This window comes from Nerophis ophidion, linkage group LG06 (genome assembly GCF_033978795.1).
Source record: "Nerophis ophidion isolate RoL-2023_Sa linkage group LG06, RoL_Noph_v1.0, whole genome shotgun sequence".
NCBI classification, from domain to species: Eukaryota; Metazoa; Chordata; class Actinopteri; order Syngnathiformes; family Syngnathidae; genus Nerophis; species Nerophis ophidion.
Window position 1 is genome coordinate 62,029,249 of NC_084616.1, and position 72,089 is coordinate 62,101,337.

The following is a 72,089-nucleotide window of genomic DNA, read 5'->3' on the forward strand; positions in this document are numbered from 1 at the left end:
GATGAAAAATGCGTTATCAGCGTACTCGACTCAGGACAGGCGAACGACTGACAGGCACTCGGGAGCGTAGTCCACCTTTACCCTATTCACTGAGGCGTCACATGAAGCGCCACAAAGGTAAACTACCCACCTGAAGGAGAGAGAGAAGGAAAGAGAGAGACTTAGAGACTATGAGCAAAGTGGTTCAGCCCTTTTTTTTCCCCCAGGCCTGAGCCATAATTAAACCACTGAATGTTACAATGAAATACAGTAACTGTTGTAAGATAGATCAAAATAGATACAGTGAAATGTTCTCAATTGTACAAGTGAAGCATAATTTTGTTGTAGCAGGGACTGGGGGCAGTGAGTAGGCATCGATCCCAAGCAAACTTTACGAAAGTCAGCTTTCTTTATATATAAAGATTTGTATTTACAACATTAATAATATATATGTAACGGCTGTGTGGCATAGCGATGCCGGGTCTGCTCTTCCAAGGATGCGTCGGCAAGAACACAGCAAAGGTAAGATATAATGTATTTATTTAACTAATAAAGGGCTAAGGAACTAAACACTGGCGCTAAACAGAAAAAAACAAACACAAGGCGCTAGCATGGAGGCTAGGAATAATACACGGAAAAACACTAACTTGGAACAAAGGCACACACAAGGGAAAACAAACCATTAGCATGAGAGCTAGAATAAAACAAAGGTGCATCTTGTAAGCTAGCTAGAAAATACATAGGAAGCAGTCGTCACTTGTTGCGCGAAGGCATATTGGAACCCAGGATGAACAACGAAAAGGGGCTAGCTTAAATAAGGGAGGTGATTACAAGAAACATGTGTGCGTGGATAGCAAGGGGCAGGTGAACTAATGAGCTACTATAGTGACAGACTGAATAGGAAATAAGGACGTCAAACAACAGAGTGATACCAAAAAGGAACAATAAACAAGAATATGTAAAGATCCGAACAGCGGATCGCAACACTATACATACTATGCAAATATGAAAAAACTTCTTGTGAAAAAATAGTTGGAATTTTACAGGAAAAAGGTCGCAATTTCACAAGAAAAACTTACAACTGATTTATTTATTTACAATAAAAGTTTTATATTTTATTAAACGCAAGTAAAAAATTTACAAGAAAAACTGAACATTTGTGCAATGTTATGATAAAAGTTGGACTTTTACTCAATAACAGTCGCAATTTTACAATAAAAGCTTGACATGTTGGCAATTTTATGAAAAGTCGTAATTTTATTAGACAAAAGTCACACTTTTATAAGAAAACTTTAAAATGTTGGAAATATTATTATAATAATGTAAAATTTACTTGGCAAAATTGTGACAAAAGTCATCATTTTCCTCAGAAAATTTCACTATTTTACAAGAACAACAACAAAAATTGCAATATTGTGATATAAGTCAGAATTTTATACGACAAATATTACCATTCTGCATTAAAATGTAATACGTTTACATTAAAAAAATCATAATTTTAGGAGAAAATATTGCAAAATTACAGAAACAGAAACAATATGAGAAAATGTTCCCAATTTTACAAGAAATAAGTCGACACATTGTGAAAAAAGACTGCTTTTAGTTTTTTTTTTTATTCTTTGTTTGTAATTGGTTTTTAATATTCATTATTTACTTCAAGTATTACAGTATGTCTCTATAAACATACTTTTTTTTAATTAATTGTGGCCATAGGGGTGGCATTTTATGTCTTACACAAACTTGTTCTTTCATATGTTGACCAGAGGGGGAGCACTTTTAAAACCGACACACAGTCAATTTGAAAAATCCCTCCTTTTTCGGACCACCATACTTCACCATGGTTCCATATTGGAACCATGACTTCGGTCCTAACTTGTTCACCGGTCCTCATATGGAAGGTAATTTTCCTTGTTGATGTCTAAAGAAGGGTAGAAATACAAGAACACACACACACAATCACACCCACACACGCACGTACGCACGCATGCACACACACACGCACACACACACACACACACACACACACACACACACACACACACACATAGATACAGGTTATATAAGACTAAGTATTGAGGCCACTCTATATTTATTGTGTCTTTTTAGCAGTTTTGGGTTGATTACTGAAAACCAGTAACTAGTTGCAGTTACTAGTTACTTTATTTCAAAAGTAACTCAGCTATTAACTCAGTTACTTGTCATGATGGGGGGGTCGCATCTTGCTGCGGGGTCGTTCTCCCAGGAAAGCAGACGGACTACTCATGACATGGCGTGTCAGGTATAAACATGATTTGTTCTTCACCAAAAAGAGGAACAAACAAAAAGGCGCACAAGGCGAAAACACAACTTAGACCTATCTATGGACAAGAAACAAAAATCGCTAACTATGACATGAATAAATAAAAACTTACTTGGCATGGCATGAAGCATGAAACTATGGCAAGGCATCAAACAAGTCAGCACAGAGCAAGAAAATAACACAATGACACCAGGGCAACTGACTGGCAAAGACGAGCTTAAATACTGCCTCTGATTAGTGCTCGGGAAGCAGGTGAGTGGGCGAGCATTAATTAGAGACAAGTGGACAAAATTTGCAACCATGGCAACAAAACAAGGGAGTGAAAAAAAAACAGGAACTTAAATAGTCCAAGGGTCAACAGAACATAGCCAAACAAGACATGATCAAAAATACATGACAACTTACAGCAATAAGTAATGCGTTACTGTAAAAACTATTTAGTTACTTCTTTTTTTTATTTTATTTTTTTAGGCTCCCATTAATGCCCTTTTAGCCTTCATTTCAGTACTGTTATTGCATTGGAGAATATTACAATCTGTTGATCAACTAGACATGCATTTGCATCACTGAACTCTGCTAATCAATGTGCTGTACATACAACACAAAGAAAAAGATATGTTTCAAAGGGCCAATTTATTTCGGGCCAGAACAAATGGACAAAATTATTTTAAATAGCAGCAACATAACATACATAGGTAACAAACCACATAATAACAACATGTCACAACATAGCCGTAAACCTGGCTTCACCCAAGGAAGGCACACATGACATGATTATATGTCATGTCACTATATACCGCACACATACTTCTATACACACGGCTAACCAGGCGGTTTTTTTCTCTCAAGGAATTGTGAAATAAAATCATGTCTTCAGGAGATCAACACTATACTGAAGCCCAGAACACTCTACGCATTTCCCCAGTTTTAGTTTAGAGATAAGGAAAGATTGGCCTGGCTCACTAGGATCCCTCTTTATGTTTGGGAACTTTATAGTCTATACATTTAGAGTGATGTGATAATCAAACACTCTAGAAGTCTAGAATGAAAGAGTATATAAGAGAATTGACAGAGTGTGTGTACCTTCAGTGCTGAATGATGAGCAGATGCAGAGTTTTGAGTGTGCTCTTTAGCTCGCTTTCCATGTTTTTGTGCTCACCGTCCACTGTGTCCAGCTGCCTGAAAGTGGGTGACTCCATCCATCATCTTCCGCTTATCCGAGGTCGGGTCGCGGGGGCAACAGCCTAAGCAGGGAAACCCAGTCTTCCCTCTCCCCAGCCACTTCGTCTAGCTCTTCCCGGGGGATCCCGAGGCGTTACCAGGCCAGCCGGGAGACATAGTCTTCCCAACGTGTCCTGGGTCTTCCCCGTGGCCTCCTACCGGTTGGACGTGCCCTAAACACCTCCCTAGGGAGGCGTTCGGGTGGCATCCTGACCAGATGCCTGAACCACCTCATCTGGCTCCTCTCGATGTGAAGGATCAGCGGCTTTACTTTGAGTCCCTCCCGGATGGCAGAGCTTCTCACCCTATCTCTAAGGGAGAGCCCCGCCACACGGCGGAGGAAACTCATTTCGGCCGCTTGTACCCGTGATCTTATCCTTTCGGTCAAGACCCAAAGCTCATGACCATAGGTGAGGATGGGAACGTAGATCGACCGGTAAATTGAGAGCTTTGCCTTCCTGCTCAGCTCCTTCTTCACCACAACGGATCGGTACAACGTCCGCATTACTGAAGACGCCGCACCAATCCGCCTGTCGATCTCACGATCCACTCTTCCCTCACTCGTGAACAAGACTCCTAGGTATTTGAACTCCTCCACTTGGGGGAGGGTCTCCTCCCCAACCCGGAGATGGCATTCCACCCTTTTCCGGGCGAGAACCATGGACTCAGACTTGGAGGTGCTGATTCTCATTCCGGTCGCTTCGCACTCGGCTGCGAACCGATCCAGCGAGAGCTGAAGATCCCGGTCAGATGAAGCCATCAGGACCACATCATCTGCAAAAAGGGTGACTCCACTGTAGAAATAGCCTGCATGTCTCCTAGCATATGCGCTGCAATGTTGTCCTGGCTAGCAGTCCCTCCTTTAAAATCCAGCCGCTGCTGGAGGTGGGGGTGAAGACTGTCTTTCTTTACTAGCTTCGTCCAAACATATTGATTTTGTAGCTGTTTCATCCATCCATTTTCTACCCCTTGTCCCTTCTGGGGTTGCGGAGGGTGCTAGAGCCTATCTCAGCTGCATTGGGCAGATTTGAATTGCTGTTTTGGGCAGTAGATAGGATCTTAAATCCAAGACACAACTTACATTTAACTAAAATGTTCTTTTCTTTGTTTTCGACAAAAGAAAAGTAATGAGAATATCTCCATGTTAAGAAACTCGGCTTTGGCTCCGGCATGATGTCTTTTTAGTAAACACAGACATGTTCCCCGCCCCTATCCACATACAGTACACCTCTCTTTTCTCCGGCTTGTGAGACAGGAAGAATCCGAAGGATGACACTGCAACTCTCCAATAAAACACACTCAGGTCTTCTCACTTTCTAGACTATACTACATAAAAAAAATAACGTAAAATAACGCAGTAACGCATCATGTAGTAACAGTAACTGAGTTACTGAATATAAAAATAACGCGTTAGACTACTACATACTGCCGAAAATAACGGTACTAACACTGTATATTAGTATCAAGGTTTTAACAATGCGTGTCACATCATTTCAGCAATTAAAGCTATGAGACACCATCAACTATGCTGAATCTAGTGCTGTTCTACATTTACACAGGACAGAATTATGAATGGTGGTTCATGGTTATGGTATATGTAACAATTAGGGGTGTGGGAAAAAATTGATTCGAATACGAATCGAATCGTTTACATTGTGCGATTCAGAATCGATTCTCATTTTTTAAAAATGTATTTATTTTTTTCATTTAAAAACATTTTTTTTTGTTTTTTTTTTTGTTTTAATCAATCCAACAAACTACTACACAGCAATACCATAACAATGCAATCCAATTCCAAAACCAAACCTGACCCAGCAACACTCAGAACTGCAATAAACAGAGCAATTTGTTGCGATCTGCTGCTCAGATCTTCACGTGTTTGTTTTTTCATTCTCAGTCTGACCCGTTTATTTCCTGTTTTTGTCCATCACTATGGTTACACATCAGTCCACCTGTTAGTCTCGCCCCGCACACCTGCTACTAATTTTCACCCTCCTATTTAAGCTCACCTTTTCTGTTTACTCATTCTCGGATCCTAATTTGCCCACGCGCATCAGTGACGACTCTCATCCTTCGTATGTATTTTCTCGCTAGCTCTCACGCTAAGCCACTTTATATTCCAGCTTTCATGCTGAATGTTTTTGTTTACTCTTTTGTGTCCTCGTACCAAGTTTTAGTTTTCCTTGTGTTTTATCCTAGCTTTCACGCTAGCGTTTTTTGTTTACCTTTTCTCTTTACACCAGTGTTTTTGTTCATAGCCTTTTGTTATTAAATAAATACCTTATATTTTACCTTTGCTGTGTTCTGCTTCGACGCATCCACGGGAAAACTACACCGGCATTACCATGCCGAAGAAGAGTCTTCACACAATTGAGAGGAGACACAAACACGACACAGAACAAACCAAAAGTGATGAAACAAAAATTAATATTATCAACAACAGTATCAATATTAATTATAATTTCAGCATAGCAGTGATTAAAAATCCCTCACTGACATTATCATTAGACATTTATAAAAATAATAAAAAAGAATAATAGTGTCACAGTGGCTTACACTTGCATCGCATCTCATAAGCTTGACAACACACTGTGTCCAATATTTTCACAAAGATAAAATAAGTCATATTTTTGATTTGTTTAATAGTTAAAACAAATTTACATTATTGCAATCAGTTGATAAAACATTGTCCTTTACAATTATAAAAGCTTTTTTAAATATAAAATCTACTACTCTGCTAGCATGTCAGCAGACTGGGGTAGATCCTGCTGAAATCCTATGTATTGAATGAATACAGAATCGTTTTGAATCGGAAAAATATCGTTTTTGAATCGAGAATCTAATCGAATCAAAAAAATCGATATATCATCGAATCGTGACCCAAGAATCGATATTGAATCGAATCGTGGGACACCCAAAGATTCACAGCCCTAGTAAATATTCTAAAGAAAAACAGCAATTTTTCCCTCTATGATTACACTCCTGGAAACATTATTCAGCAACACAATGCTGATGTTTTGTGCTTTAAACCTGAAATGTTGTCACTATATCTTCAAATTATTTGCAGTTCGAGTTTAATTAGCTGTTTGGTAAATGTAGAGATTAAAAAAGAAAGAACACTCCACAACTTTATCCTTAATGTGTGTCCAGTAGGGTGTGTTTTGTCCCCTTGTTTGCTCTTTTGTACTAGGCCTCACCTTTCCCTGAAGCCTTGATAATTTGGACTCTGCCCTAGGCTGAGTCTAATTCACATAGCCTCACCTCTACCTGTTTATAGCACTTGTTATAAGTACTATAACAAAAAACATTCAAATACTACAGCTACATTACAAAAATGCCGCCCTTAAAGGGGAACATTATCACCAGACCTATGTAAGTGTCAATATATACCTTGATGGTGCAGAAAAAAGACCATATATTTTTTTAACCGATTTCCGAACTCTAAATGGGTGAATTTTGGCAAATTAAACGCCTTTCTGTTTATTGCTCTTGTGGCAGTGACGTCAGAACGTGACGTCACCGAGGTAATACCGCCGCCATTTTCATTTTCTACACATTACACACACGGGTCTCAGCTCTGTTATTTTCCGTTTTTTCGACTATTTTTTGGAACCTTGAAGACATCATGCCTCGTCGGTGTGTTGTCGGAGGGTGTAACAACATTAACAGGGAGGGATTCAAGTTGCACCGAAGATGCGAAAGTGTATGCCGCCAGACCCCCATTGAATGTGCTGTAGTGTCTCCACATTTGACCGGCGATGACAGACATGACACAGAGATGTATGGATAACCTGCAGATATATTTACAACAATAAAGTCAACAAAATCACAAAGGTGAGTTTTGTTGTTGACTTATGTGCTTATCAGACATATTTGGTTGCGGCGTGACTGCCGGCTAATCGAGGCTAACATGCTACGCTAATCGATGCTAGCATGCTACGCTAATCGATGCTAACATGCTATTTACCGGTAATGACAGACATGGCACAGAGATGTATGGATAACCTGCAGATATATTTACAACAATAAAGTCAACAAAATCACAAAGGTGAGTTTTGTTGTTGACTTATGTGCTTATCAGACATATTTGGTTGCGGCGTGACTGCCGGCTAATCGAGGCTAACATGCTACGCTAATCGATGCTAGCATGCTACGCTAATCGATGCTAACATGCTATTTACCGGTAATGACAGACATGGCACAGAGATGTATGGATAACCCGGAGATGCATTTGCAATGATAAAGTCAACGAAATCACAAAGGTGAGTTTTGTTGATGTTGACTTATGTGCTAATCAGACATATTTAGTCACGGCGCAACTGCCAGCTAATCGATGCTAACATGCTATTTACCGGCGGTGCTAAAGCAGACATGGCACAGAGATGTATGGATAACCTGCAGATGCATTTGCAACTATATTACGTTTCCTTCCACCCACATTAAATGCAAAAAAAACACTTACCAATCGACGGATTTAAGTTGCTCCATTATCACAAAATGCGAAAATCCTGTTCGTTTGGTCCGCACATTTTACCGGCGATGCTAACGCAGCTATTCGGCCATGCTAGGGCTATGAATAGCGTCAATAGCTATTCGCTCAATACCTTCAGTTTTTTTCTTCAATACTTTCATACTCCAACCATTTGTTTCAATACATGCGTAATCTGTTGAATCGCTTAAGCCGCTGAAATCCGAGTCTGAATCCGAGCTAATGTCGCTATATCTTGCTGTGGTATTCCCATTGTTTGTTTACATTGGCAGCACTGTATGACGTCACAGGAAAATGGATAGTGGTTTCGAAGATAGCGAAAATAAGGCACTTTAAAGCTTTATTTAGGGATATTCCGGGACCGGTAAAATTTTGAAAAAAACAAGCCACTGGGAACTGATTTTTATCGTTTTTAACCCTTTTGAAATTGTGATAATGTTCCCCTTTAAATCATCTGTTTGTGTAGATGTACATATTTATCCTGCATGAGAGAAATTCCACGGCTGCAGCGTGTAAACTTTACATACAGCATGAAACAGGACAACAGACAACAGAACAAAAAGTAAACGTTTTTGGTCTTGGCTTGACACTAGGGCCAAGAGCGTCTTCTAAGGGCAACTTGTGACTTGTGGTGGAATATTACCTTGCTTGACTATACTGGGTGAATCGTGATTAATGCTTATATCTTTCAGAGATCCTTTTTGGGTGTCCTTAAATTATTTTATATAGTCATTTTTGGCTCCTCCTCTACATGGAGCAAGCCTCAATACACGCTCTGGGGAAACGCCCCCTCCATTACTCGACACTCGCCTCGAAGCCTCTGCACATTTGGTCCCATCACTAGAAATTAGCCATGTGCTCGAGCACTGCACAGGCTGACCTATCGCAAGTCAGTAGGTGCTTCTTTCTCGTGTTTCGAATGAACGGTCGAGCGATTGTCAGCCTGACATTGCCGTGTCTTCGAGAACTGAAGGCAGGCTGAAATGAAAAAAAGAAACAATCGTGTCAGGAAAAAGTAGACGTGTGTGGCCAAAACTGATTCGGGAAAAAGAGTGCTGCACCACTTTTGAAAAAATTGTCCCTACAATGATACGTAAGACTTTGGAAAAGACTGATTAACCCAATGTAAAATATTTTTGTTATAACCTAGTTCACATGAGCCAGATTACATTTTCATTTACACGATCACAGATGCCCAAAGGCGGAGCTAATCTCAGGGATTCTGGTATCCACCTCATCATCAATGTGGACACTGCGAGAGAGGGTTTTGATTGATTGATTGATTGATTGTGTCATGCCTGTTAATCTGGTTTTATGTTTGATCATGTTTTGTTATGTTTTCTGGACTCTTTTTGCGTTTGCACTTCCTTGTTTTCTTGGTCACCATAGCTACTCATTAGTTTCCACCTGGTTCCCCAAGTCACGCCCCGATCATCAGCCTCTCACACCTGTTTCTAGTTACCACGGCCACTATTTATGTCACTTGCTTTCTGTTCATTGTTCTGGGATCTTCACACAGTCTACCATGCTGTTGCTACCTTCAGGTCCTTGAACACCTCGTTATTCATGCCCCTTGTTTCGCTCCCAGTAATTTTTTGTATCTATGCCTCAGTGCTAGTATTGTTTTGTTTATGCCACAGCTAGTGTATTTTGTTTTGTTTGTATATAGTCATGCCATCGTGCTGTTTAAGTTTATAGTTAATTGTCTTTCATGCCATCGAGCAAGTGTTTTTGTTTTCCCTGTTTTGTATACATTATATAAATAAAAGATGTACTCACAGTCACGTCTCGCCCGTGCAAATTATTCTCTGCATCGAAGAAACAACTTTAATCCAAGCCATGTTGTGACAGATTGCAACTTTTATTAGTAGATTGCACAATACAGTACATATTCCGTACAATTGACCACTAAATGGTAACACCCGAATAAGTTTTTCAACTTGTTAATCAATTAATGGTAAGTGAACTCGTCAACAACTGGCTGTTTCTGTTCATTTGCAGTTTCTTTCTGCTAATTTGTTTGTGGTACAGGTTGGTAAATAAAGTAAATAAATGTACTTATATCACTTCAGTCTTCCTGGTGTTGAGTGTAAGCCCATAGTTAAACATTATATTAAAATATTCAGGAGTCTCCGCATGTCTTTCAGCAGTCAGAGTTGAGTTATTAGTGAAAAATATATTTTTTTCACATTGTCTGCATGGACGTTGGTCTTTGTTTGTATACGATGCAGATTGAATAGCTTGCCATCTGTTCTTTATCTGATGTTTGGGAACTGAGGAAACCGATTTTTGAAACTTTTTAGGTTGAATTCTTACTTGAAGTACAGCTTAAGTTGTTCCACAGTCTGGGGTGTCCGTTGTCGTTTTTTACGCTTCATAATGTGCCACACATTTACAATGGGAGACAGGTTTGGACTTTAGGCAGGCTAGTCGAGTACTCATACACTTTTTCTACGAAAACACGCTGTTGTAGAATGTGGTTTGGCATTGTCTTGCTGAAATAAGCGGGGGCGTCCATGAAAAAAAAGGCAAAATATGTTGCTCCAAAACCTGGATGTACATTTCAGCATTAATGGTGCCTTCACACATGTATAAGTTACCCATGCCTGGGGCACTAATGCACCCCCGTACCATCACAGAATGTTAGTTTTGGAACTATGAGCCTATAACAGTCCAGATGGTTCTTTTCCTTTTTGGTCCGAAGAACACGACGGCCACAGTTTCCAGAAACAATTAGAAATATGGACTCATCAGACCACTTAACACTTTTTCACTTTACATCAGTCCGTCTTCGGGGTTTCTGGGTGTTGTTGATAAATGACTTTTGCTTTGCATAGTAAAGTTTTAACTTGAACTTACAGGTGTGGCGACAAAATTTTGTTACTGGCAGTGGTTCCCTGGAGTGTTCCTGAGCCCATGTGGTGATATCCTTTACACACTGATGTCGATTTTTGATGCAGTGCCGCCTGAGGGATCGAAGGTCAAGGGCATTCAATGTTGGTTTCCAGCCTTTTTTTCCAGATTCTCTGAACCTTTTGATGATATTACGCACCATAGATGGTGAATTCCCTAAATTCCTTGCAATAGTTATTTGAGAATTGTTTTAAACTGTTCGCCAATTTATTCACAAAGTGGTGAACCTCGCCTCATCCTTGTTTGTGAATGACTTAGCATTTCATGGAAGCTGCTTTTATACCCAATCATGTCACCCACCTGTTCCCAATTAACCTGTTCACCTGTGGGATGTTCCAAATAAGTGTTTGATGAGCATTCCTCAACTTTCTCAGTGTTTTTTTGCCATGTCTTTGCAGACAATTCAATTGAATATACGTCGAAAAGGATTTGCAAATCATTGTATTCCGTTTTTATTTCACTGGTTTTGGTTTTTGTAGGTAAAGTTGTCTTGCAGATTGTCTGGCACTCTATTCAGCTGTTTTCAGTGTCATAACCCTGACATCAAAACGGACTATAGTATTAATTAGTCTTAAAACGTTCAGCCGCCTTTTTGCGGATGTCCCTTGGAAAAAATCCTGATGTTCATTCCACTACGTTTTATACTCTCTCGTTCCTCTCTCGTCGCCCCCTATTCATCCCAGGGCAAGACAAATTCCGACGGCTGGAGGTCGGTTGGAATGCAGCAGCAGTACGGAGGCCATGGCGGGTCACCGTCATCATCCACAGCTGGTACTTTGAGTCAAAGTAAACCTGGGAGTGATGATAAATGAGGGGTAACTCCACTAGCCCCAAGTCTTCAGAGCGCCCACTCTGAAGCCTCACAACCGTTAGCAATTTGTCTTGTCCAAGGTATTACTATAAAATTATAACAACACCCCTATCGTACCTTCAAAAGATTACAATATAAATTGCAGATTTACATTTGTGTGTATAGAAAAGACCCTCTGTAGCGCTCCTTCCTGCACTGCGGCTGTAAGAGTTTGCTGTTGAAGGAGCTGTTTAGGGCCACCACAGATGTGTTGGCCAGTTTAAGAAGTATTTTTCTGTTCCTGGCCGTGTAACCCATCTGGTTTAGTCCCTGCTGTTCCATTCCACCCGGGCCTCGAGCTTGGGCATACTTGCCAACCTTGAGACCTCCGATTTCGGGAGGTGGGGGGTGGGGAGCGTGGTCGGGGGTGGGGCAGGGGGCGTGGTTAAGCGGGGAGTAGTATATTTACAGCTGTTGTGTGCGCAGTTGTGCACTGCACTTTCTAAAGTAGATGTTATTGTCACAAATGCATGATTGATTGATTGAAACTTTTATTAGTAGATTGCACAGTTCAGTACATATTCCGTACAATTGAACACTAAATGGTAACACCCCAATGAGTTTTTCAACTTGTTTAAGTCGGGGTCCTCGTTAATCAATTCATGGTACAAATATATGCAATCAGTATAACACAGTCACCCCACAAGTTAATCATCATAGTATATACATTGAATTATTTACAATCCTTGGGGTGGGATGAAGAGCTTTGGTTGATATCAGTACTTCAGTCATCAATAGTTGCATCAACAGAGAAATGGACATTGAAACAGTGTAGGTGTGACTTAGTAGGATATGTACAGCCAGCAGAGAACATAGTGAGTTCAGATAGCATAAGAACAAGTCTATACATTAGAAATACATTCGATTATTTACATTAGGTTATTTACAATCCGGGGAGATGGGATGTGAATGGAGGAGGATTAAAGGGTTAAAGTTCCCTGGAGAGGTTGTGGTACATCATGTACAGTAGATGGCAGTATTGTCCTGTTTAAGAGTGTCATGCTGTTTACGGCAGACAACTGCCTTACGGTAGAGTGTTTGACGTACACGTGACTGTTGTTGTTGTGTGTTGAAACTGCCTAACAATAAACCCACATAAGAAACCAAGAACTTGCCCTCGATCATTTTACAGTTATAACGTCATTGGGCAGACACGCTCTCAGACACGTCACTCAGGTCCTCATGGAGATAGGGGGGCGTGGCCTCCAGCTCTGCCTGAATTTCGGGAGATTTTCGGGAGAAAATTTGTCCCAGGAGGTTTTCGGGAGAGGCGCTGTATTTCGGGAGTCTCCCGGAAAATCCGGGAGGGTTGGCAAGTATGAGCTTGGGTCACCCGGCAGGAGAGACGACTGTGCTAGTTAACAAGTTAAAAACCTGAGCTATCAACCTGGTACCCAGCACTGCTTTTGAGGTTGTCATAGGTAGTGAGGTTTACCATAGAACACACTGGCTGGCTTCCGTTACCCCCACCCCCCTAAACCCCACTTTCATCTCTGGGAGGTGTGAACACAGTTGATTGGTTGTGGGGGACAACTGTTGATTAATCAGTTAGTGTGATGCAAATCCTGCCCAACCAAATAACACGAACATCCAACTTTATTTTGAACTTTTTGTTGTTAACACAGCACCTACAGAGCTGCAGTAGAACCGTATCATCCAGTGAGTTATGATTTGAATCAGACATACATTCAACCATATCTTTATAATAATAATACATTTTATTTAGTATATCGCGTTTATGAATACTCAAAGACACTTTACAGGATAAAAAAATTCAATCAATCAATCAATCAATCAATGTTACTTACATAGCCCTAAATCACTAGTGTCTCAAAGGGCTGCACAAACCACTACGACATCCTCGGTAGGCCCACATAAGGGCAAGGAAAACTCACACCCAGTGGGACATCGGTGACAATAATGACCCAGTGGGACGTCGGTGACAATGATGACTATGAGAACCTTGGAGAGGAGGAAAGCAATGGATGTCGAGCGGGTCTAACATGATACTGTGAAAGTTCAATCCATAATGGATCCAACACAGTCGCGAGAGTCCAGTACAAAGCGGATCCAACACAGCAGCGAGAGTCCCGTTCGCAGCAGAGCCAGCCGGAAACCATCCCAAGCGGAGGCGGATCAGCAGCGCAGAGATGTCCCCAGCCGATACACAGGCAAGCAGTACATGGCCACCGGATCGGACCGGACCCCCTCCACAAGGGAGAGTGGGACATAGAAGAAAAAGAAAAGAAACGGCAGATCAACTGGTCTAAAAAGGGAGTCTATTTAAAGGCTAGAGTATACAAATGAGTTTTAAGGTGAGACTTAAATGCTTCTACTGAGGTGGCATCTCGAACTGTTGCCGGGAGGGCATTCCAGAGTACTGGAGCCCGAACGGAAAACGCTCTATAGCCCGCAGACTTTTTTTGGGCTTTGGGATTCACTAATAAGCCGGAGTCCTTTGAACGCAGATTTCTTGCCGGGACATATGGTACAACACAATCGGCAAGATAGGATGGAGCTAGACCGTGTAGTATTTTATACGTAAGTAGTAAAACCTTAAAGTCACATCTTAAGTGCACAGGAAGCCAGTGCAGGTGAGCCAGTACAGGTGTAATGTGATCAAACTTTCTTGTTCTTGTCAAAAGTCTAGCAGCCGCATTTTGTACCAACTGTAATCTTTTAATGCTAGACATGGGGAGACCCGAAAATAATACGTTACAGTAGTTGAGGCGAGACGTAACAAACGCATGGATAATGATCTCAGCGTCTTTAGTGGACAGAATGGAGCGAATTTTAGCGATATTACGGAGATGAAAGAAGGCCGTTTTAGTAACGCTTTTAATGTGTGCCTCAAAGGAGAGAGTTGGGTCGAAGATAATACCCAGATTCTTTACCGTGTCGCCTTGTTTAATTGTTTGGTTGTCAAATGTTAGAGTTGTGTTATTAAATAGAGTTCGGTGTCTAGCAGGACCGATAATCAGCATTTCCGTTTTTTTGGCGTTGAGTTGCAAAAAGTTAGCGGACATCCATTGTTTAATTTCATTAAGACACGCCTCCAGCTGACTACAATCCGGCGTGTTGGTCAGCTTTAGGGGCATGTAGAGTTGGGTGTCATCAGCATAATAAACAGTTCAAAGTAATAATATAAAATACTTTGGGTTGAGCGGCCGTGCCAGAAACCTGAGGGTTTCAGGTTTGCTTCCCACCTATTGACATCCAAATCCCTGCCGTTGTGTCCTTGGGCAGGACACTTCACCCTTGCCCCCGGTGCCGCTCACACTGGTGAATGAATGATGAATGAATGATTGGTGGTGGTTGGAGGGGCCGTAGGCGCAAACTGGCAGCCACGCTTCCGTCAGTCTACCCCAGGGCAGCTGTGGCTACAGATGTAGCTTATCACCACCAGGTGTGAATGAATTATGGGTTCCCACTTCTCTGTGAGCGATTTGAGTATCTAACAATAGAAAAGCGTGATATAAATCTAATTATTATTATTGTAAAATACATAATAATACAGGACTATTACAAGACAGGACATTACAGGACACAGAACACTAATCACTGGTTAAAAGCAGATCTGAATAGGTGTGTTTTGAGAAGGCTTTTGAAGGTAGGAAGGTCTGAGAAGTCACGGATGGGTTTGGGAAGAGAGTTTCAGAGGGTGGGAGCAGCGATGGAGAAGGCTCTATCAGCCCAGGTCCGGAACTTGGTTCTCAGTGGTGGGGAGAGGAGGTTGGCATCAGAGGAGCGTAGGTTGCGTGAAGGGTTATGGCGGTGAAGCAGGTCGGTGAGGTAGCAGGCGGCCTGGTTGTGGAGGGCTTTGTATTCTTAACCGTTTTATTGTCTAGTCAAAGAACATATAAAACAATAAGGGCAATAAAAGGATTTGGCAGTTGGCCTTGGTGGACGTCTTATCTTATGTGCCTTTTAGTTGCGGTTTAATTTTTGAACCTGTTGGTTCCTATTCAGTTGTTTCCAGTATAATGTACAGGAATGATTGTAGTATCATGATGACATTATAAGGCAGGGGTCGGGAACCTTTTTGGCCGAGAGAGTCATGAAAGCCAAATATTTCAAAATGTGTTTCCGTGAGAGCCATATAATATTTTTTTAACACTGAATACAACTAAATGCGTGTACTTTTAAGTAAGACCAAGATTTTTAGTTGATAATAAGCCTCTTGTTCTTTATAATAACATTGTTATTCTAAAGTTAACCAATAATAAATATAATACTTCTTAGCGATAATGCGACATCTTGGACAGGTGCGATAGAAAACGGATGGATGGATTAAAATGCATGAGAATGTTTTATAATTTGAACTTTATTTTTAACACTGTGATTACCAGCAGAATTATTAATTACTTATCGTGTTAAGCAATGTCAGCTAAGATTTATCCGAGAGCCAGATGCAGTCATCAAAAGAGCCGCATCTGGCTCTAGAGCCATAGGTTCCCTACCCCTGTTATAGGGCAATGATTCTCCAAACGTTTTAGTCCACCCATCCATTTTCTACCGGTTGTCCCGTTCGGGGTCGCGGGGGGTGCTGGAGCCTATCTCAGCTGCATTCGGGCGGAAGGCTGGGTATACCCTGGACAAGTCGCCACCTCATCACAGGGCCAACACAGATAGACAGACAACATTCACTCTCACATTCACACACCCCAGGTGTCTTTGGAGGTGGGAGGAACCCTTAGTACCCGGGGAGAACATTCAAACTCCACACAGAAAGACCCCAAGCCTGGGGATCAAACTCAGGACCTTTGTATTATGAGACACATGCACTAATACAGTGTTTTTTTAACCACTGTGCCGTGGCATACTAGTGTGCCGTGAGATACAGTCTGCTGTGCTGTGGGAGATTATTTAATTTCACAACATTCACACTCACATTCACACACTAGGGCCAATTTAGTGTTGCCAATCAACCTATCACCAGGTGCATGTCTTTGGAAGTGGGAGGAAACCGGAGTACCCGGAGGGAACCCACGCAGTCACGGGGAGAATACGCAAACTCCACACAGAAAGATCCTGAGCAAAAGGATCGAACCCATGACCTTTGTATTGTGAGGCAGACGCACTAACCCCTGTCCCACTGTGCTGCCCGAAAAAGTTTTTGTATCTCTTCCAAAGGATTTCGCCTTGCAAGTATTACTGCTTTTGCAAACTCAGATAACCCTTTTGACTTAATTTCAAAAAGTGTTTCAAGAGAAAAGAAATTCATCCATCCATCCATCCATTTTCTACCGCTTATTCCCTTTTGGGGTCGCGGGGGGCGCTGGCGCCGATCTCAGCTACAATCGGGCGGAAGGCGGTGTACACCCTGGACAAGTCGCCACCTCATCGCAGGGCCAACACAGAGACAGACAACATTCACACTCACATTCACACACTAGGGCCAATTTTAGTGTTGCCAATCAACCTATCCCCAGGTGCATGTCTTTGGAAGTGGGAGGAAGCCGGAGTACCCGGAGGGAACCCACGCATTCACGGGGAGAACATGCAAACTCCACACAGAAAGATCCCGAGCCTGGATTTGAACCCAGGACTGCAGGACCTTCATATTGTGCGGCAGACGCACGAACCCCTCTGCCACCGTGAAGCCCAAAAGAAATTCATATTAAATAAAATTGTTATTATTCCACAGTTTGAAAATCAATGTATCGACATACGTTAGCAGGGCTGTGATGGAGGTATACATCATCAACTTTAAAAGATATTGGAGCTTTTTATTTCCAAAGTAACACACAAAACATCACAAATAATCCCTTTATTCGGATGGACATTTTATTACTGATCACAGGTGTGAGGTTTGGGAGAAATACAATTTCAATGGCAATAACAAAGCCTATGGATATAGTCGTGTCACTTCATTTTACAGTAAAGGCAGGGAGTACTGCAGACATCATCTTGTATTTGCTGAGGAAGTTGGGAAAACCGATTCAGGTGCAGGGGTTAAGGCAGGTGTTGGGTTTACTGGGCGGAACCCTTGGCAGCGTCAAACATCTTCTTTCTTCCCTCCATTCCTGACATGGCTTCAACATTTTTCCTCCAGTCACTGTCCTCTATTGGTCTCTTCTGCAGGAAAAAAAGACATGGTTGAGATAATTCTTTGTTTAGATTAGAATGTGGGTTCATTTCTTAAAGAACTTGCTTTCTATGTTTGCATGCATCGAAGCACATTTAAAACTGTAGTAGCTCTCTCTCTCTCTCTCTCTCTCTCTCTCTGGCTTCTCCCTCTCAGAAGTAAGCACAAGGATTTCCTCCTGAGTACAATGAGATCATTGTCTTGTATTCTGTGCACACAATGACACCGTATCACAACTACACCTTTCTCACACACATTAGCAAACTTTCCACATGTTCTTTGGCAAGGGCATCACACGTGAGTCCTGAGATAACGTCATGCTTGTTTTGCATTGGAACTCATTTGGCTGGAAGTTCGGGTTTTGTTTCGAACTGAGCACACACCTTCTCAGTGTCCTCTTTCTTGACGGACTTGAGATTGGCTCGGAGGTCCATGGAGACTTTGTGCTTTGAGCCGAGCAGCGAGCGGAGGATGGCGTCAGCGGACACACGAACGCGGCGCAGTGTAGGCCTCTTGAATTTCCCCCTCAGGTCCAACACCTTGATACTCAGGTCTTTAATCTGGGCCAGGGAAGAGGAGTTGAGCCGTAATGGATTATCTGATGAATATAACAGACCGTGGTAACCCCGTTTTCATTAGTAAACTGTTCTGAACTGTTCTTCGGGGCGGTATAGCTCGGTTGGTGGAGCGGCCGTGCCAGCAACTTGAGGGTTGCAGGTTCAATCCACGCTTCCGCCATCCCCGTCGATGCCCTATTGTGTCCTTGGGCAAGACCCTTTACCCACCTGCTCCCAGTGCCACCCACACTGGTTTAAATGTAACTTAGATATCGGGTTTCACTATTTAAAGCGCTTTGAGTCACTAGAGAAAAGAGCTATATAAATATAATTCACTTCACTTCACTTGAAAGGTCACACAAAAACCAAAGCTTTTTTTTTTGTCCTGTCCAGCTTCTCAAGCAAATCATATAGTTGATGTAGATGCCCATATCAGCTGTTCAGATTTACTTTACAAAAGAGAAGTGTAGGATACTTCTCTTGTTGCCTTATTTGAATTTGACTTTATTAAATGTGTTTATATTATCATTTGGTGCAGGAGGGGATAGAAAGAGAAAAAAAGGAAGACAGAGGGGGAAATTGTGGGAGCAAGAGGGGGATTAGACAGAGAGACAAAAACAACAACAGCAAACACAACAACAACAATAGAACAACACCAGCACATACGATATAAACAAATATGATCGTAAAAGTGATAGCAAAGATCAGTGAATAAATAATAATATAGAAATGACAATGAGCATTTTTACACTACAACTGGAGCAATACAAATACCAATAGAAAAAGCGCTATTGATCATGAACAATACCAATAGTTTACCTCTATCATCAACAATACAATTGTTCAAATGCAACAATACGTATACATAATGATAGCTGGAAAGATAAAAAAAAAAAAAAAGGAATGCCGAAAGATGGAGGGGAAAAGAGAGAGGCAACCTATATTAATCTTGTAGATTGTTATAGTAACAATGGGTTAAGCTTTGTCAGTATGCCATGTGTTACCCAGTTTAAAGCAATTTTAACATCACTTTACTTTTGCTTTTGCTTTTGTTGGCGGAGACGATGATGGGGAGGCATGTGCACATCTACGTTGGGCCAAATTTAGACAAAATTAAACAATTGAATACATATTTTAATAATGACTCAAATTTGTCTTTAAATACATTATTTAATTAATGCAAAACCCAAAACCAGTGAAGTTGGCACATTGTGAAAATGGTAAATAAAAACAGAATACAATGATTTTGCAAATCCTTTTCAGCTTATATTCAATTGAATAGACTACAAAGACATGATAATAATAATTATTAACTTAGAATTCAATGGCAGCAACACGTTGCAAAAAAGTTGGTACAGGGGCATTTTTACCACTGTGTTACATGGCCTTTCTTTTAAACAACACTAAGTAAATGTTTGGGAACTGAGGTGTCAAATTTTTGAAGCTTTTCAGGTGGAATTATTTCCAATTCATGCTTGCTATACAACTTAAGTGGTTCAACAGTCCGGGGTCTCCATTGTGGGATTGTACGCTTCATATTGCGCCAAACATTTTCAATGGGAGACAGGTCTGGACTACAGGCGGGCCAGTCTAGTACCCGCACTCTTTTAGTATGAAGCCACGCTGGCATTGTATTGCTGAAATAAGCAGGGGCGTCCATGATAACGTTGCTTGGATGGCAACATTTGTTGCTCCAAAACCTGTATGTACCTTTCAGCATTAATGGTGCCTTCAAAGATTTGTAAGTTACCCAGGCCTTGGGCACTAATACACCCCCATAAATCACAGATGCTCGCTTTTGAACTTTCCGCCTATAACAATACAAATCGTTCTTTTCCTCTTTGTTCCGAAGGACACAACATCCATCGTTTCCAAAAACAATTTGAAATGTGGACTAGTAAGACCACAGAACATTTTTACTACTTTACATCAGTCCATCTTAGATGAGCTTGAGTCTAGCGAAGCCGGCGACGTTTCTGGGTGTTGTTGATAAATGGCTTTCGCTCTGCATAGTAGAGTTTTAACTTGCACTTACAGATGAAGCGACCAACTGTAGTTTTCTGAAGTCTTCCTGAGCCAATGTGGTGATATCCTTAACTCACTTTCTGATGCAGTACCACCTGAGGGATCGAAGGTCCGTAATATCATCGCTTGCGTGCAGTGATTTCTCCAGATTCTCTGATCTTTTTGATGACAGTGGTTTTCTGATGGTGAAATCCATAATTTCCTTGCAATAGCTCGTTGAGAAATGTTGTTCTTAAACTTTTCGACAATTTGCTCACACATTTGTTCATAAAGTGGTGACCCTCGCCCCATCCTTGTTTGTGAATGACTGAGCATTTCACGGAAGCTGCATTTATACCCAATCATGGCACGCACCTTTTCCCAATTAGCCTGTTCACCAAATAAGTGTTTAATTAGCATTCCTCAACTTTCTCAGTCTTTTTTGCCACTTGTGCCGGCTTTTTGAAACATGTTGCAGGCATCAGACTCCAAATAAGCTAACATTTGCAAAACATAACAAAGTTTTCCCATTCTAACATTCAGTATCTTGTCTTTGAAGTCCATTCAATTGAATATATGTTGAAAAGGATTTGCAAATCATGGTATCCATCCATTCTTTTTCTACTGCTTGTCCCTTTTGAGGTGGCGGGGGGCGCTGGTGCCTATCTCAGCTACAATAGGGTGGAAGGCGGTGTACACCCTGGACAAGTATTCTGTTTTTATTTACGATTTACACAACGTGCCAACTTCACGGGTTTTGGGTTTTTTAATGTTCCATTAAATAAATGAATGACACATTTAATATCATATTTATTTAATTCCAAATATAATTAATGTCACTTTCCAGGAATTATCCATCCGTCCATCCATCCATTTTCTGCCGCTTGTCCATCTCAGGGTTTCGGGGGTGATTATTCAAAGATTTATTTATTTCATTTTGTCACATTTGGCCCTCAATACACACCGACCGGGTATTGCAAATATTTGAATTTAATAGAGCTTCTCACCCATGTTAAAGTGCTGTCACTCACAACTTTTTTTGGCCCAATCTTGGAAGTCTTTTCAGTGGAATGATAAACAAACAACTAATTTGTTACGCGCAATGATTGGTCGTATAATAATCCAGATGGTATATAACTACCGGGAGAAAATTCTCCAAAAATTTAAATCATATGAAAAGTGGGGCCATACTCAATATAATTGTGTTAATATAGCAAAATGAAAATGGAATAAATTGTACCTCACGTGTGTTGAGCGTTACTTTGGCCTCAGTGTCATATCGCTCCTCATCTACGACATCAATTTTGGCAAGGAGCTCTCTGCACAGATCCTACATGTACAAAACAATTAAATACATGATCATTATATACATATGTTACATGTACAACGGGGCAAAGAGTATTTAGTCAGCCATCGATTGTGTAAGTTCTCCCACTTAAAATGATGACAGAGGTCTGTAATTTTCATCATAGGTACACTTCAACTGTGAGAGACAGAATGTGAAAAAAATCCAGGAATTCACATTGTAGGAATTTTAAATAATTTATTTGTAAATTATGGTGGAAAATAAGTATTTGGTCAACCATTCAAAGCTCTCACCGATGGAAGGAGGTTTTGGCTCAAAATCTCACGATACATGGCCCCATTCATTCTTTCCTTAACACGGATCAATCGTCCTGTCCCCTTAGCAGAAAAACAGCCCCAAAGCATGATGTTTCCACCCCCATGCTTCACAGTAGGTGTGGTGTTCTTGGGATGCAACTCAGTATTCTTCTTCCTCCAAACACGACGAGTTGAGTTTATACCAAAATGGATGCATGGATGATACAGCAGAGGATCGGGAGAATGTCATGTGGTCAGAGAAACCAAAATAGACCTTTTTGGTAGTACAAAGAATGAATGGGGCCATGCATCGTGAGATTTTGAGCCAAAACCTCCTTCTATCAGTGAGAGCTTTGAATGGTTGACCAAATACTTATTTTCCACCATAATTTACAAATAAATTCTTTAAAATTCCTACAATGTGAATTCCTGGATTTTTTTTTCTTAACATTCCGTCTCTCACAGTTGAAGTGTACCTATGATGAAAATTACAGACCTCTGTCATCATTTTAAGTGGGAGAACTTGCACAGTCGGTGGCTGACTAAATACTGTATTAGAGGGTATCTGTGGTAACATACTACAAAACTGACAAAAACATCATGCCTGCAATGGAAAAAAGGAGGCTTTCAGTCTGCCAACAATAGTCTGTAGTAGAATAATGGGACTTTTTTTTTTTTTTTTTCAGTTTCTTGTGGTTTTCAATTTCGGGGAGGCCAGTGCAAGGAAGACATATGCACACTCTACCTGTAACTGAGCCATGCTCATGTGACTGGTGTTGAGGGGAGGAGCTCTTTCCGCCAGGTATGTCTCTTTCTCAGCCTCTTTGTTTAGGATCTCTTGCTCAAGTTCCTCCTTGGCCTTTGCCACCATCAGACTCTGCAAAATGGCAACACCTTGACTCACACAGCAAACACTCTGCTGCCACACTGTGGCCAAATGTATGAACTCCATATTTGTTTGTACAGAACAGTTGACCATGCATGTTGCCAACCTTGAGCATGAGCTTCCTTGAAGCCGATATCTTTGGTTTTCTCTAAATAAAGAATCATATCATAATGCCACTGTTATTGCGGAACATGCACACAGTATTTCATTTTTTTGTGTTGTGATTGTTGAAATTAGATCTTACCTCCGGCCTGCAAGGATCAGACAGCCATGGTTAAGAGGAGAAAACATGAATTAATATCCAAGCAGTTAAAGCTGTGAAAATTACAGTTAAGTCCAAAATGATTAATAAGTATATTGTTATTCGGTCAATAGCGAAAAAGACTTTAAATCGTGTCAAACTAATTTTATCAAACAACATTCACACATCCAAATGATTAATATCATGTCTTAACCCAGGCATATTTTATGTCCTGATAGCAATAACGATAATCTTATTAAACTAATAATGGATTGGATTCAAATCATACTGTTCTGGTTAATTGTAATGGAGGTTTTACAAAACCCGTTTCCATTTGAGTTGGGAAATTGTGTAGAGGTAAATAAAAACAGAATACAATAATTTGCAAATCTTTTTCAACCCATATTCAATTTAATGCACTACAAAGACAAGATATTTGATGTTCAAACACATAAACTTTATTTTTTATTTTTGCAAATAAATATTAACTTAAGAATTAATGGCTGCAAAATGTGCCAAAGTAGTTGGGAAAGAGCATGTTCACCACTGTGTTACATCACCTTTTCTTTTAACAACACTCAATAAACGTTTGGGAACTGAGGAAACTAATTGTTGAAGCTTTGAAAGTGGAATTCTTTCCCATTCTTGTTTTATGTAGAGCTTCAGTCGTTCAACAGTCCGGGGTCTCCGCTGTCGTATTTTACGCTTCATAATGCACCACACATTTTCGATGGGAGACAGGTCTGAACTGCAGGTGGGCCAGGAAAGTACCCGCACTCTTTTTTTTACGAAGCCACGCTGTTGTAACACGTGCCAAATGTGGCTTGGCATTGTCTTGCTGAAATAAGCAGGGGTGTCCATGAAAAAGGCGGCGCTTAGATGGCAGCATATGTTGTTCCAAAACCTGTATGTACTTTTCAGCATTATTCGTGCCTTCCCAGATGTGTAAGTTACCCATGACTTGGGCATTATGCACCCCATACCATCACAGATGCTGGCTTTTGAACTTTGCGTCGATAACAGTCAGGATGGTTCGTTTCCCCTTTGGTCCGGATGACATGATGTTGAATATTTCCAAAAACAATATTAGATTTGGACTCGTCATACAACAGAACACTTTTCCACTTTGCATCAGTCCATCTTAGATGATCTCGGGCCCAGAGAAGCCGGCGGCGTTTCTGTATGTTGTTGATAAATGGCTTTCGCTTTGCATAGTAGAGCTTTAACTTGCACTTACAGATGTAGCGACAAAACTGTATTTAATGACAGTGGTTTTCTGAAGTGTTCCTGAGCCCATGTTGTGATATCCTTTAGAGATTGATGTCGGTTTTTGATACAGTGCCGTCTGAGGGATCGAAGGTCACAGTCATTCAGTGTTGGTTTCCGGCCATGCCGCTTACGTGGAGTGATTTCTCCAGATTCGTTGAACCTTTTAATGATATTATGGACCGTAGATGTTGAAATCCCTAAATTTCTTGCAAGTGCACTTTGAGAAATGTTGTTCTTAAACTGTTTAACTATTTGCTCATACAGTTGTGGACAAAGGGGTGTACCTCGCCCCATTCTTTCTTGTGAAAGACTGAGCATTTTTTGGGAAGCTGTTTTTATACCCAATCATGGCACCCACCTGTTCCCAATTAGCCTGCACATTTGTGGGATGTTCCAAATAAGTGTTTGATGAGCATTCCTCAACTTTATCAGTATTTATTGCCACCTTTCCCAACTTCTTTGTCATGTGCTGCTGGCATCAAATTCTAAAGTGAATGATTATTTGCAAAAAAAAAAAAATGTTTATCAGTTTGAACATCAAATATGTTGTCTTTGTAGCATATTCAACTGAATATGGGTTGAAAATTATTTACAAATCATTGTATTCCGTTTATATTTAAATCAAACACAATTTTCCAACTCATATGGAAACGGGGTTTGTAGATGATTTCGGGCCCAGAGAAGCCGGCGGCGTTTCTGGATGTTGTTGATAAATGGCTTTCGCTTTGCATAGTAGAGCATTAACCTGCACTTACAGATGCAGCGACGAACTGTATTTAGTGACAGTGGTTTTCTGAAGTGTTCCTGAGCCCATGTGGTGATATCAAGAAAGAAAGGATATCAAGAAAGGACAGAGCAGGCTGTACTTCCTCAGGAGGCAAGAAAGGACAGAGCAGGCTGTACTTCCTCAGGAGGCAAGAAAGGTCAGAGCAGACTGTACTTCCTCAGGAGACTGCACTCCTTCAACATTTGTAGAAAACTCCTGTGGATGTACTACCAGTCTGTGGTTGCCAGTGTTCTGTTCTACATGGTAGTGTGCTGGGGGGGCAGTACATCTAAGAAGGACAGCTCCAGACTTGAGAAACTGATCAGGCGGGCCGGATCTACAATCGGAATGAAACTGGACTCACTGGTGACGGTGGCAGAGAAGAGGACTGTTGACAAACTAGTGAGCATCCTGGATGATGCCAGTCACCCTCTGCATAGCGTTATCAGTAGCCAGAGGAGCCTGTTCAGTGCTAGACTGCTTCATCCCAAGTGCAGGACTAATAGACTCAAGAACTCCTTTGTCCCACAAGCCATTAGACTGTACAACTCCTCTCTGGGACGGGGGGCGGGGGGTATTAGGATGACAGGGGATGCAAAACATTAACAGTGCAATACCTTTTCATAACATGGTCACTACTGCCTACTTTGTCTTGTTATATTCTTATTTTACTGTTATATTGTTATTCCCATTGTTTTTATTCTTTTTGTAATATTTCTCTATTTTGTTTCCTTTTAAACCCCCATTATTTACTTTTTTTTTTTTTTTTTAATTGATATCAACTCTGTACACTGCTGCTGGAATTTTAATTTTCCTGAAGGAACTCTCCTGAAGGAATCAATAAAGTACTATCTATCTATCTATCTATCTATCCTTTAGAGATTAATGTTGGTTTGTGAGCAAATCATTGTATACCGTTTATAGTTACATGTAACACAATTTCCCAACTCAAATGGAAACGGGGTTTGTAGTTCAGAAGAGAAATATTGTGTTTATTCAAAGTTGTCCACACAAACAAACAACACCACAACAAAACATTTACATTTTGACTATTTTTAGTTATTATTTCAGACATAACTTACTGTGTTATATTTTGTATGTCATATACTTTATTTAGTTTTGTGTCATTTCCAGTAAGGATAACTATTTATTAAAAAAAAAAAAGATTAGATATGAATCACTTTGGGCTTAACTATATTAGTGAAAAAAAAAGAATATATTTGTGAGTGTGTGTGCAGTCTGTGTATGTGGGTGTTTGAAGCTAGTCTATAATAGGATCAAATCCTCATCACTCACACATTCTCAGGCATCCTGGTGATGGGATCGCTCCCTGGTGGACAGAAGAGATTAGATGCTCACTAAACAGTTGTCCGTGTTTGTACATCAACAGTTTGTGCACATGATCATATTTCCATACATCGCTGTGAGCGCAATCAAAAAGCATCCGTCAACAATGAATTTTTGCCAATTATGCCTGTGGTTAACATTCTCTCCGCACTTTTCTGAAATCAATGCGAGGATTTCTTCGTCGTAAAAAATGTATGTCTTACAAGAAAAATCCCTCGGTGTAAGTATCACATTCCTACCTGCCGTCCATTACACATAGATGTGTAGATGACTTAGTTGTGTGGTCATTGAGTTTCATCCAAATGTGACAACGGTCATGACTTGAGTGTATGTTTGTTTTTCTTCACCCTCCTTTATCCTCTGTCAAATTGTCACATAATTAACACAACTCCTACTCTATGTCTCACAATATTTCAGTTCTCCATCCCTGTCTCACATCACCCTGGTAAGTAACAACCCTCCATGCACTCCAGGCCTCCCGCAGTGTGATGATCTGTTCTGGTGGATTAGGAAGATTCCAAAGTGATAGCCACAACTCATCTCTCTGCCCTGTTCTTGTCTTTCTCCATAGTATTATCTTGCACGTTGGAATTTGAATGGCCTGTCTCCCCAAATAGACCTTGGGATATCTGATAAACAGCTGTGGAGGGCGATTCGGCTACGATGGAGGCCAGCCTGGTGAAGGGATTTATTGTCAGTAACTCATACTGATGCCGGAAAAAAAACCTCTTGGAATGGAATCAACTATGCAATGAGCAACAACAAACATCCCAATGGTTCAAAGGAAAAATCACATCAGCCTGGACATTTCGCGCTGATTGGTTGTGTTTCAGTGATTTTGTGATTTTTCCACGATGCAACTTGAGTAACATTTTTTTTATTTAATTGACATTTCATGTTTAGCGCAAGGTAAATCGGTAGTAAATATGTAAGAGGATCTTTCTGGTTAACTTGCACTAGTAATCAAAACATTTTTAAAACACTTCATTATCCATCCATCCCTTTTCTACACACTAAATTGACCCCAGTGTGTGAATAATGTCTGTCTGTTCTGGTTAACTTGCACTAGTAATCACAACATTTTTAAAACACTTCATCATCCATCCATACCTTTTCTACCGCGTGTCCCGAACACACTAAATTGACCCCAGTGTGTGAACGTTGTCTGTCTATCTGTGTTGGCCCTGCGATGAGGTGGCGGCTTGTCCAGGGTGTACACCTCCTTCCGCCCGATTGTAGCTGAGATAGGTGCCAGCGACCCCAAAACGGAATAAGCGGTAGTAAATGGATGGATGGGATGGTTGTTTTTCAGTGATTTTTCCGTGATGCAACTTAAATAACAATTGTTATTTTAATCTACATTTTATGTTTAGCACAAGGTAAATTGGTAATAAAAATGGAAGAGGATCTTTCTGGTTAACTTGCACTATTAATCAAAACATTTTTAAAACACTTAATTATCCATCCATCCCTTTTTTTACCGCTTGTCCTGAACACACTAAATTGACCCCAGTGTGTGAATGTTGTCTGTCTGTGTTGGCCCTGCGATGAGGTGGGGACTTGTCCAGGGCGTATACCTCCTTCCGCCCGATTGTAGCTGAGATAGGCGCCAGCGACCCCAAAACGGAATAAGCGGTAGAAAATGGATGGATGGGATGGTTGTTTTTCAGTGATTTTGTGATTTTTCCGTGATGCAACTTAAATAATTTTTATTTTAATTGACATTTTATGCAAGGTAAATTGGTAATAAATATGGAAGAGGATCTTTGTGGTTAACTTGCACTAGTAATCAAAACATTTTTAAAACACTTCATTATCCATCCATCCTTTTCTACCGCTTGTCCCGAACACACAAAATTGACCCCAGTGTGTGAATGTTGTCTGTCTATCAGTGTTGGCCCTGCGATGAGGTGGCGACTTGTCCAGGGTGTACACTGCCTTCCGCCCGAATGGAGCTGAAATAGGCTCCAGCACCCCCCCCCCGTGACCTCAAAAAGGGACGAGCGGTAGAAAATGGATGCATGTTCATTGTGACATATGGAAGATTCAACCAGCAAGCGTAATGAAACACACAGAAAGAAAAGTTCTTACCAGTGATAGAAGCAAGGAAGGAAGAGATGCGACAGCAGCACAGGGAATGAAAACAAGAGATGAGCGCAATGATTTGGTGCCCCTCTATATAACTGCACCTCCCATTATCTCACTTCTCTTTTTCTCTTTTGTTAGTGGAGGCTATTATTGGTGCCCCCCCTCCATTTCTCTCACTGTCTAATCTCCTATCGCCCCACTAGTGTCCCACAAATCCATCACAAATCAAGGACTCAGGATTTTGGCTCCAGGACAACCTACAGGGATGCTGGCAGCTCATGTGTGAGAGATTGTCAATTATGATGGAATTTAAACGAATAGACTTTGGGTAAAAATGTTAAAATACAATACATGGTGACATGGTTGATTGGTGGGAGTAAAGTCAGTGCTCAATGCAGAAGGTACAGTAGTGCCTCAAATTACACGTTTTATTTGTTCTGTGCCCCAGCTCTTAAAGTCTCCCATTGAAATGACATAAATGTAATTTAATTGATGCTTGCCCCCCTCAAAAAGAGCACAATTTTAACATACAACCAAACTTTTAGAGTCGAAATATTGTTTAAAAACCTTACAATGCTATTTACTACCAACAACTACACCAGGGGTCACCAACCTTTTTGAAACCAAGAGCTACTTCTTGGGTACTGATTAATGCGAAGGGCTACCAGTTTGATACACACTTAAATAAATGGCCAGAAATAGCCAATTTGCTCAATTTACCTTTAAATAGGTAAATCTATATATGTATAAAAAAAATGGGTATTTCTGTCTGTCATTCCATCGTACATTTTTTTCCCTTTTACGGAAGGTTTTTTGTAGAGAATAAATGATGAAAAAAACACTTAAATGAACGGTTTAAAAGAAGAGATAACACAAAAAAAATGAAAATTAAATTTTGAAACATAGTTTATCTTCAATTTCGACTCTTTAAAATTCAAAATTCAACTGAAAAAAATGAAGAGAAAAACTAGCTAATTCGAATCTTTAAAAAAAAATTTAAAACAGAATTTATGTAACATCATTAGTATTTTTTCCTGAATAAGATTAATTTTAGAAATTTGTTGACGTGTTTTAAATAGGTTAAAATCCAAGCTGCACTTTGTATATAACAAATTGGACCAAGTTATATTTCTAACAAAAAGGAATTATTATTTCTTCTAGATTTTCCAGAACTAAAATTTTAAATCTTTTTCTGTACAAATAAGGCATGTCGGGGTGCCGATGTGCTCAACAAAGAAATATTGCATCTCCCACTTTTCCTGGAATTGTCTTTGCACATCACTAACCTTTCTCTTCACTGCAGGCTTTGAAAAAGACATGTTTGGGGTTGTGGAATATATTTTTATTCAGCCGACGCACGGAGAATAATGTTATTTCCGCAATGTGTGTAGTTCCGCTTTTCCTCCCTACAGCAACACGGCAGTTGGCGGGTAATAGCTGGGAAAGTACCTGGATAGTGAGCGCAAAAAAGTGACGGCTCCCGGGGTTTTATCCGGCGCCATATAGAAATATATGTAGTGTTCATCGTTTGAGGCAATGCAAATTAAACAGTAAAACAAACAAATAACAGTTTGAATTGGTCCAAGGTTATCGGGGACTGTTGTTACTGACGGACAGGTGTCGCGGTGTGACTGGAGCCGGGAACGTAAGAAAACCCTCGTCTCCATGGCAACGTCTCCGTCGCTTTCACTCATTTGCTGCTTTTCCACTAACGCAGGGGTAGGCAACCCAGAATGTTGACAGAGCCATTTTGGACCCAAGCGCCATACAGTACATACAAAACTTGCGGGCCGCACTAACATTTTAAACTTTCATATTAAAGTGGGGGCCGCAAAATAACGTCTCGCAGGCCGCAATTGGCCCGCGGGCCGCCTGTTTGAGACCCCTGGTTTAGCATACATCAGGGGTCGGGAACCTTTTTAGCTGAGAAAGCCAAAAAGCCAAACATTATCACAATTTTTCAAAAGGGTTAAAAACAATAAAAATCAGTTCCCAGTGGCTTGTTGTATTTTTTTAAGTTTTCGTAGTTGTGACTTCAGCCTTTATTTAAAGGGGAACAGTATCATAATTTCAAAAGGGATAAAAACAATAAAAATCAGTTCCCAGTGGCTTGTTGTATTTTTTTTTTTTTTTTTTCAAAATTTTACCGGTCTCGGAATATCCCTAAATAAAGCTTTAAAGTGCCTTATTTTCGCTCTCTGCGAAGACACTTGCCATTTTCCTGTGACGTCACACAGTGCTGCCAATGTAAACAAACAATGGGAATACCACAGCAAGATATAGTGACATTAGCTCGGATTCAAACTCGGATTTCAGCGACTTAAGCGATTCAACAGATTACGCATTTATTGAAACATATGGTTGGAGTATGGTATATATTGACGCTTACATAGGTCTGGTGATAATGTTCCCCTTTAAAATGTATTTCGGTAAGAGCCATATAATATTTTTTTTAACACTGAACACAACTAAACGCGTGCATTTTTAAGTAAGACCAACATTTCTAGAGTAGAATAGGTCTCTAATTATTTGTAATAACATTGTTATTCTGAAGATAACTGTGGAGAGGGGGCGTGGTCTGCTGGCCTGCAGAAAATTTGGGTGTACCAGGCCCAGCCTCAAAATCAGCAACAGGTGCGTAGAAGGCCCACCTGGGCCTTGTTATCTAATCACCTGTCGCTCTGTTATAAGCAGCAGCCAGGAGGAGAGACGGGGTTGGGACTGGAGCCACAGCGCGAGCGAGAACGAAAGAGAAAAATACAATTGCTGGAAAGCAACTGAGAGACTTATTGAAAAATAAAACAATATTGTAACCCTGAAACAGGCTCTCATGTCGGTGCTTGGTGGTCTGAAGAACCCCCAGGAGGGCAAGCCCCACACTAACCAATAATAAATAAATAATTTCTTACCATTAACGCAACTTTTTGAACAGGTGTGGTAGAAAACGGATGGATTAAAAATGCATGAGAATGTTTTATATTTTGAACATTATTTTTAACACTGTAATGACAAGTGGAATTATTAAGTACTTATCGTGTTAAGCAATGTCAGCTCAGATTTATCCGAGAGCCAAATGCAGTCATCAAAACAGCCACATCGGGCTCGCGAGCCATAGGTTGCCTACCCCTGGCATACATGATAAGTAATAGCTGAAGAATATCAACATGGTCCACACACCCTACAATTTCCACAGTGTAACATGATTGCACCGCATGATGGACACACATTTGCCTGCTGGATGACTTTCAATGGTCTTAGTGACGGCGTGACCCCTTGTAAGGTGGTCCATGTAAGGTCCACTCCTTAAGACTCCATGGACATTCTGTGGCAGAAGACCAGCGGTGACGATTACATTGCTTAAAAAAGGCAACAAGTGACGCACCGACAAAAATAGACCAAGTCATATGACCTTTGACCTATAGCATCTGGAATCAGATATCATTCAAAATGTGTTTGAAGTAGTTCCTGACCGAGGCCAGATCCTCGGTAGTCCTGTTGCTTTGTGGGAACTAAAAATACAACACTGCTGTAAATTTACCAGTAGGGAGGCACGCCTTGAGTGATTTGGCATCCGCACAACAGGAAATAATGTGGTTCAAAAACATTTAGCCACCAATTAAGGCCAAGCACACTTTATAAGTCCTTTGATTTAGTCTGTTTTTTAAAATGTTCACACTTCTCAACAGAAGTCCCTCTAAGACAGGGGTGTCAAACTCAAATACGGAGTGGGCCAACATTTTAAACGGAACAAAGCCGCAGGCCAAGGTTGAACAAATGAACCTTTTAATAGGGACCCAAACAAGTTTTGCATTAAATATTGAACAAGCAAGGCTTATATAACTTTAGTGACATGCAAAATCCAGTTTCAAATAATAATAATAAAAAAAATCAATGGCATATCAAATAAAATTTTAATAAAAATGTCATGCCTTTTTTTCTATTTGCAATCTTCTGAGGTAAATATCAAATTTTTTCCACAGGCTTAAAATAAATTTGAAAATATAATAACAATAATGAATGAAACCAACATTCAAGCTTTGAAGTAGCAAGAGAAAATGCATGAATAAAATGTTAATTATTGGTCTGTTTGCTGGAAGATTCCCAGAAGAATTAATGCTGCAAGGGGTTCTGGGTATTTGTTATGTTGTGTTACGGTGCGGATGTTCACCCGAAATGTGTTTGTCATTCTTGTTTGATGTGGGTCCACAGTGTGGCGCATATTTGTAAAAGTGCTAAAGTTGTTTATACGGCCACCCTCAGTGTGACCTGTATGGCTGTTGACCAAGTATGTCTTGCATTCACCTGTGCGTGTGTGTAAAATCCACAAATATTATATGACACGCTGTTAGTATGGAGGAAAAGCGGACGTGACGACAGGTTGTAGAGAACGCTAAAGGCAGTGCCTTAAATGCACGCCCCCAATATAGTTGTCCAGGTGGAAGTCGGTAGAAATTCGGGAGAATGATTGCCCCGGGAGATTTTCGGGAGGGGCACTGAACTTCGGGAGTCTACCGGGAAAATTAGGAGGGTTGGCAAGTATGAAAATTAGCGGTGAATGCGGTGTTACAGCGGCACTGACGCTGTATAACACCGGCGGGTCAGCTCTAATGCTAAATTGATATTGCCTCAAGGGCCAAATTAAATTACACGGCGGGTCAGATTTGGCACCCATGCTTTAAGAGCTCGTGTTTATCACAACCTGCATGGATCCATCACTCGGTGTCTCCCTCGCATGCGGACTCACGAGGTGTGGTAATAACTTGGGGGATTTCCCACAGTAACGAAAGAAGCCCCCCTCCCTGCCCAGTGAACACACAGACTGTTATATTCGTGATACGCAAAACATCCTCCAATGAACAACATCTGCCAGCTTGCTAACGAGAGTCGCCTGATGGTTGAGACTCATGTGTGCCAGCCTTCAGCCATTCTCATTAGTCCTGCAAACAAAAGGTGCCCTGAATGCAGCGTGCATGCTCACACAAACAAAAGTGCAAAAGGACAAGCTCTGTTTCACGGTGGCACAAAAATCGCTGGAGGAAAAAAAAAACGTTGGCTCTGAGAAATTGGACCGCATGAATTGTTTTATTGAAGTATTTTAAACTGTACAACATTGGGAATACACAATAAATGTGAGCAAAACGGTTATACTTCATGTTAGCTTTAAAAACAAAACAAAAAATCATGCAGGTGTGTTCAGTCTTTTGCGGTAAGTTTTAAAAAGTCAGTCGAACAGCATTTTCCCCGATCAAAAGCAAAAACTTAAGACATAAAGTGACTTGTTTTGGTAATGTTAGAAAAGGGAGGGGGAATAATATCCTACAGTATAGAAGTTGCTCGTGAAATATCAAAGGCACAAAAGGTGAAAGAAGTAGATTTGTTTGATAAAGGGCTTATTTTCCTTTACATTATCCACATAGTTGGAAATAACATCTCACAACTTCAGAGGAGATATGGACTCATGCCATCATGAAAAGTTCATGGAGGAGCTCAACAAGAATGTCTTCATCATCATCTCTTCTTGGATGGTTCATTTCCAGGCAGTAGAAAAGCTGAACAGAAAGAAAACAGACAAATTACTATCAATTTCAATATCACATGTTAAGAGGAGCTACATGACACTGTTGCCGCGGCGACTAAGTTAATTTGGGAACACTCGTGGGGCTCATTTAAGGAAGTGTCACAGCAGATTCCTGGGCTGTGAGCTCATAGTTCAGACTTAAATGCTCACGTCATAGACGTGTGAGATTTCTCAGAGAAGTCAGAGTAAATAATACAGAGCAACTGCAGTATTTGCACATTTGAGTCTATTTAGCTTGGTTTCTCCATTGTTATTATTACGGTATGTTTACTATTAAGGGGTTGAATATTAAAGTGCAGATATGGTTGCGGATTAGATAAAAATACAATCAGGCTAAAGTGGAGTAATACTCCACACAATACAAATACAAAAGTTGCATCCTCTGAAGTCTGCGATGAGGTGGCAACTTGTCCAGGGTGTACACCGCCTTCCGCCCGATTGTAGCTGAGATAGGCACCAGCGCCCCCGCCACCCCAAAGGGAATAAGCGGGAAAAAATGGATAGATGGATGGCATCCTATGAAGTGATGTGTTTAAAAATACTTTGCTTGCCAGGAGAGGAGTGGCTGGCTCGTTATACTTGAGGCTCATATTGCAACTTAATAACGGCTTTGTGTGTTTTGCTTCATGCGCTGGGTAGACTGTGACACTGAGAGACCACATTTTAAATAACTACTTTTGTCTTTTAAGTCACCTCATCCTAAAGCCTGTGGGCGTTATCGTTACCCTAAATCAGTGGTTCTCAAATGGTGGTACGCGTACCCCTGGGGGTACTTGAAGGTATGCCAAGGGGTACGTGAGATTATTTAAAAATATTCTAAAAGTAGCAACACTTCAAAAATCCTTTAGAAATATATTTATTGAATAATACTTCAACAAAATATGAATTTTAGTTCATAAACTGTGAAAAGAAATGCAACACTGCAATATTCATTTTTGTGTACAGATTTTTTGAAGAAATGTTTAGAATTAAGTTCATGAATCCAGATGGATCTCTATTACAATCCCCAAAGAGGGCACTTTAAGTTGATGATTACTTCTATGTGTAGAAATCTGTATTTATAATTGAATCACTTATTTTTCAACAAGTTTTTAGTTATTTTTATATCTTTTTTTCCAAATAGTTCAAGAAAGACCACTACATATGAGCAATATTTTGCACTGTTAAACAATTAAATAAATCAGAAACTGATGCTGTATTTTACTTCTTTATCTCTTTTTTTCAACCAAAAATGCTTTTCTCTGATTAGGGGGTACTTGAATCAAAAAATGTTCACAGAGGGTACATCACTGAAAAAAGGTTGAGAACCACTGCCCTAAATAATACCTTAACTGGTACTCAAACTTAATTGGTTCCGTAACGGAACTCTCAACTCAAAACACCTGTATCTCAAATCAATATCTCCTATTGAAACTGATAGAAATCAATTAAACAAATGTCACAATGGTAACATGTAATATGCGTCTTTAAAATAAAAAAAAACCTTTAGACAATAAATGTATGAAAAACAATACAATAGAATTACAGTAGATTCAAGAAGTAACGTGATCAACATTTTCCTTAGACTTCTACAGTATTTCCTGCCAACTGCTACTTTAATTACTCATTCTGCTTCAGTATAGGTGCAGTGCTGTGCTTATTGTTTGGCTACATTGGGATGAAACACGTTAGTCATAAGGCTAGGCGATATGGCCTTTTTTTAATATCTCAATACTTTTAGGCCATATCGCAATACACGATATATAGCTCGATATTTTGCTTTAGCCTTGAATTAACACTTGATACATATAGAATTCCATGCATCCCTGCTCTTCCGAGCTACATTAGCACCAAACATTAGCACCAAACCCCGCACCCTCCAACCCCGCCCACCTCAACCAACGCACGGAGGGGGCAGGGGATTTGGTGCTAGTGGGGTGTATAATCTGGCCCGGAAGAGTGGGATGCATGGGATTTGTGGTATTTGTTCCTTTGTGTTTATGTCGTGTTACAGGGCCGATGTTCTCCCAAAATGTGTTTGTCATTTTTGTTTGGTGTGGGTTCACAGTGTGGCGCATCTTGTTTGGTGTGGGTTCACAGTGTGGCGCATATTAGTAAGAGTGTTAAAGTTGTTTATATCACAACCCTCAGTGTAACTTGTATTGCTGTTAAACAAGTATGCCTTGCAATCGTTTGCTTGTGTCAGCAGAAGCCTCGTACAACATGTGGCTGGGCTGGCAAGCTAATTGGACGTGTTGTAGAGGGCATAGGCATAGGCAGCACCTTCATAGGTTGCCCTTATAATTGTTAATCGGGGGATATTCTGCAAACATTCGCGAGAATAGTTGATCTGACTTTCGGTAGTCTCCCGGAATAATAGGGATGTTTGGCAAGTGTGACGCTGTCAAGTGGCATTCATATAAAACTCGCGCTATCATTAAAATGTTTTATTAAGGCGTGGGCCGGGTTTGTCTGAGACCCCTGGTTAATACATAGCACAAAGTAAAAAAAAACTGTATGCAGTGTTATTTCATTTTAAATTTCAAAAGAGTTTTGTGGCTCCCATTGTTTTCTTTATTTTGTGAAACGGGTCAAAATGGCTCTTTGAGTGGTAAAGGTTGCCGACCCCTGGTCTAGTCTCTTACGTGAATGAGCTAAATAATATCATTTGATATTTTAATGTAATGTGTTATTAATTTCACACATAAGTCGCTCCTGAGTATACTATAAGTCGCAGCCCTGGCCAAACTATGAAAAAAACTGTGACTTATAGTCCGAAAAATACGGTAGTCATTTTCTATATCGTGCAGAGACAAACCTGCGATATATCGCGTATATCATTATATAGCCCAGCCCTAGTTATTCATGTTTTTTACTTTTTTTTTTTTAAATTCAATGAATATCATCTACTTCTTCTCAGCACTGTCCTTCACACTCACTTGTGTTCCTTTACCATGCATGGAAAAACAAAGTTACGTCGATCTCTAGCTATAAACCAATGCTCGCAAATGGTCGGACTTTACAAAGTTCACTTTTATACACCAATTAATGGCGCGGATGTTTGCAACTCAAATTGTTGCATGTAACTTAAAGCATAAAAATTGGCCGAGGGACAGCTATTATCTCAAAACAATATTAAAGTGGCAGTTGCAACATTTACACAGATGCCTAGAAGGCACTAACTTTCCAATGTAATTTAAGTAGGGGTGTAACGGTACACAAAAATGTCGGTTCAGTATGACCTCGGTTTAGAGGTCAGGGTTTGGTTCATTTTCGGTACAGTGAGAAAACAACAAAATAAACATTTTTTGGTTATTTATTTACCAAATTTGTAAACAATGGCTTTATCCTTTCAACATTGGGAACACTATAATAATTCTGCCCACGTTAATCCACATTAAACTGCCTCAAGTTGTTGCTTTGATTAAATAAAATGACAAAACCTTTCTTCTACATATAAAAAGTGCAACATTAAACAGTTTCCATTGAAACTGTTTAATGTCAACTCATCATGCTTAATTTATTACAGCATTTGGGAAGCCCGTAGTTGACTTTTATTATGTAAATGTTGTATTTTTATCAACATGTGATAGCAGGGACCCTGCTATTCAAAACAAGGCTGCTCCATTACTAATGATTCATGAAACTATAGCTGAAAAATAGCACAATTGCAATAGGAGAGACTATTCATCCCTAAACACAATAGAATTCAATGAAATAACAGAGAGACAGGGCTTTGCTGCCCCTGACACACACACACACACACACACACACACACACACACACACAAACAGCAAAATGAGCTAACGTTACGCTAAAAGCTAATTAGCCTTCATCTCAAGCCTATACTGTGACCGAGCTGAGCTGCAGTTTAAGTGTCTAGAAGGTCAACGGGCTCATAGTGATGTTTGTAATAGTTGTGACTGGGAAGTGTTTAGTATAATTTGGGTAGAGTCCGCTCCTCCCCTGCTAAACGAATATCTCTGCTCGATGCTGAAGGATTGGCTACATCACTCTGAAGTCTGAATACGCACTGCTGATTGGCTGTTACATCGCTCTGAATACGCACTGCTGATTGGCTTTGTATGTAACCAATCAGATGGTTGTGTGGGCGGGACAATGAGGCAGAGACAGAGGCAGAAAGCAGAGCAGCTTTTGAAGACTTCTGCTTTCGAACTCGTTCGATACGGCCGCGTGCCGAACCGAAACCCCCGTACCGAAACGGTTCGATACAAATACACGTACCGTTACACCCCTAATCTTAAGCATTATATCCTGGCCTCTTATGGATTCTACACTTAACGACATAACCATGTGCGTACTTAACACGTGCATGCACATGGTAGTAGCTTTGGTGTTAAACGATCGCATTCACATGGTGAAATAAATAAGTGCAATATTCTTGTGTTCAGACGTTAAGACACGTCACACCAGGAAGCTACGAAGGCTGACGTGTCCGCCGATACTGTCAGCAGATAAGAAACATCTCTTAAACCAAAAATTCTTTGAACACAAGAATAATGCACCTAGCTTTTGGTATTGTTCGCTACTAATGAGAGGGTGTTGGACAGCCAACGTTAATGGTCATTGAATGTATATTCTATCATAACAACAACATGACTGCAAATGGTATGTTCCTTCTCTTGGACTGTTTTTTTATGTGTACACGCGCTCCCTGTGCTTACGTGTGAAAGAGACAGGGTGAGCCGTAGACACCAATCTTTTTTGTCGGGCCGGCAAAAAAATGTATTACCGCTACATAAATTTAGTAATTGTGAAAAATAACCAGTTTTAAAACAAATATGTTCTGTTAGAACCGCACTAATGGTAACAAAAGCTAGCCAGTGGTGTTTTTGTTGTATTCTTTGCTTTGAAGAATGTAACTGTGAGGAAGTTGCAAACACTTTATTTAAAGGGGAACTGCGATTTTTGGGGGGATTTTCCCCTATCGTTCACAATGATTATGAAAGACATGACAATAATAATAATAATGCATTCTAACTCGTAAAAAAAATAAAATAAAAGTCAGCGTACAATGGAGCCAATGGGAGGTTGTCTATTCTGCCATTAAAACTCAATAAATAACCCAAAAGTGCCAACAATACGCCATTTACATTCCGTGACTTCAATCTTAACCAATTATTGGTGATACTGTTATTATAAGTGCTGATTCATTGATTGATTGATTGATTGAAACTTTTATTAGTAGATTGCACAGTACACTACATATTCCGTACAATTGACCACTAAATGGTAACACCCGAATAAGTTTTTCAACTTGTTTAAGTCAGGGTCCACGTTAATCAATTCATGGTAAAACGCAGACAAACTATTTATAGCGGCACCGTGATCACTAGCTTGTGTGCCGATGTTGACATTATCGACAGGTGAGCTGCTTCCTTGCAAAAAGTTAATTCTATATGATAAATAATGTGGCTCACCTTGATAGTAGAATGATGAGGAGGTAATCCGACAAGTTGGTTCACTTTTACAGACAATGTATTACCGCAAATGACGAGAGAGACACAATAAGACGCTTGGTTCCACGCCTTTTTCCTCGCAAATTATGATCATTCATCATCTAAACAGCAATATATAAACATCCCATCAGTCGGCATGCTAGTGACAGCAGACATTGTAAACTAAGTGATGTTTTATTAGGTTTGTTGACTCTCATGAAGTCTGCAGTGAATCGAAATCAGTGATGTGGTCGAAGGAAAAAGTGAACGATTTACAAATAATGCGTAAGTATTATAAATGTAACTATTACTGCATTACATACATACTAACAGCATGTATATAAAACATTGATGGGCGCATAGGCGCCGATCTACAATTCTGCCAGTGGGTGCTCAGTCTGTGTGTATTAAAAAAAAAATAGACGTTCAGCGAAGTTAATATCCTATATGATTTGTGGCTTTATTATTTTTTTAAAACGGACGATACTCGCCAGAAAATTAACCACACTAAGATCGATTTTTCCCCCAAAAAATTTAAACATTGAAAGTTGCCATCAATCCCACGTGGGTGCTCAGCATTGTCCGCGGCATCTGCTCCTACGGATGGAAGTATTGGGATCACTTTTAAGCGCCTATTAGGCTTAATTGTAAGCTGACTTTTAATCGCATTTATTAACTTGTTAGAATACAGAAAACAAGAAAGACATACATGTCCTCGTCTTACATAAGGATTGTGAATGGTAGGCAAATCTCCAAAAAAGTGAAGTTCCCCTCTAAGTTCAGGTGCCAAATATCAATCAACGTTTATTTATATAGCCCTTAATCACAAGTGTCTCAAAGGGCTGCACAAGCGTGATGATTGTTGTGGCGTAAGATGCATGTATTTATTTGTTTTAACTATTATTACTGATTATGCGCTGATTTGTATAAAGTAGGCGCTGGGCAGCTATTTTGACTCGAGGGCCACATTTAGAGAAACATGTATCTGGGGGCCGGTATGTCTATTTTTAGGAACACTAATACAAAACCTCACCATAATGTCTGATTCAATGCGAAAATTGTTATGACAGACCGCCTTAAAAAAACTTAATAAAATTTGACATTTTTCTATGAATGATAAAACACTGAATATTGACAAAATATGAACATCACACCCCCTTTCTATCGACATATTTTACAATCAAGTGAAACGCAACAAAAATGCAACAAACAGTGAACTATGACTGCGAAGGGTACAAAATAAACCCAACTACAATCTGATATATCTGATACATCACTAAGCTTTAGAACTTTGTTGTGAAAAGCTCCTTCCGTGTCAGTGGAGACGCTTCCCACCCACACTGCTTGGTGGCTCGTCTGAGCTGCTGTGACAAAGATCAGTAGTTCTCAAATGGGGGTACGCGTACCCATGGGGGTACTTGAAGGTATGCCAAGGGGTATGTGAGATCTTTTTAAAAATATTCTAAAAATTGCAACAATTAAAAAAATCATTTTTAAATATATTTATTGAATAATACTTCAACAAAATATGAATGTAAGTTCATAAAATGTGAAAAAACAGCTAGATTTTTTTGTGGACATGTTCCATAAATATTGATGTTAAAGATTTTTTTTTTGTGAAGAAATATTTAGAAGTCTGCGATGAGGTGGCGACTTGTCCAGGGTGTACGCTGCCTTCTGCCCGATTGTAGCTGAGATAGGCACCAGCGCCCCCCGCGACCCAAAGGGAATAAGCGGTAGAAAATGGATGGATGTTTAGAATTAAGTTCATGAATCCAGATGGATCTCTATTACAATCCCCAGAGAGGGCACTTTAAGTTGATGATTACTTCTATGTGTAGAAATCTTTATTTATAATTAAATCACTTGTTTATAGTTTTTAGTTATTTTTATATCTTTTTTTCCAAATAGTTCAAGAAAGACCACTACAAGTGAGCAATATTTTGCAGTTATACAATTTAATAAATCAGAAACTGATGACATAGTGCTGTATTTTACTTCTTTAACTCCTTTTTTCAACCAAAATGCTTTGCTCTGATTAGGGGGTACTTGAATTAAAAAATGTTCACAGGGGGTACATCACTGAAAAAAGGTTGAGAACCACTGGCCTAGGGGTTAGAGTGTCTGCCCTGAGATCGGTAGGTTGTGAGTTCAAAACCCCACCCGAGTCATACCAAAAACTATAAAAATAGGAGTGTGTCCACGGGTGTCTTGACGCGCAGTGTCTCAGCGAAGTCGACGGCAGCTTTATGGACGGGGCAAGCTCAGCTTTTCTCAGGTAAGAAGCAACTTTTTACCACAATTTTCTCAACAAAACCTGCTGGTTGACATTTGGTTAGGATCCATGTCCGCTCTGATCCATAGTAAAGTTTCACCTCCAGGAATTTTAAACAAGGAATCACCGTGTGTTTGTGTGGCTAAAGGCTAAAGCTTCCCAACTCCATCTTTCTACATTGACTTCTCCAGTATTAATTGAACAAATTGCAAAGGATTCAGCAACACAGATCTCCAAAATACTGTGTAATTATGCCGTTAAAGCAAACGACTTTTAGCTGTGTGTGTGCGCAGCGCTCATATTCCTAACAGCCCGTGACGTCAACCGTACACGTCATCATTACGCAATGTTTTCAAGAAAAAACTTCCGGGAAATTTAAAACTGCAATTTAGTAAACTAAAAAGGCCGTATTGGCATGTGTTGCAATGTTAATATTTCATCATTGATATATAAACTATCAGACTGCGTGGTGGGTAGAGCGGCTGTGCCAGAAACCTGAGGGTTTCAGGTTCGCATCCCACCTATTGACATCCAAATCGCTGCCGCTGTGTCCTTGGGCAGGACACTTCACCCTTGCCCCCGGTGCCGCTCACACCGGTGAATGAATGATGAATGAATTGGTGGTGGTCGGAGGGGCCGTAGGCGCAAACTGGCAGTCACGCTTCCGTCAGTCTACCCCAGGGCAGCTGTGGCTACAGATGTAGCTTACCACCACCAGGTGTGAATGAATGATGGGTTCTCACTTCTCTCTGAGCCCTTTGAGTATCTAACAATAGAAAAGCGCGATATAAATCTAATCCATTATTATTATTATTATCATTATTATTATTATTATTATAGTAGTGGGTTTCAGTAGGCCTTCAAGGCCTGGGGGCCACATGCCCTGGGAGATCTTAAAGATCTCAAAAAATATATATATTTGGGAATGTCTGGGGCCTAAATTGAAAAACGTAACGGGCCTTAATTTGCCCAGATCTGGTATAGACAAAATAGTTTACCCCTCAGCTCAGAATACTTAAAGGCCTACTGAAATGAGATTTTCTTATTTAAACAAGGATAGCAGGTCCATTCTATGTGTCATACTTGATCATTTCGCGATATTGCCATATTTTTGCTGAAAGGATTTAGTAGAGAACATCCACGATAAAGTTCGCAACTTTCGGTGCTAACAGAAATGCCCAGCCTCTACCGGGAGTCGCAAACGATGACGTCACATGTTAGACAGTTCCTCATATATTCACATGGTTTTTAGTGGGAGCCTCCAACAAAAAGAGCTATTCGGACCGAGAAAACAACAATTTCCTCATTAATTTGAGCGAGGATGAAAGATTTGTGTTTGAGGATATTGATAGCGACGGACTAAGGGAAAAAAAAAAAAAGATTAAAAAAAAAGTTAAAAAAAAAAAAAACACGATTGCATTGGGACGGATTCTGATGTTTTTAGACACATTTATTAGGTTAATTCTGGGAAATCCCTTATCTTTCTATTGTGTTGCTAGTGTTTTAGTGAGTTAAATAGTACCTGATAGTCGGAAGGGTGTCTCCACGGGTGTGTTGACGCGCAGTGTCTCAGCGAATTCGACGGCAGCTATGGACGGCACAAGGTCAGCTTTTCTCCGGTAAGAACTGACTTTTTAACCACAATTTTCTCACCGAAACCTGCTGGTTGAATTTTGGTAGGGATCCATGTTCTCTTGACCGCGCTCTGATCCATAGAAAGTTTCACCTCCAGGAATTTTAAACAAGGAATCACCGTGTGTTTGTGTGGCGAAAGGCTAGAGCTTCACAACTCCATCTTTCTACTGTGACTTCTCCAATATAATTGAAAAAAAATGCAAAAGATTCAGCAACACAGATGTCAAAAATACTGTATAATTATGCCATTAAAGCAGATGACTTTTAGCTGTGTGTGTGCGCGCAGCGCTCATACTTCCCAAAAACCCGTGACGTCTTGCGGAAATTTAAAATTGTAATTTAGTAAACTAAAAATGCCATATTGGCATGTGTTGCAATGTTAATATTTCATCGTTGATATATAAACTATCAGACTGCGTGGTGGGTAGTAGTGGGTTTCAGTAGGCCTTTAATCGAAGTTACCAAAATACTAGCCGATTGAGTACAATACTGATACCACAATTACACACCTCCTGGTCTTCAGGTTCTCACCCCGTCATAGCTTCTCCTCATCCCCGGTGCTCCCCAGGTGCGCCGTAGAGAGCAGCCTCTTCCTCCCGGTCTGGACCGCCTGCAGGTTCTTAAAACGGACCAGGGCCAGGGCGATCTCTGCGTTCCACGCCGTACCGTCCTGCGGACAGCGGAAGTCGATCTCCTCCCCGGTGGCCATGACCACAGTGAAGTACACCAAGCCCCGCTTGTACTCCACGCAATCCACCGTCACCATGCCGTCGAACGGCAGCTCTTTGGCTCTGGAGCCCCAAGCCGCGCACGGAGCGTCGGGGGGGCCTCCTTTGCATCTCTGCAGCCGCAGACCTTCCTCCGTCAACACGCAGCGTTTCTTCTTCCACAGCTGGAGGAGGCCGCCGCTGCGCTTCTCCAGCAGCCCGTCCCTCGACACTTTGGCCGGGAGAGACATATTGGGGACGCGCCACCGCGGGGGACAGCTCGGAGAGACCAAGTCACATCCGCGTCATGTGTCCATTCATCACGTCCACATCGCGTGTGCTGCCTGGATGTGTTGGAACATGTCTGTGGACCGCCACGCTTAGCTCCGCCCCCTTCAGTGTGTGTGTGTGTGTGTGCGTGTGTGTGTGTGCGTGTGTGTGTGTGTGTGTGTGTGTGTGTGTGTGTGTGTGTGTGTGTGTGTGTGTGTGTGTGTGTGCGCGCGCCTCCGCCCACCAGGTTCATTGCACTTGTTCCAAACCAAAAGTACCGCACGGACACGCCCTCATTCGTGAAATCCCACAGAGTTGTACTTTCAAAGTGTCCAGTGATGTCACTCGGTGCGTGGGTGTCAGACCGGAACTAACCTAAGGCACAAGCAATGTAGCAACAAATCAAGTCAAGCACGTTTAGGGGAAATTTATTTATAATCCAAATAGTTTCCGTATATGTCCATTATTGTACTATCCATCCATTTCCCTACTGCTTATTCCCTTTCGGGGTCGCGGGGGGCGCTGGCGCCTATCTCAGCTACAATCGGGCGGAAGGCGGGGTACACCCTGGACAAGTCGCCACCTCATCACAGGGCCAACACAGATAGACAGACAACATTCACACTCACATTCACACACTAGGGCCAATTTAGTGTTGCCAATCAACCTATCCCCAGGTGCATGTCTTTGGAAGTGGGAGGAAGCCGGAGTAACCGGAGGGAACGCACGCATTCACGGGGAGAACATGCAAACTCCACACAGAAAGATCCCGAGCCTGGATTTGAACCCAGGACTGCAGGACCTTCGTATTGTGAGGCAGACGCACTAACCCCTGTCCCACCGTGAAGCCCTCATTATTGTACTATCCATCCATCCATCCATCCATCCATTTTCTACCGCTTATTCCCTTTTTGGGGTTGCGGGGGGCGCTGGCACCTATCTCAGCTACAATCGGGCGGAAGGCGGGGTACACCCTGGACAAGTAATACCGTATTTCCTTGAATTGTAGCTGAGATAGGCGCCAGCGCCCCCCGCGACCCCAAAAGGGAATAAGCGGATGGATGGATGGATGGATGGATGGATGCCGCCAGGGCGCTAATTAATTTAAAACCTCTTCTCACTCCTGCGCTTACCAGTCAGTGACTTCACTATAAAAGTGGGTGACATTGTTATCACCAGGAAAGATGAGACCACCTATCTAGGTTCAATTCTAGAGGCTAATCTTTCCTGTGATAAAATGGCAACCAAGGTGATTAAAAAGTTCAATCAAAGAACGAGATTCCTCGACAGAATATCCTCTCTGGTCAACAAAAGCACCTTGAAGATTCTAGCGGGAACTGTCATTCAACCAGGGGCGTCGCCAGACAGATTTCACTGGGGCATGTGCCCCAGTGTTGATCTGCAGTGCCCCAGTAAAAATTTCACCAATAAAAAAAAAGAACGCTTCAGAGTTTTAAGTCTACATAACATAGACAACAGCGCACATACTATTTAGTATGGTAATTGATTGCTACTGTATTCACTCCACATAACAATGAGCACATGGCTACTTAATATGGTAATTTATTCACGTGTGGATCGAGACTTGGTTGAGAGAGAGAGAGAGAGAGAGAGAGAGAAGGGGGGGGGGGGTGAATCACTGCTGAGGTAGGTAACGTTAGCCAAAAACAATTTGTTAATTATATTATTTTGATTTTGATTTGACTCAAACTGTAACTCATAGATCAGGGGTCAGGAACCTTTTTGGCTGAGAGAGAGAGAGAGAGAGAGAGAGAGAGAGAGAGAGAGACAGAGAGAGAGAGAGAGAGAGAGAGACAGAGAGAAGGGGGGGTGCGAATCACTGCTGAGGTAGGTAACGTTAGCCAACAACTATTTGTTAATTATATTATTTTGATTTTGATTTGACTCAAACTGTAACTCCTAGCTCAGAGGTCGGGAACCTTTTTGGCTGAGAGAGCCATGAAAGCCAAATATTTCAAAATGTATTTCCATGAGAGACATATAATATTTTTTAACACTGAATACAACGAAATGCGTGCATTTTTAAGTAAGACCAACATTATAGAGTATAATAAGTATCTTATTCTTTTTAATAACATTGTTATTCTAAAAGTTAACCAATAATAAACATAATACTTCTTTCCATTAATGCGACATCTTGAACAGGTGCGATAGAAAATGGAGGGTTGGATTAAAATGCATGAGAATGTTTTATAATTTGAACGTTATTTTTAACACTGTGATTACCAGCAGAAATATTAATTACTTATCATGTTAAGCAATGTCAGCTAAGATTTATCTGAGAGCCAGATGCAGTCATCAAAAGAGCCACATCTGGCTCTAGAGCCATAGGTTCCCTACCCCTGTCCTAGATGGATATCAGAAAGTTATTCGCCCGCAGCAGAGAAGAAGCAGCAATGAATGAGAGATGTAAGTGAAGTCCTAGCTAGCTAGGCAACATCATTGTCTTAAGTTGATGCTAAGTTAGCTAACGTTATTCCTTGTATCAGACAAACATATTTATTTGCTGTACGAGCTGTCGGGGGAATTTCCAATAAATATGAAATATAATGTTGGTTATTGTCTGCTGGTTCTGCATCAATGATGATTTGGAGTAAGCACGTGTGAGTTGAGTGCTTCTCAAATGGTTTATCTTCAGGAAGAAAATTTTTTTTCCATATCATCAAGTCATGAGCCAAATTTTTAAATCATTCAAGTTTATTTCACAGAAAAATAGCACAGTAGACTTGTCTTGTTAATTGGTGTGACTTTGACTAAAATAATCTTGTTTTGTCACCAGAAAAATGGCTACAGCTAAAGCATCTGGTTTTGTTTCCAGAAAAAATAGTAATATTTCTGTATTTGTTTTCAGAAAGATGGCTAAAAATATCGTGTTTTGTTGCCCCATTTCAATTTTTTAAAAATATATTTCCATGTCTGTCCTGAGTCCTCCTCCAACTTGTTAGTCGGTTTGCCTTTTGCTAAAATACTCACTAATAGTCACTAGAAAAATGGCTAAAAATATTTTGTTTTGTTGCCACAATTTGATTTTTTTCTCCCGAAACTTTTTTTTTTCATGCACACATGTGACTGCGACTCACTGAAAATGACACACAATCCACTTTTATGTCACGACCCAGCAGTTGGGAACCACTGGTCAACTGTATAACAGTTACTGTAATATTTCCATGTCTGTCCAGAGTGATTGACCACTTTGCAAAAATGAAAACGAGACGTTACAGTTTACTTCTCAGAAAATGATTCCCTGAACAGACACACAACAGTTGTTCATTTATTCTACTACTGTGGCTTTATTGTTTTGTGTATATTTTATAGTTTTGTGTATCTGAAATAGGATTAGCCACATTGCCATAAATGGAAATTAAATAATATAAAAAAACCCAGAGATGTAGGGGCGCTTTATTTTTTGTTTTACTTTTGTAGATGTTAAATTTGCAGAAGATTACTGCAATATATATTTAAAAAAGATTCATTGCTCTTCCTTTTTGCTTTTACCAGTAGCAGTTTAGAAGTCTGGAGTAAAAAAGTGCACAAGTAGGTCAAATGCATTAGTTAATTTCAGGTGGTTCATCAAAGGTCCATACAACATAATCTGATATGATTTCATAGTTTAAAGCACTATTTATGTATTTTTCATGATAAATAAGTGCTAAAAATGTTTTTGCTTGCGTGCTTTGCACGCTCACATTAATTATTTGTGCCCCAGGTGTGCCCCAGTACAGTGTTAGGTCTAGTGACGCCCCTGGCTCAAATAGCAGCACCTACCAGTGAGCTGCCTCTATTTTTTACATTTTATTTATTTACTAGCAAGCTGGTCTCACTTTGCTCGACATTTTTAATTCTAAGAGAGACAAAACTCAAATAGAATTTGAAAATCCAAGAAAATATTTTAAAGAGTTGGTTTTCACTTGTTTGAATAAATTAATTTATTTTTTACTTTGCTTCTTCTAACTTTCAGAAAGACAATTTTAGAGAAAAAATACAACCTTAAAAATGATTTTAGGATTTTTAAACACGTATGCCTTTTTACCTTTTAAATTCCTTCTTCTTCTTTCCTGACAATTTAAATCAATGTTCAAGTATTTTTTTTTTTTATTGTAAAGAATAATAAAAACATTTTAATTCCTCATTTTAGATTCTGTTTTTTCGACGAAAAATATTTGTGAAATATTTCTTTAAACTTATTATGATTAAAATTAAAAAAAAAATATTCTGGCAAATCTAGAACATCTGTAGAATCAAATTTAAATCTTATTTCAAAGTCTTTTGAATTTCTTTTCAAATTTTTGTTCTGGAAAATCTAGAAGAAATAATGATTTGTCTTTGTTAGACTTATAGCCCGCCCAATTTGCTATATATTCTAACAAAGTGCAGATTGGATTTTAACCTATTTAAACACATGTCATCAAAATTCTAAAATTAATCTTAATCAGGAAAATGTACTAATGATGTTCCATAAATTATTTTTTTTATTTTTTTCAAAAAGATTCGAATTAGCTAGTTTTTCTCTTAATTTTTTGGGGGTTAATTTTGAATTTTAAAGAGTCGAAATTGAAGATAAACTATGTATCAAAATTTTATTTTCATTTTTTTGGGGTTTTCTCCTCTTTTAAATCGTTCAATTAAGTGTTTTTTTTCATCATTTATTCTCTACAAAAAACCTTTCGTAAAAGAAAAAAAAAATGTACGACAGAATGACAGACAGAAATACCCATTTTTTTATATATATATAGATTTATTTATTAAAGGTAAATTGAGCACATTGGCTATTTCTGACAATTTATTTAAGTGTGTATCAAACTGGTAGCCCTTTGCATTAATCAGTACCGATGAAGTATCTCTTGGTTTCAAAAAGGTTGGTCACCACTGCTCTACAGAATCTCCTCACTGGTCAACAAAAGCACCTTGAAGATTCTAGCGGGAACTGTCATTCAACCCTTTTTCGATTACGTTTGCACCTCCTGGTACCCCAACACCCCCAAAACCCTCTAATCTAGACTCCAAACATCCCAGAATAAACTAGTCTGGTTACTTTTAGACCTCCACCCCAGATCACACCTCACTCCAACCCACTTCTCCAAAGTGGACTGGCTCAGGGTGGAGGACAGAGTAAAACAACTTGCACTGAGCCTAGCCTATAAAATCCGCTACACCTCCCTGATACCGAAGTACATGTCAAACTACTTCCTTAACCGCCATAACCACAACACCAGGGGGAACTCCACAAACCACGTTAAACCCAGATTCCGATCTAACAAAGGTCTTAACTCATTCTCTTTCTATGCCACATCAATGTGGAATGCACTCCCAACAGGTGTAAAAGTAAGTGCATCTCTAACCTCCTTCAAAACCGCTCTAAAATAACACCTCCAGGCAACTTCAACCCTTTACTAATACCCTCCTCCATTCACATCCCATCTCCCCGGATTATGAATAACTTAATGTGAATAATCAAATGTACTTCTAATGTATTTACTTGCTTTTATGCTATCTGAACTCACTATGTTCTCTGCTCGCTGTACATATCCTACTAAGTAAGACCTACACTGTTTCAAAGTCCAGGGAGCCAATAGGGCGGCGCTAAAGAGCCGCAGGTTGCTGACCCCCGAGCTAGGCAAACACACGTCTACAGTGCTAAATATATCATGTTGTGTACCCCAGGGATCAATACTGGGACCAAAATTATTTAATGATATTTGCAGATGACATAACAGTGTTTTGTTCAGGTGTGAACACACCGAAACTGCTAACAATGATAACAGAATTAATGAACAAATTAAAAATATGGTTTAATAAAAACACACCTGAATCTCAGTAAAACTAAAATAATTTTATTTGGTAACAGTGAAAGAAAAAGTCTCTGGGTCCCTCGGACGGGGTGTCCCGCCTTTCTGCCCGGATGGGGTGTAGTCTCTCGCTAGCTTGGGGGCTGGCTGTCCCCTGCTTCTCCCGTGCCTTGTCCTCTACCGGGAGCGTATGTCTACGGACTGCTGCTGGCTCTTCCGGGCGGCAGGGTAGAAATTCCTGTCGCTGGCCGGTCTGGCTGCGTGGGGCCAGTGGTCCCTTGTTCCCTGGGCACTGCTATTTTGGGTTGGGCTTTCTGGTTAGCTGGGGCCATACTCTGGCTCCTGCACATACTGGGAGATAAATATATTGTGCACACAAATACACATACAATATATACTCACATACACACAATTATTCATACATATATACGCTCCCACGTACATACACAAATACAGTACATACCTACATACGCAAAGTTTGTACATCCACACACACTAGTGGTTAGAGTGTCTGCCCTGAGATCGGTAGGTCGTGAGTTCAAATCCCGGCCGAGTCATACCAAAGACTATAAAAATGCAACCCATGACCTCCCTGCTTGGCACTCAGCATCAAGGGTTGGAATTGGGGGTTAAATCACCAAAAATAATTCCCGGGCGCGGCCACCGCTGCTGCCCACTGCTCCCCTCACTTCCCAGGGAGTGATCAAGGGTGATGGGTCAAATGCAGAGAATAATTTAACCACACCTAGTGTGTGTGTGACAATCATTGGTACTTCAAGTTTTTAACTGTGCAAACATACATATACACGTACTGTACATATTCAAGTAGATATAAATGCATACAGTCATGTATATAATCACGTTTCATCAAACATATATTGACTTTGTTGCCTTTGGGTAAACTGGGTAACACCCGGCACACTAACAAAGCTTAACCTATTGTTACTATTACAATCTACAAGGTTAATCCAGTTCACTCCTATTTCCTGGGACGGCGTGGCGCAGTGGCAGGGTGGCCGTGCGTAACACGAGGGTCTCTGGTTCAATCCCCACCTAGTGCCAACCTCGTCACGTCCGTTGTGTCCTGAGCAAGACACTTCACCCCTTGCTCCTGATGGGTGCTGCCCCCATCAGTGTGTGAATGTGTGTGTGAATGGGTAAATGTGGAAGTAGTGTCAAAGTGCTTTGAGTACCTTGAAGGTAGAAAAGCACTATACAAGTACAACCCATTTCTTTCCCTACATTTATCCGCTTTCTTTTGTAATTCAAGTTATCATTACATATATGTATTGTTGCATTTCAAACAATTTAATTGTTGACAATAGAGGTAAATTATTATTATTAACTATCGATAGTGCTATTTCTATTGGTATTTGTATTGCTCCATTTGTAGTACAATAATGTTCATTGTCATTTCTGTGTTAATATTTACTTTACTAACTGCTTCTCTGCTTTCTCTTTTACTGTCATATTTGTACATATCGTATGTGCTGACACTTTTATGTTGTTGTTGTTGTTGTTGATATTGTTGTGTTTGTTTGTGTTGTCTCTCTGTCTTACCCCCCTGTTGTCCCCCCAATTTCCCATTCTGTTTTCCTTTTTTTCTATTTCAATCCCCTCCTATTTGGCCCGTTTGCGCCAAATAATAATATAAAACCATTTAATAAAGTCAAATACAAATAAGGCAACAAGGGAAGTATCCCACACTTCTCTTTTGTAAAGTAAATCTGCACAGCCGATATGGGCATCTAAATCAACAATATGATTTGCCTGAGACAGGACAAAAAAAAACAAATTTGCTGTATGAAACAAACAAGGGTAGCATTAAATAAGCTCTACTTCTTCCTCTACCCTTTCGGACATGTTATAATGCAGTGGTTCTCAAATGGGGGTGCGCGTACCCCTGGGGGTACTTGAAGGTATGCTAAGAGGTAAGTGAGATGTTTTAAAAAATATTCTAAAAATAGCAACAATTTAAAAATCCTTTATAGATATATTTATTGAATATTACTTCAACGCAATATGAATGTAAGTTCGTAAAGTGTAAAAATAAATGCAACAATGCAATATTCAATGTTGACAGCTAGATTTTTTGTGGACATGCTCCATAAATATTGATGTTAAAGAATTATTTTTTTGTGAAGAAATGTTAAGAATTAGGTTCATGAATCCAGATGGATCTCTATTACAATCCCCAAAGAGGGCACTTTAAGTTGATGATTACTTCCATGTGTAGAAATCTTTATTTGTAATTGAATCACTTGTTTATTTTTCAACAAGTTTTTAGTTATTTGTATATCTTTTTTTCCAAATAGTTCAAGAAAGACCACTACAAATGAGCAATATTTTGCACTGTTATACAATTTAATAAATCAGAAACTGATGACATAGTGCTGTGTTTTACTTCTTTATCTCTTTTTTTCAACCAAAAATGCTTTGCTCTGATTAGGGGGTACTTGAATTACAAAAATGTTCACAGGCACTGAAAAAAGGTTGAGAACCACTGTTATAATGAATCATATTGAAATAAACTAACACCATAACCATACCAAAATGTTCTAGTTGTATTCAAGACATCAATCAATCCAAAATCCATACTATTCATTTTCATTGTGCTTGTAACCCTAATATCCGCTGCCCCAAAGTGTGACTAGCTGTGTGCCTACATTAAAATAATAATTTATTCCCGATGAATCATCCACTTTCTAACCTGTATGCAAATAGGAAAAGGTGATTAAATGTTAAATCAATAAACTACTGCATTCCAATTTTTGCGTTGACTCGGCAGTAATTATTTCTCACTTTGATCCAAAAAGCCTCAAAAAGCCTCACGCTCTCCCTCTGAATGTCAAAGCTGCTACATCCCTTGAGGCTTTTAAGATGTCTTTAAAAGTATAATTATTTGCGCTGACTTTTAACACAGGCTGAGTTGGACATATGTATGGACATGTTTGTTTTATCAATACCTTTGATTTTTTACTATTTGTATGCATATTCCTTTTTTATTCTATTGGTAGTCTTTTTGAGGTTTATTTGTAGTACTTGTTTAGTTTTTTAATATGTTATTGATTTTTTTTTGCTGTGTTTTATTCATATATATATATATACTGCTTATATATATATATATATATATATATATATATATATATATATATATATATATATATATATATACATATATATATATATATAGTATATATATTTATATTTGTAAATTATGTGTATATATATATACATTTATATAAAATATTTGTGTGTATATATATATATATATATATATACTTAGTTATTGTGATGTTATCATTTTTGCTCTTATTTATTGACCTTTTACTTTTCTATTTTTAGTCTCTACGGCATTTTGGGGCAGTAGTGGCTGTTTTAAAATTGTGCTATATAAATAAATTAACCTTGACTTCAATATTATTTTATTGTATTAATTTCTAAAAAAAAAAAAAAAAAAAGTGTTCATACTTAACATAAAAACACATTAACACTTTTCATTTCAGTTTGGTAAAGAAAGACAGCCTTTTCTGTTCACAGATGCTCAGATGATGAATTCAGGTTTAAGGTTTAGACTCAGAGTTATTTGAACCCCCAACCTGAAATACCTCTGAGGCTTGAATCACTCAGGCCAAATCCTTTATTTTTTTTTTTTTTTTCCCAAAGTATTTTTATTGTAAGTTTTCTTAATACAAACATATACACATATAATAAAGTAAATAAATAAAATATGAAAATAAAAATAATGAATGAAGATTTGTTTTACACAGATAGGGCAAATCCTTATGAGCTAAAAGCCATAAGCTATCATCAATGTCCAGTGTAGCTTTTTGAGTGTCAGGGGGTGAGGTTTTTACAAATATTTGTCACACAGCCTATAATTGGTTATAGTAACTATACGTAATAACTCCTATATGAAGTAAAATGTGTATTCTGCATAGAAGATAATCAGTCTGCATTTAATAGAAGCTTTTTAAAAAATTAGCAGAATAAAGTGTCATGCATCTCAGTGGACACTGTTCCAAAGCTGTCATCAAGGTGGTTGTAATGCGTTTCACACCAAGGTTGCCAATTTCCATCCATCCATCCATTTTCTACCGCTTATTCCCTTTCGGGGTCGCGGGGGGGCCCTGAACCAAAAAGGAAGAAAGTATATGTAGTCCACCAGAGGTAGACTAGTATCAGGACAGTCTGGTTTTTAAAAAACAACATGACTCAGTTTGCGTCTTCATCAAAGTATTACAAAAAAGTTGATAAATGTAAACCCTGAGACCAGGGAAAGTCTGAGTTCTTAGCGCCAGAAATAAAGTAAGTCAAACTCGGAGTCAGTTACCATGGTAACTGTGAACCTAGCCTCCTCTTTGGCAGGTTTTCTTAACAAACCCTGACTTTTCGTGTACAGTACTTGCATAGTAACATAACAAAGTAACATAACAAGCTTCATTATGGCATTAACATTCTTGTCCTGCCTCACATTCTTAACATGGTTTTCGAATGGGAAATAGCTTCTTGGGCTGAGCTAAACTTTGATTCCCACACCTTTTGAAATATGTTCTATTTTTGTACCTTATGCGGTCATGCCAGTGTGATGTGTCAGCAACATGCTATGAGAATAATGTTTACTATCAATGGGCGTTATTTCCTAAAACTTAATTGCATGTCACACTCAACATTTACTCTCCCAGCCTTCACAGCAACTATTTGCATATTTGTCATTGTGGCCATGGAAAGACTGGCATATTGCCCAGCTGTTCACAAAAATGGATTTTGGAAACAATGCAAGCATCATTTTTGCTGTGTTGTACTGGTATGATGCTGCTGCTTTTTGTGTAAGCGACCTGGGTTCGATTGTCAGACTGAATCTTGATGCTGTACAATGCCGGTCCCAATCTTGATTAGATGTCAGGGATGCGTCACAACTGGTGTAAAAACTAAACCAATAAAATCATGTGATTGACTCACTGTGGCAACCTGTGACAGGAAAAGCTGAAAGACAACAAAACTAACTGCAAGTTATTTCGTCTTAATGACATTGAAGAAGATTGTTTCTACCCAGTTAGGTACTTTTTTAGAGGACCATTATATTCAAAAGCCCTCCATAGTCTTGAGAACGACTTCAATGTGTTTCTTTTAGTAATTGGGTCATGTGATCATGCAATTCTTGTCTTGCTTGATATAACAACAGCCTTTGGTAGAGACGACCATAATATGTTAGTTGGCAGCAGACAGTGCCATATGGGCATCTGTAGCACTGGTTTAAATTGGTTCAAGTCCTATCTAGCAATCAGGACACTCTGTGTAAATGTTACTGGTGTAGAATCCTATGTTTCTCCTCTCTTATGTGGACTCCCACAGAGCTCAAAATTAGGACCACAATTTTTCTTCCTTTACATTCTCCCAATTCCAAATAAATTATGATAATCTCTTTCCATTGTTATGGTGATGACAGCCATTTTTTTTTAGTTTAAAGAGGAAATGTGCCTTCTTGGTGCAGCCACTTCTTACGCGTCTTGACAACATTAAAGCTTGGATGGCCCTACATTTTTCAGCTTCAATAAGGAAAAAACTGAAATGATGGCATTTGGAACGTGTTTGTTTATATACTCTGATGGGCACATCAATCAGTCTGAGGAGTAAAAGTTGGCACTTTTTTGGGTGAACTGTGACCTAACATCACATCCGTGTGTCGCTAAAGTATCCCCAGATTGTCGAAACCTGCGTATGGCGGGTATGGAGTTGCCCTTAGGCAGCGAATTGCCACAGCCTTGGCGTCACGTCATGTGTGCGTTGCGCTGAGCGCACTTCCAGAAGCGCGCCAGGCGCATGTCAGTCCAGGGGCAGCAAGCAGCTGCAATCAATCGCCAGCAATCAGCACACCTATGGCTGATCAGGGGACCTGCCTTCATAAGCCTGCACAACCTACTATCCCGTGCCAGAACGTAGCTACCTGTCCTGTACAGTAAGCCAAACCTGTTTAGCTCTATGCATACTCTCTCTCTGTGCTTTTCCCACTCCGTGTTGATTCATCTCGTGTTTTCTTGTCGATCCAGCAGCGTAGTTCACCCCTAGTAGAAAGCATTCCATCTCTGTTGTCCCTGCTCGTAGGCAAAGCAAGGCAACTTTATTTGTATAGCACTTTTCATACACAAGGCAGACTCAAAGTGCTTCACAGACAACAAAGTTAAATGAAAGAAAATGAAAGCAAAATTAAAATGCAGACAATAAAAATAAAAACAGTGCGGACGTTAAAAGTTAAAAGATTAAAAGATTTAGCTGAAAGCTAAGGGGAACATAAACGTTTTCAGTCTAGTTTTAAAAGTAGTCAGAGTTGGGGAAAGTCTGACATCTTCAGGAAGTTTATTCCAGCTATTTGCTGCGTAGTGACTGAAGGATGCTCTCCCTTGATTTGAGTTTACTCTGGGAACCGCTAACAAATTGGTCTCAGAAGATCTTAGTGACCCAGAGGGCTTATATAGTGGGAGCATATCAGTGATATACTTCGGCCCTAGACCATGAAGTGATTTATATGTGAGCAGGAGGATTTTGAAATCAATTCTCTGATGTACAGGGATCCAATGTAAGGATTTAAGAATTGGTGTAATGTGCTCTCTGTGCTTTTCCCTCTGCCCGTTTCTTATGTCCTCTGTGTTTCCCAAAGTGTTCCGTCCGTCTCCACCGATCGAGCCGTGCGCCTCACTTCTGTGGACATCCCACCGGACTTTGGACTGCTTCCCTCGATCCTTGACCCCCGCTCAGACAAGGACCTCGACACTTCTCACCAGCTCTCGACCTCTCTCTTGCCCACAGACTTCTTTCTTGCCTTGCCCCTTCATCCAACACGCACGTACAACACCCTCTGGTAACATTTAAATTGCTAATACTTCACATCATCTTGACCATACACTTAGTAGCATACAAACTCCAGTACATCATCAGTTTCAATAAACCTATTGAACTGATTCCTTCCGTTGTGTCGTCTCCGCCGTAGGTAACACAGGACTTTTTTTTTTTTTTTTTTTCCAAGATGGCGCTGCTGTAGTGGCTGCTGTAGGCAGGAGCTCTGTGCTCTTGTGTCATCCTTTTGTGTTTCCCTCTTGTTTTCATGTGGTATTATATTTTTTTGCATTTTGGTCCGGGACCCTTTGGGACTGTGTGACAAGGGGTGGCACTTTCGTGACATCTGTGGTGCTTTTTTTGTGGACTTCTGGATCTGCCTCCCGGGAGCCTTTTGGCCATGGAGACCAGCTGCAGGGTCTCTGCTACACCAGAGTCTGTTTGGATGTACTGGAGGAGATGCGGATGAGGGGACAGGACTGTGGAGCTAGCACTGAGCTACTGGGACGGAGAGTCTTCGCGGTGTCTTGACTGGGTGAGCAGGTGTCGGACACCTCAGTCACCTTGGACGTATCCTCGCTCATCCATGCGGACTGGACACTGTCCGAGAGTGGAGTCGGCTGTCTTGGTTGCCTTGTTGGATCTGCTTCTGTCTCTGGCCATGCTTCCTCTACCCCAGCGGACGATGGCGTGGAACAACGCAGAGGCCACCACAGTGGATATGTTTATTTTACTTTTTATTCATAGCTGTATGTTGAAGTGTCTGGTTGTATCTGCTGCTTTAATGTCTTTAATGTCCTCTGTGTTCTTTGATGTTTGATGTTTCCCTCTTACACACATGGAAGAGGGATGTGTACTTTGGCTATGAGTTGTTGTTGTTTTTTTTCTCTTGGCCTCAGTCTGCACCCCCACTCCAGGGCCTAGGCTAAGACCGATTTTTTAATTTTATTTTAATCTTCTATTTTTTTTCTTCCCACCCCCCTTGTTTACCTGTATGTCATCTTTTTTGTAAGGGGCGCTGGAAGCCGGCAGACCCGTCAGCGATCCTGTTCTGTCTCCCTGTAATGTTTGTCTGATCTTGAATGGGATTGTGCTGAAAATTGTAATTTTCCTGAAGGAACCATCCTGATGGAATAAATAAAGTACTATCTGTCTATCTATCTGTCTAGTTTCAATAAACCTATTGAACTGATTCCTTCCGTTGTGTCGTCTCCGCCATAGGTAACACAGGACTATTCAAGCAGTTTTAACCTCACTTCACTGGCAGTCTGTGCCTTTCAGAGTCCATTTTAAAATACTTTTACAGTCATACCTCATCTAAGGAGCACATTGTGTTCCACCCCCAAGCTTGTAACTCGGAATATTCTTATTTTAATTGAATTTAATTGAATCGTTGCTTGGCTCTCACAACATTTCACAGTTTTAGCATGCCTTTTAAAAACAAAAACAAACTTTCGTATAAGAAATATTGTTGTAATAACAATACAATACAAGACAGACAACTACACTACAGAAATACATTATGAATATAACAGAGGAGGTAGGTGGCTAACGCACAATTCCACGGCAAGCACTCCCATTAATGCATCACCTGTATTTTATTATACACCAATTATATTGTGCATCATTTTCCTTTTCCAGCAGAAGGAAGGATTTAGATTATTATTTTTTTGTCCATTCTGATCGGCATCTTCCCGTCTCATTAGATTCAACATGTACATGAAGCAAAGTTATCAAATAGGGAAGGCTGGTCAATAAGGCTAAGAAAGCAGCGAGTATTGGCATTAAAAGAGCTGCTATTCCTACAGTTGTATCTCCCACAATCCGTGTTGTGAAAGAGAAGAGTGGAGATTTTTCAGGCAATGTGCTGGGATTGTTACTTGCCATCTTAAAACCCACTTTTTTCACTAGCTTTTAACCCAGCATGGGGCTTTGAATCTTATTTTATTAGTCACATTTCTGACTCACTGTTTCTTATATTTCTTCTGACTATTTCCAATTCTGAACATGTTTTTAATTTTGCTTACAAACGATATTTTAATGCATATTTGTTTTATGATTTTAGTGCTACCCTGCGATGAGTTGGCGACTTGTCCAGGGTGTACGACGCCTTCCGCCCGATTGTAGCTGAGATAGCCACCAGCGTCCCCCGCAACCCCAAAGGGAATAAGCGGTAGAAATGGATGGATGGATTTTAGTACTTTCTTTTAGTTTTACATATTTTGGTGTACAGTTCTTTGTATTCATCTGCTTGTTGTGAAAGGTGAAAGGGGTTTATAAATAAAGTTGCAATGGTTTGGTACATCACATGAAAACAGGAACAATGCATTTGCGATTTTTATTTTAAAAAAAGGGGTACCTGATACACTTGTATTATATACTTTATTAGCGTTGAGCAATGAATAGATTCAAACATTATTCAAATTATATATTCAGTCTTGGCTGTCTACTGAGTGAGTGACAGGACTCCAGCCCCAGATCCATAGCCGTATCCTTTTGGACCAAAGTTCTTGGCATAGCAACCTGTAGATCATAAAGACAGTATTAAAAAAACACACATTTCATAAAATGTGCTGCTGTCTTTATTAGTGGACTTAGTTTTTTTTTCTATTTCACATGAAACCCCATAGTCCATTTAAATTATTAATGCAAAGTAAAATCGAATGTATACCCCAGTTTGTCACATCAGGAGAAAAATGTGCATGTTTAAAGGTCAGAGGTGCAGTGAGGCTGAACATGTGATTACTGTGAAGCAATTGCATATTGTAGTGCAACCAAATGTGCATAACTAGTTCTCTTCTTTGAACAAATATTGGAAATCAGATTTTGTTTTGTTGTAGTCTTTGTGCACTGTGGCCTATTGGTAGTGTAGTGGGTCACAGCGCTGACTTTTGTTACTTTTTCTACAGTTGCCCTGCGTTAGCAGCCACTGTACTGTGGCGCCCTCTGCTGTCTTTTTAAGATACTTACACAACTGCTTCATTAAAAAGGATGATGATCGTGTGTAAATAATGTGTACATTTGGTTCCATGGTAACATCTATAAAGACATTTCCGAGTATGTCTGCAAACAGTACAAGGATTCAAGAAGTCATTCTCTTTAGATTACCATGAATTGACTGACATGGACCATACTTGCCAACCTTGAGACCTCCGATTTCGGGAGGTGGGGTGTGGGCGTGGTCGGAGGTGGGGCGGGGCGTAGTTGGGGGCGTGGTTAAGAGGGGAGGAGTATATTTACCGCTAGATTCATAGGGTCACCAAGTCAAGTATTTCATATATATATGTAAGAAATACTTGACTTTCAGTGAATTCTAGCGCTATATATATATATATATAATAATTGTATTATATATATATATATATATATATATATATATATATATATATATATATATATATATATATATATAAGAAATACTTGAATTTCAGCGTTCATTTATTTACACTTTCAGTGAATTCTAGCGCTATATATATATATATATTAATTGTATTATATATATATATATATATGTATAAAAAAATAAAAAATAAAAATATATATATATATATATATATATATATATATATATATATATATATATATATATATGTATATATATATATATATATATATAAAAGAAATACTTGAATTTCAGCGTTCATTTATTTACACATTTACACACATATAACTCTCATCTACTCATTGTGACTGCGTGGGTTCCCTCCGGGTACTCCGGCTTCCTCCCACCTCCAAAGACATGCACCTGGGCATAGGTAGATTGGCAACACTAAATGGTCCCTAGTGTGTGAATGTTGTCTGTCTCTGTGTTGGCGACTTGTCCAGGGTGTACGCTGCCTTCCGCCCGAATGCAGATAGGCTCCAGTGCCCCTATTGCATAATTCTATAATATTGTGGTGTAGAATGTTTCAGATAAGGCTTGATCAAGTGAAATTACTCAGAGAACAACGGCACTAATCATATGACAGATTTTTGCTTTTAAAGTGAGGTGTTGATCTGTTTTTAGTGGCACCTAGTGGTCAAAAGAATATTAAATTGAGGTAAAAATAGTAAATTGAATAATCCATCCATCCATTTTGTACCGCTTGTCTCTTACCGGGTCGCGGGGGGTGCTGGAGCCTATCTCAGCTGCGGACATGTTTGTTGGTAGCATCTGCCTTGGAGACTTTGTATGTGCATGGACGTAATTTGGGGGAGAAGGGAACATGTCTCTTTTAAACATCAGTTTTTGGTCCCCTCACTTTTTAACGTACATAAATAAGGTAACACTATATAATGGAAGGAGACAAATCAAACTCTAGTACCAGGGAAATAAACGGCCTCTCAGGCTGAAGTTTGTTTCTGTAGGACGCCCACAAACTTTCTGGAGCTGCCGTCTTGCCAATGTTACCATGACTGAATACATAAAAGAATCCAAACAAGAGGAGTCTTGTCTCGTCGCTCAAAGGTAGTTATGATGTTGCCTAAAACGCAAATAGCAGTTGATGTGTTTCCAATTCCTGGTAGCGAATAAACCTCATTTTCATTATTTCGCCAACCAGGAAATACAGGGGAAACCTTGAATAGGAACCGCACTCTCTTCTGTAATTTTGTCCGTCATTCACAATCCTTATGTGTGACACGCACTGTGAAGCACACACTTTTTTATTTTTTATGCATTCTAATTTGTAAATAAAAGCTAGCAAAAGTCAGCTAACAATGGAGGTTTTGTGAAATATATTTACATAGTGCTTTTTCTCTAGTAACTCGAAGCACTTTACATCGAGAAACCCATCATCTACATTTAAGCTACATTTATGTCAGTGTGGGAAGTGAGTGAAGTGTCTTGCTCATAGACACATCAGCAGTGACTAAGATGGCAGAAGCTTTGTATCAAACCAGAAACCCTCAGGTTTGTGGTACAACGCTTTACCATCTGAGCAAAGCTGCACCACTCTCTGGGTCTGACACCTCCTTCAACGTTTTGTATACACACTGTAAGAATATATGTAATGTAGTAACAGGCACATTCATAATAACATGTAGTATTTATGTATTTATGTATATTGCCTTCAACAACAACTACAATTAATCATATTCATGGCAGACTCCATGAGACAAAAACGACTACTTTGGTACACATGATGATCCAGAACCTTGTATTTTTGAGCATGAATATACAGACGATGGGCCACAAGTTTTAGAAGCTAAGTGATGAGCAAATTCAGTAAGTAGCACAATTGCTAAGTGCTAAAGAAATACAAGCTACAAACATAATACATCCGTCACTTACTGTACGATGTCTGCTCTCATTGGGATGCCGACAGATGGGATGTTTATATCTTCCTGTTTAGATGAAGAATTAATCATTGTCCTCACACAGGTAAAACAAAAAGTGGGTGCAAACAAGTGTATGGTACCTTCACAGATGTGTAAGTTACCCATACCTTGGGCACAAATACACCCCCATACCATCACAGATGCTGGCTTTTGAATTTTGCATCGATAACAGTCTGAATGGTTCGCTTCCCCTTTGGTCCGGATGACACAATGTCGAATATTTCCAAAAACAATTTGAAATGTGGACTCGTCAGACCACAGAACACTTTTCCACTTTGCATCAGTCCATCTTAGATAATTTCAGGCCCAGAGAAGCTGGCGGCGTTTCTGGGTGTTGTTGATGAATGGCTTTCGCTTTGCATAATAGAGCTTTAACTTGCACTTATAGATGTAGTGACAAACTGTATTTAGTGACAGTTGTTTTTCTGAAGTTTTCCTTAGCCCATGTGGTGATAGCCTTTAAAGATTGATGTCGGTTTTTGATACAGTGCCTTTGAGGGATCGAAGGTCACGGTCATTCAATGCTGGTTTCCGGCCATGCCGCTTACGTAGAGTTATTTCTCCAGATTCCCTGAACCTTTTGATGATATTATGGACCGTAGATGTTGAAATCCCTAAATTTCTTGCAATTTCACTTTAAGAAACGTTGTTCTTAAACTGTTTGACTATTTGCTCACGCAGTTGTGGACGAAGGGTTGTACCTCGCCCAGTCCTTTCTTGTGAAAGACTGAGCGTTTTTGGGGAAGCTGTTTTTATACCCAATCATGGCACCCACCTGTTCCCAATTAGCCTGCACCCCAGTGGGATGTTACAAATAAGTGTTTGAAGAGCATTCCTCAACTTTATCAGTATTTATTGCCACCATTCCCAACTTCTTTGTCACGTGTTGCTGGCATCAAATTCTAAAGTTAATGATCATTTGCAAAACAAAAATGTTTATCAGTTTGAACATCAAATATGTTGTCTTTGTAGCATATTCAACTGAATGTGGGTTGAAAATGATTTGCAAATCATTGTATTCCGTTCATATTTACATCTAACACAACTCATATGGAAACGGGGTTTGTACATCAATCCTCAAGCCCTGATTGTGGGGCAGGGCAGGCATAAATAGAAGCCTAATTGGCAACCATGACCAGATCTGGCCAGGCTACCAATCAGCGACAGGTGTGGGGGGGAAAGCGCTCAGTGACACAGACAGGAAGTGGAACTAAAATAAGGGCACTGACCAGGATATCAACACAGAAAGTAAAGAAACAGAACATGTGACACCTGATGTGACGGATCGTCACAGTTATTATGGCACCGTTAAAAGTAGTTCTTAGTTAAGGCTTATAATAATATCACTAGTATTATTATTCAGATCACAACATGTAAATGTAGCATTTTTTAAATGTTTTTAGAGGGCTTTATGTGTGCAATAGATGATTCCCAATAGCTTAATTTTTAGCCACATTGTTCTTGCCATATATTACAAATTAGAATGCATGCGTTCTTGTCTCACATTGGGATTATGAATGATAAGCAAAATAAAATAAAAAAAAAGTGCAGTTCCAATTAAACTATGTAATGCAAACTTCAAAAAGTATTTTTTTCACTGTTTTAATCTGTTTTTTTTTTTTTAAATGATTTAAATTTTATTTTGAAAAGGGAATAAATGCAAATGTCATCCCTGCTTATATGTCAGTATAATGCAGCGATAATGATTTAATACTTACATCCAGGAAAACCCGTGCATGAAGGTGACTCTGCCTACAGTATAGTCTACCATGTTTACCTTTTTTAAAATGCTGGAAAAGATTTGGTGTTTGGGTGCTTATTGGATGACATTTAGATGTTTATTGTCCGTCAAACTTTGCACAAGTGAATACGTTGCAGGAAATCTTGTATTGGGGCTTATATTGGAGGTTTGACACGCAATCGGTTATCATGTTTTACTTGTTTTTTTGTGATATTTGAAATATATCAAATAAACAGTAATATTTTGCATCAAATGCAAATTTTGTTGTTAAATATCACACAGAAAAATGTGTTTGTTTTATGTGAATGCATGTCTACACTTGGTATTTTGGTATTGAAAATCAAGTGCCAGGAGCCTAAACAAAATATAAGTTTACAATTCTCTTACTGCAGTCAGTGTATCATAGATTAAACATTTGTTAACACATATTTGTATTATTAATTATAATAATTGTAATATTATCATATCTTCAAATAATAGTTTATGTATTATAACATTTATGTGTACTGTACTTTTGTCCATCATTCACAATTTTTATGAGAGACACGAACACATATGTCTCTTTTTTTATGCATTCTAATTTGTATTACGTCCGTTGTGTCCTGAGCAAGACACTTCACCCTTGCTCCTGATGGGTGCTGGTTGGCGCCTTGCATGGCAGCTCCCTCCATCAGTGTGTGAATGTGTGTGTGAATGGGTAAATGTGGAAGTAGTGTCAAAGCGCTTTGAGTACCTTGAAGGTAGAAAAGCGCTATACAAGTACAGCCCATTTATCATTTATTTATTTATTATACATCAAGTACGACGTGGCTAAAACAATGAAACTAATGGGAGTCATTTATTGTGTCCATAAAGCCCTCCAAAAAAAACCTTCCAAAAAACATTAAAACTTGTAGATCATCCTCCTTATATTCAGACTCAAAAATAAAATATAAGATTCTGGATCATCATTTGTCTCCAAGAAGTCATTGTTGTCCCTCATGAAGTCTGCCATGATTAGTGGTTGTTGTTGTTGAAGGAAATAGCGAACGTTGTGATGCGCTAGTGAAATAATGCGCCACTGTATGCTTAAAATGACCAAAATGCATAAATATTATATATTATTATGAATGTGCCCGTTACTACGTTACATACATATTCACAGTGTGTACAGAGGTTTTGGATGTTTTATTTTAGAGTGCATTATAGGCAAAATAGAGAAAATTCCATTACTTCCATTGTTAGGTGACTCTTGCTTGCTGTCATTTACGAGTTAGAATGCATACAAAACAGAAAGAATGATATACCAAATTACTCTAAAAAAGTGCAATTCCCGGGCTATTGGCTAGAGTACAGACTTTTTTTTTTCATGAAAAAACAAAACAATGAATACCGATAGTTACACCCAAAAAAATAGTTACCAAGACCAAAAAGGCACTCGGGTTTGTTGCACCAATGAGGTATGGAAAGTGGTTTCAAATGACAAAAAATGGCATGTTTTTATTAAACTAGCCAAGTAATAATAAAGGCATTTTAATTTTTATCCTCTAGAGTGCCTCAGATTTTTTTCTTATAAATTACAAAAAATCATTATTTCATTACAGTTAAAACATTAAAATTATTACATAGGCACATTAACAGTTAAATCAAAAAATTAAGTATCAAAGTAAATTTTAACCCCAAAACACAGCAAATGTAAATGAAAACTCAACTATAACTATTAAAGGATACACACTAATGAAATATAATAATCAAAACAGCAAACGGTGAACTCAGATGAATTACCATGAATTGATTAACGTGGACCCCGACTTAAACAAGTTGAAAACTTATTCGGGTGTTATCATTTAGTGGTCATTTGTACAGAATATGTACTGTACTGTGCAATCTACTAATAAAAGTTTCAATCAATCAATCAATCAAATTAACCAACATGCAGCAACATCCCCACCTGGTTTAAAGGCCTACTGAAACCCACTACTACCGACCATGCAGTCTGATAGTTTATATATCAATGATGAAATATTAACATTGCAACACATGCCAATACGGCCGGTTCAGTTTACGAAATTGCAATTTTAGATTTCCCGCGGAGTTTCTTGTTGAAAATGTCGTGGAATGATGACATGTGCGCGTGATGTCACGGACTGTCAGGAAATATTAGCAGCACCATTTGTGGCTAAAAGTCGTCTCTTTTCATCGCGCAATTACACAGTATTCTGGACATATGTGTTGCTCAATCTTTTGCAATTTTTTTAATTAATAATGGAGAAGTCAAAGTAGAAAGATGGAGTTGGGAAGCTTTAAACTTTAGCCACACAAACACACAGCGATTCCTTGTTTAAAATTCCCGAAGGTAAAGCTTTACTATGGATCAGAGCGGTCAAGCGAACATGGTTTCCGACCACTTGTCAACCGGCAGGTTTTGGTGAGAAAATTGTGTTAAAAAGTCGCCTCTTACCGGAGATCTGTGGAGTTTGCGCCGTCCTTGTATCTGCCGTGACTTCCCTCAGACACTGGCCTCAAGACACCCGTGGCCACACCCATCCGACTATCAGGTACTATTTAATCTCACTAAAGCACTAGCAACACAATAGAAAGATAAGGGATTTCCCAGAATTATCCTAGTAAATGTGTCTAAAAACATCTGAATCGGTCCCAATGCAATCGCCTTTTTTTTTTTAACTTTATTTATTTATTTATTTTTTCTAGTCCTTCGCTATCAATATCATCATCCACAAATCTTTCATCTTCGCTCAAATTATTGGTGGAAATTGTCGTTTCCTCGGTCCAAATAGCTCTTGCTGCTGGAGGCTCCCATTAAAAACAATGTGAGGACGTGAGGAGCCCTCACCCTTGTGACGTCATCGTCTGCGACTTCCAGTACAGGCAAGACTTTTTTATCAGCACCAAAAGTTGCAAACTTTATTGTGGATGTTCTCTATTAAATCTTTTCAGCAAAAATATGGCAATATCGCAAAATGATCAAGTATGACACATAGAATTAACCTGCTATCCTCGTTTAAATAAGAAAATCTCATGTCAGTAGGCCTTTAAGAGGCTGCAATACTGTAAAAGGGGAGGAGTGTGGGGGCCACAGTGGGACTCACAGGAGGAAGAAGAAAGTTCAGACAACGCAGGAGGGTAACACACATGCAAACAAGCTTATTGACCTTGTGGTTAGAGTGTCCGCCCTGAGATCGGTAGGTCGGGAGTTCATACCCCTGCCGAGTCATACCAAAGACTATAAAAACGGGACCCATTACCTCCCTGCCTAGCACTTAGCATCAAGGGTTCGGAATTGGGGGTTAAATCACCAAAATGATTCCCGAGCGCAGCCACCGCTGCTGCTCACTGCTCCCCTCACCTCCCAGGGTGTGGAACAAGGGAATGGGTCAAATGCAGAGAGTAATTTCACCACATCTAGTGCGTGTGTGAGACTATCAGTGGTACTTTAACTTCGTATTTGACAGCCCTAAGGCACAATAATGCATCATGAATAAAAGTAGTACTTCATCGCATTAAGCCTTAGCTTCTATTTTGATGTCAACGAGTCATATGCGGATACATTTAAAAAAAACACTTTTTAGAATAATTTGAGGCAACATTTATTGCACCCTTAATTAAGAATGTGTTACCTTTGCAGTAGATTTCTCCGTCCTTGTCAGCAAGTGTGGTTGACTCAAGGCCTTTCCCACACGAGGCACAGCGGAAACACCCGGTCTTGTGCCACGACTACAAATAGACACAAAACAATAAGTGTTATCATATTTTTTTGTTTGCAAGCTGGCCTACGTGCATTCTCACTTACACTGCCAGCCCCGATCACTTTCTCAGCTGCGTAGACAGCCTTGCCACAGCGAGGGCACTTCTCAGACCCTCCAAATTTCTGAGCCATCTTCGACGGATTCGGGTTGGTGGTTGGACGATGAGGACCAGGCCTGAGAGCAACATGTGACCAAAAAGTTCAAAAACAGAGAAAGCTCAGCCCTTTGTGTGCTATACTCACTTTTCATGGGTGATACCCTGACCCTCTCCCTTGTCCATGTTGAGGGTTCCTGCTCCAACGCCATAACCGTAGCCCTTTGGTCCGTACTTTTTGCGGTAACATGCCCTGCAGTAGATTTCTTCCTGATGAACAGCAACAGTAGTGCTGTCTAAGCGCTTTGCACACACCACTGAACAGATGCAAACGTGAGAAGACAAACATTGTTTTGCATTTATGTGATGGTATACACGCCATCCTTGAGCTCATTAGTGTGGGTTTGGAATGTTTTTTGTCTAAATTACATTGGAAGAATGCACAAATAACCTCATTGGAACCCACATTTAGTAAAGTGTTTCAATTAATTTATTTTCAAATCGAATCAAACTTTATTTGTAAAGTGCTTTCATACATAAAATATATCCAACACCAAGTACTTTGCAGTAGGGCTGGGTGATATATCGATATATACGATATATCGCGGGTTTGTCTCTGTGCGATATAGAAAATGACTATATCGTAATATTCAAGTATACGTTCTCACGCAGGACTTTTAGCTCCGGGCGTACACTTCAGGCTCTCCTCGCTCTTTTATGTCTCTCATTATCACAGGCAAGCAGGCGCACATTCTTACATACGTCACAAACTGTCATGTCATATGTCACATACACGCCCTCGCAGAGCAGAGAGGTAGCGGCGTGGCTAACGTTAGCTGCTAACGTAGCCGTACGAGAGAAAAATGCTGCGGATCTGGTAACAAATGAAGGAAGACTTAATTCCCAATAAAAACAGCAGGGTTTCCGTCGGCTTCAAGTGGGAATATGTCGAACAGACAACCGTAATTTGTCAAGTGTGGGGGGGTAAAGCGTTGCTATAAAAAGTAGCATTACTGCTAATATGTAGCATCATTTGCAAAGTCCCTAGCTAGAGAATGAAGATAATTTCATAACCTTAGTAACATACCACATAGTGAAGGAAAAATACGATTTGATTTCCTATTAGCAGCTCATTTTTATTTGACACTTAAAATGTCTCTGACAATTTTGCAATTTATGTTTTGGAAATGACTTGAATTTTTGTGCCATTGCTTAATAACTTTAATAAATACACTTTTGGTCAATTGACTTACCATATTTCTTTGAATAGCCGCCGGGTGCTAATTAATTTAAAACCTCTTCTCACCCCTGCGCTTATTCAAAGCATGCGGTAAAAGTAAGCAGGCGCTAATAGTTTTAAAACCTCTTCTCACCCCCGCGCTTACCAATGGCATGCAGTAAAAAATTGGGTGTGATAAAATAAAAACATTTATAAAAAATGATTCTGCGTCCGCGGCCTGGTGGTTAGGGACCTTTGCTCTGCAGCATGTCATCGTGCTCACTTTTACACCATGCTGTCTGCGTGCCGGCCGCACGCATGCATCTCGCTGCTTCTTATACGAGATTGCAATGCATACTTGGTCAACAGCCATACCTTTTTACACTGATGTTTGTGATATAAACAACTTTAAAACTCGTACTGATATGCGCCACACTCTGTGAACCCTCACCAAGCACATTTCTGGAGAAGATTGGCTCTGTGGAACATTATAAACGCAGTATAGGGATTACCCATAATGGCGTGTATCCGTGACTCTTGGCTTTTATACACGTGCCCCCAACCCCGCCCACCTCAACCAACGCACGGGGGGCGGGGGGTGGGGGGGGAAGGTGGGGGTTGGTGCCACCGGGTGTATGGACGGTGTATACAGGAGTCATGGATGCATTGCATTGTGGGTAGGTGTTGTGTTGCGTTTGTGGTGTGTTGCAGGGCTTATGTTCTACAGAAATGTGTTTGGTGTGGGTTCACAGAGTGTGGCGCATATTATTGAGAGTGTTGAAGTCGTTGTATATCACAACCATTAGTGTGATCTGTATTCAATGCAGATCACATTCAATGCAAAACAGTCCTCTGCCATTTTGGAATGACAGCAGGGGAAGGGTCACTCGTGACGTCACAATCTTGACCCGATCAGTGGTATGTGACATGCCAGAAGTGATTTCTCTCATTGCATGAAAGTTTAAAGGTAGCATATATTAATGCAGTATGAAGAAGAATGTTTTAATGTAGACATATAGAACCATCATACTGCTGTGATTATATGCATCAAGTGTTCATTCAAGGCCAAGGCAAAATATCGTAATATATATCGTATATCGCAATATGGCCTAAAAATATTGTGATATTAAAAAAAGGCGATATCGCCCAGCCCTACTTTGCAAACTTAAAAATAAAAGCTTTGATGAACCCCATTTGTGGCTGCAATAATGCAACAAGACACAAGGGGCACATTGGTCATGTACTGCATTATAGTGGGTCACAAAGCATTTCAAATAGCTGTTATCTGTCTCATTTGTGCATTTTCAAATGTGGTTGTGGAAATATATTATGGTATTTTTTGGATGGATTGTGCATTATCCTTGTACGTGCCCTAGAATGTTCCTGACTATATACTGAAGTGGAATTTTTTATTTTTTTTGTGACGGTAAACAATTAGTTAGACAGGAAGCAGTCTACTTACTGCACAGGAAGCAGGACTTGTGGAATCTCTGACCGTGACACAGTATCTCCTCTGCAAAGTAAACTGTGTCCTTACAACGTCCACACTGGTTTCCGCCTCCTAAATTCATCTTTCTGAAATGCACCAAAAAGGAAAAGTATCTGCACAGTCTGGACATCCTAGCTTGGTTGCTATTTCTGTTTTTTCCATAACAGGCTGTCAAAGTTAACATATCAACGCGGACGATTAATGACCGAAAAAATAAAAAAAAGATTGTCTTAATCATGTACAAATGCAGATTAATCACACCTATTTTGACTGCATCCCTTTATCCCTTTACATCAGGGGTGTCAAACGTACGGCCCGCGGGCCGGATCAGGCCCGCGAACAAGTTTTATCCGGCCCGCAAGATGAGTTTGCTAAGTATACAATTTAACCTAAAATTTTTGAATGAAAGAAACAGCTCTTCTACACGTGTCTACTGGATGTTGCAATGGCAATTCTTTGTATCTCTGGATGATGGTACATATGTACAAAATAAACCACATGATATTAGTACATCAATCGAGGAAAATGATCAAACTACATAGATGGCATACTATACTTTGATTTTGATATTTTTTTATCTTGATAGATTGAAAATGAACACCAATGAATTGACTGATGAACATTAACATTATCATTCATTCAGGAAAATACAAATAATGACAAATAAAGATAAATACCATCAACCGCAACATGTTAAGTGTAAAAGAACAACAACATTATGATTTGTACATTTTCAGAATGTGCTTCTTATATTTTTACACACAGAAAACAATCTGAAAGTGTCTTTATATTTAAATTATCGTGCAGGGATTTTACCAGTCCGGCACACTTGGGAGTAGATTTTTCTCCATGTGGCCCCCGATCTAAAATGAGTTTGACACCCCTGCTTTACATTAACAGCGGATGTTTGCTGGACATAATTTTTTTTTTTTTAATCTTTAAACAGCGGCATAGTTTTTGTTATATGATCAGTGATCAGGTCGATGCATAGGAGCAAAGATGAGTGAGCGGATATAAATATATATATATATATATATATATATATATATATATATGTGTGTGTGTATCTGTGTATATATATATATGTATATATATATATATATATATATAGACACACAAACACACAAAGTATATATATATGTATATATATATGTATATACTGTATATGTACAGCATGTATATGTACATATATAGAGTATATATGTGTTATCTAAAGTACTTGAAGCAAAATTGTACACAGAACACACAGATTTATATATATATATATATATATATATATATATATATATATATATATATATATATATACGGTATATATACGGTGTATATATATATATA

The 72,089-nt window shown here is 39.7% G+C and overlaps 4 protein-coding genes across 9 annotated transcripts in view; all 4 read right to left on the reverse strand.

Annotated features, from left to right (window-relative positions):
* lad1 (ladinin) overlaps positions 1–135 on the reverse strand; it is a 13,763-nt gene extending 13,628 nt beyond the window's left edge. For 2 of the 3 annotated variants that reach the window (XM_061904519.1, XM_061904518.1), the window contains exon 1: positions 1–135. This exon is cut by the window's left edge and continues 42 nt beyond it. The gene's annotated coding sequence lies outside the window, so the exon portion shown is untranslated. The other variant, XM_061904520.1, reaches the window with a different exon arrangement.
* A 17,371-nt stretch (positions 136–17,506) lies between these two features.
* On the reverse strand, positions 17,507–28,724 carry tnni1a (troponin I type 1a (skeletal, slow)). Of its 3 annotated transcripts, XM_061904523.1 has the most exons (6): positions 28,603–28,724; positions 26,461–26,494; positions 22,748–22,879; positions 21,641–21,730; positions 18,223–18,399; positions 17,507–17,829 (listed from the first exon to the last, which is right to left on the reverse strand). In XM_061904523.1, exons 3-6 carry the CDS (start codon positions 22,871–22,873, stop codon positions 17,725–17,727), a joined length of 498 nt encoding a protein of 165 aa, XP_061760507.1. In that variant the 5' UTR covers positions 22,874–22,879; positions 26,461–26,494; positions 28,603–28,724; the 3' UTR covers positions 17,507–17,724. The 3 variants fall into 3 exon arrangements, with proteins under 3 accessions (XP_061760507.1, XP_061760508.1, XP_061760505.1); XM_061904524.1 differs by lacking the exons at positions 26,461–26,494; positions 28,603–28,724 and adding an exon at positions 22,995–23,139 and having other exon boundaries at positions 21,662–21,730; XM_061904521.1 differs by lacking the exons at positions 26,461–26,494; positions 28,603–28,724 and adding an exon at positions 22,995–23,139.
* A 4,938-nt stretch (positions 28,725–33,662) lies between these two features.
* phlda3 (pleckstrin homology-like domain, family A, member 3) lies at positions 33,663–44,620 on the reverse strand. 2 transcript variants are annotated; one of them, XM_061904526.1, is made up of 2 exons: positions 44,057–44,620; positions 33,663–34,148 (listed from the first exon to the last, which is right to left on the reverse strand). In XM_061904526.1, the coding sequence occupies exon 1, from the start codon at positions 44,481–44,483 to the stop codon at positions 44,061–44,063; it is 423 nt and encodes a 140-aa protein (XP_061760510.1). In that variant the 5' UTR covers positions 44,484–44,620; the 3' UTR covers positions 33,663–34,148; positions 44,057–44,060. The 2 variants fall into 2 exon arrangements, with proteins under 2 accessions (XP_061760510.1, XP_061760509.1); XM_061904525.1 differs by having other exon boundaries at positions 44,035–44,619.
* Positions 44,621–59,467: 14,847 nt separating this feature from the next.
* Positions 59,468–72,089, reverse strand: part of csrp1a (cysteine and glycine-rich protein 1a) — a 20,206-nt gene continuing 7,584 nt past the window's right edge. Inside the window, exons 2-6 of the mRNA XM_061904527.1 lie at positions 70,725–70,837; positions 68,192–68,360; positions 67,994–68,123; positions 67,821–67,917; positions 59,468–59,666 (exon numbers count right to left, since the gene is read on the reverse strand). Coding sequence (XP_061760511.1) covers positions 59,590–59,666; positions 67,821–67,917; positions 67,994–68,123; positions 68,192–68,360; positions 70,725–70,833 — 582 coding nt within the window. The 5' untranslated portion in view covers positions 70,834–70,837 and the 3' untranslated portion in view covers positions 59,468–59,589. The remainder of the gene's footprint in view (positions 59,667–67,820; positions 67,918–67,993; positions 68,124–68,191; positions 68,361–70,724; positions 70,838–72,089) is intronic.

Bases quoted from the DNA above. Each gene is read 5' to 3' on its own strand.
- tnni1a (XM_061904521.1), bottom strand. The intron at 21,731-22,747 runs GTAGAGTGTGCA...TTGTACATGTAG, and splicing joins TGAGCATGGCTCAGTTACAG to GATCTGTGCAGAGAGCTCCT. The intron at 18,400-21,640 runs GTACAATTTATT...TCCCTGGCCCAG, and splicing joins TAACGCTCAACACACGTGAG to ATTAAAGACCTGAGTATCAA.
- phlda3 (XM_061904526.1), bottom strand. From the start codon at position 44,483: ATGTCTCTCCCGGCCAAAGTGTCGAGGGACGGGCTGCTGGAGAAGCGC.